General features: G+C 43.6%; 5 protein-coding genes across 8 annotated transcripts in view; 3 read left to right on the plus strand and 2 right to left on the minus strand.

Moving 5' to 3' along the window:
* The window catches only part of tesk1b (testis associated actin remodelling kinase 1b), a 23,577-nt gene extending 21,877 nt beyond the window's left edge, over positions 1–1,700 (minus strand). Inside the window, exon 1 of the mRNA XM_071333538.1 lies at positions 1,498–1,700. The gene's annotated coding sequence lies outside the window, so the exon portion shown is untranslated. The remainder of the gene's footprint in view (positions 1–1,497) is intronic.
* Positions 1,701–14,937: 13,237 nt separating this feature from the next.
* Positions 14,938–23,981, plus strand: faah2b (fatty acid amide hydrolase 2b). Of its 3 annotated transcripts, none has more exons than XM_071333542.1 (11): positions 14,938–15,524; positions 16,431–16,513; positions 16,737–16,873; positions 17,731–17,940; positions 18,198–18,317; positions 18,412–18,547; positions 20,090–20,207; positions 20,288–20,407; positions 21,593–21,704; positions 22,591–22,779; positions 23,028–23,981. In XM_071333542.1, the coding sequence occupies exons 1-11, from the start codon at positions 15,339–15,341 to the stop codon at positions 23,201–23,203; spliced, it is 1,587 nt and encodes a 528-aa protein (XP_071189643.1). In that variant the 5' UTR covers positions 14,938–15,338; the 3' UTR covers positions 23,204–23,981. The 3 variants fall into 3 exon arrangements, with proteins under 3 accessions (XP_071189643.1, XP_071189644.1, XP_071189645.1); XM_071333543.1 differs by having other exon boundaries at positions 15,198–15,368; XM_071333544.1 differs by having other exon boundaries at positions 15,389–15,524; positions 16,394–16,513.
* A 221-nt stretch (positions 23,982–24,202) lies between these two features.
* nelfa (negative elongation factor complex member A) lies at positions 24,203–36,724 on the minus strand. The gene is made up of 11 exons (XM_071333541.1): positions 36,442–36,724; positions 34,825–34,996; positions 34,291–34,452; positions 31,245–31,334; positions 30,985–31,112; positions 28,542–28,611; positions 26,779–26,867; positions 26,593–26,704; positions 25,902–26,188; positions 25,453–25,552; positions 24,203–24,958 (listed from the first exon to the last, which is right to left on the minus strand). The coding sequence occupies exons 1-11, from the start codon at positions 36,649–36,651 to the stop codon at positions 24,774–24,776; spliced, it is 1,605 nt and encodes a 534-aa protein (XP_071189642.1). The 5' UTR covers positions 36,652–36,724; the 3' UTR covers positions 24,203–24,773.
* On the plus strand, positions 36,436–41,539 carry nicol1 (NELL2 interacting cell ontogeny regulator 1). Of its 2 annotated transcripts, none has more exons than XM_071333547.1 (4): positions 36,436–36,550; positions 37,790–37,935; positions 38,261–38,349; positions 40,387–41,539. In XM_071333547.1, exons 2-4 carry the CDS (start codon positions 37,824–37,826, stop codon positions 40,456–40,458), a joined length of 273 nt encoding a protein of 90 aa, XP_071189648.1. In that variant the 5' UTR covers positions 36,436–36,550; positions 37,790–37,823; the 3' UTR covers positions 40,459–41,539. The 2 variants fall into 2 exon arrangements, with proteins under 2 accessions (XP_071189648.1, XP_071189647.1); XM_071333546.1 differs by lacking the exon at positions 36,436–36,550 and adding an exon at positions 37,428–37,535.
* A 14,764-nt stretch (positions 41,540–56,303) lies between these two features.
* nat8l (N-acetyltransferase 8-like) overlaps positions 56,304–71,381 on the plus strand; it is an 18,351-nt gene continuing 3,273 nt past the window's right edge. Inside the window, exons 1-3 of the mRNA XM_071333548.1 lie at positions 56,304–56,756; positions 58,461–58,625; positions 66,948–71,381. The exon at positions 66,948–71,381 is cut by the window's right edge and continues 3,273 nt beyond it. Coding sequence (XP_071189649.1) covers positions 56,441–56,756; positions 58,461–58,625; positions 66,948–67,315 — 849 coding nt within the window. The 5' untranslated portion in view covers positions 56,304–56,440 and the 3' untranslated portion in view covers positions 67,316–71,381. The remainder of the gene's footprint in view (positions 56,757–58,460; positions 58,626–66,947) is intronic.

Consider the following 71,381-nt stretch of genomic DNA (forward strand, 5'->3'; position numbering starts at 1 on the left):
TATTTTTCCTATAGGGGATTTTAGAAACACTTAAAATAAGGGCTGTGTTTTGTGTAGGCTTACCATGGCGTGACGTTTTGATAACTGTAAATCTCTCTAGGACAAGGTGACTTATCAATGTATTTACCCCCCAAAAATGACACGCTAATTAGCTGCTAATGTGGCTATTATAAAGAACTGTAAATGCCATGATCTGGATGAAACTGATGAATCGAGGCAAAGTGAAGAATCTCTGGATTAACTAGCTAATCTTAGCTAAATGTAGTAATTAATAAATTTCCACAATATCCATTAGCAAAAGTGTCAGCTAGAGATGACGTGCAGGAGCTTGCAGGGATTTGTAGTCTTGCATGATGTCTACTTTGACGCTAATTAGCGTTTTCAAAACAGAGTAAATAGAGGCAACTTTATTGATAAGTCACCTTGTTCTAGAGAGATTTAAATGGTTATCAAAACATCACTCCAGGTTAAGCCTACACGAAACAGTCCTTATTTTAAGTGTTTATAATATACCCTATTGGAAAAATGAATGGTGGGAAAATTATTGGAACCATTTCCCTGTTAGACCGCTAGGTTTTATGCGTATTAGGACACTTCCACTGTGGGGCTCTATATGGTCAGCTAGTACAGGACTAGTAAAGGCCCAGTGCACTACTTTTGTGAAAAATACCAACTACAAAAATAAATAATAATTGCCTGCACTACAGAGGGTTATATCATTCTGCTAATACAGGAAAAGGCCCAGTGCACTACTTTTGTGGATTTTTTTCTCTCTCTCTATATATATATATATATAATGATTTCTCAGGGGGTGGTACAGCACCCTTAGCACCCCTATTTCCCGCGGCTATGCCCGTGCGTATTGTTTAATGACCCTGGACTCTGCTTCTCCCTGACAGAAGGAAGCCACTAGGCTTTAAAATAGAAAAGAGGCCGTTTACCGTGGTTCGCCGCTGTTATTTGTGTAGCCTACTTATCTATGGCTGGTCTGTCCTGATACATGTCATGAAAGCAGCGCGATATCGCCGCTTCATTGTAGAACAGAATTTGCACACAGAGCTGCTATATAGCCTAACTTGACCAAATCACATAACAGTAGCCTTTTCAAATGGATCTTGATTGATCATTCAATAGAAACAAGACTAACAGGCTGCATAAACAAACAGGCAAATGTTCAGGTTGAAAACAACCGGTGGACGGACGAAGAGAGCTTCTTTGGGCACGTTTGATGTTTTCGGTAGACAGAAAGCGAGAGAGTAGCGCATTCGTAACAGACTTTATTCGACCACTGTCAGCTTGACTGCAGGTCATCAATTATAAATGCAGAGCTGGGCTTAGTTTTTGGATTCGTCTGTCACTACTCTCTCACACAACTAAATATACACAAAAATATAGCCTATGCCTACACTATTTCAAAGTGGAAAATAATGGCAAAAAAAAATGCTCTAGGACGGAATCATGCATGCATGACCGCACTGAAACATTGATGCGACTTACATGCCCTTGATCAAATCTACAGGTAGCCTAGCCAACGGTGTCCTCTGCCTCTCGCGCCCTGACCCGGCCGTGGTATTGGATTACGGTGCCTTTTATTTCTCTAATTAATCAGCCTTGTCTACCGTCCCGCTCCTACACGGTCCCCCGTTTCAAGTCCCGTTGCCTCTGTTTGTCGTGGTCTGCTCTGCAGTGCACTGAGAAAACAGTGCGACTTTTAGTGTCGCTTCTTATTGGCGAAAAAGCAGTTGGGCGGGTCCACGCGTCATCACGGTCATCACCTTCAAAAACTTCACCTGCGGCTGCTTTCAAACTAACAACAATGTTCACCTATCTCAGAAACTCAAGGTAAACACACATAGCACGCATAGTCTACCTGCAGTACCCTAAGTGCAACTCGACATCTATTTATACATTTTCCTCAGTTGACTGTGAACATCACAGACTGGTCTCATAGACTAAACGTAACATAGGAAATGTAGATATGGGATACTGAAATTACTATGATACAGTGCATTCGGAATGTATTCATACCCCTGGACCTTTTCCACATTTTGTTACGTTACAGCCTTATTCTAAAATAGATACAATATTTTTTTCCTCTTATCAATCTACACAAAATACCCCATAATGACAAAGCAAAAACAGGTTTTTAGACAAAACAGAAATAAGTATTTAGTATTTACCCTTTGCTATGAGATTCAAAATAAATTGAGCTCAGGTGCATCCTGTTTCCATTGATCATCATTGAGATGTTTCGACAACTTGATTGAAGTCATCCTGTGGTAAATTCAATTGATTGGACATGATTTGAAAAGGCACATATCTGTCTATATAAGGTCCCACAGTTGACAGTGCATGTCAGAGCAAAAACTAAGCCATGAGGTCGAAGAAATTGTCCGTAGAGCCCTGAGCCAGGATTGTGTCAAGGCACAGATCTGGGGAAGGATACCAAAACATTTTTGCAGCATTGAAGGTCCCCAAGAACACAGTGGCCTCCTTCCAAAGAAGTTTGGAACCACCAAGACCCTTCCTAGAGCTGGCTGCCCAGCCAAACTAAGCAATCAGGGGAGAAGGGCCTTGGTCAGGGAGATGACCAAGAACCCGATGGTCACTCTGACAGAGCTACAGAGTTCCTCTATGGAGATGGGAGAACCTTCCAGAAGGACAACCATCTTTGCAGCACTCCACCAGTCAGGCCTTTATGGTGGAGTGGCCAGACGGAAGCCACTCCTCAATAAAAGGCGAATGACAGCCTGCTTGTAGTTTGCCAAAAGGCACCTAAAGGACTCAGACCATGAGAAACAAGATGCTCTGGTCTGATGAAACCAAGATTGAACTCTTTGGCCTGAAGGCCGAGCGTCACGTCTGGAGGAAACCTGGCACCATCCCTTCGGTGAACCATGGTGGTGGCAGCATCATGCTGTCGGGATGTTTTTCAGTGGCAGAGACTGGGAGACTTTGTCATTATGGGGTACTGTGTGTAGATTGATAAGGGGGGAAAACGATTGAATCTATTTTAGAATAAGGCTGTAACAAAATGTGGAAAGGGTAAAGGGGTCTGAATATATTCCGAATGCACTGTATGTTAGGTTTGGTATGGTTACATAAGACAGAATGTTACTTAAGACAAAACCAAAAGCGAACATCTAGCAACCCAATGGCTGCGTGTTCGAATCTCATCACGGATAACTTTAGGATATTAGTAACTTTTAAACTACTTTTTAGCTACTTTGCAACTACTTAGCACGTTAACTAACTCTTCCCCTCACCCTAACCTTAACCCTTAATCTAGCTAACATTAGTGTTCGCCACCTAGACTCCTAGCTAATGTTAGCAACAACAAATTGGAATTTGAAACATATAATAAATTTTGAAAATTCATATATGTTTTTTTACCCCTTTTTTGCCCCAATTTTGTGATATCCAATTGGTAGTTAGTCTTGTCCCATCCCATCACAACTCCTGTATGGACTCAGGAGAGGTGAAGGTGGAGAGCCATGCGTCTTCCGAAACACGACCCTGCCAAGCCGCACTGCTTCTTGACACATTGCTCGCTTAACCCGGAAGCCAGCCGCACCAATGTGTCAGAGGAAACACCGTACAACTGACGGCCGTGCATGCACCCAACCCGCCACAGAAGTCACTAGAGCGCGATGGGACAAGGACATCCCGCCCGGCCAAACCCTCCCCTAACCCAGACGATGCTGGGCTAATTGTGCTTCGCCACATGGGTCTCCCGGTCACGGCTGGCTTGGACCGCTGCGATACTAGGGAGGCCATTTTGCAAATTCTTGATATATTGACGAATTGCAATTCATAACATATTGTAATAATTGCAATTCATAACATATCATAGAAATTGTAATTCGGAACATATTGTATCGTATGACGGACGTCCATAAATTAATACATACCATACGAAACATAACATATCATACTAATTGGAGTGTCTCGGATTTACCTTTTACTATGTTACGTCTACCCCTGAGTCCAGGTAGAACATGGAGGAATACAGCTCAGTACAACCTCAGGGCCACCCGGTGATAAATTGCTTCTTACTGTAGCGCCATCTCACACCACATACCGATATAGTTCACATAACAGGCTGTGGTCACATTCGGCCCCTGGTAAATGCTTTGTGCCATTCAGTAGGCTACCAACTGGCAACATTTGAATAGTCTCTAGGCTCTACTATAATGCATAATTTATCAATTTTTTTCTTGGGGTTTTTATCCACACATACACCCCAGGTAGTGACTCCCTGAAACATAACCCTCAAGTCACACCATTGTTTAGATAATGACATATCCCATGTATTATTTAGCTAAAGTCTCAGAATAGACTGATCTTGCATCCTAAATGGCACCCTATTCCCTACATAGTGCACTACTTTTGACCAGAGCCCTATGGGGAATAGAGTGTCATTTGGGACGTAGCCTGTGTGATACGGATGGGAGATGATTGTGTTGACCTCACATGACCCCATATGTTAGTGCGTCATAGTTCTTTAACCAAACAAATATGCATAGGTGAGCATTAGGCTATTACATCTTGGTCATTGATTATAGTTTATATGCTCCTGACACATAGGCTATTGTTGTTGACCTTTTAGACTACATATTCATATAAAGAAATGTGAATATAGGTGGATAGGCCTATAGGTGTAGCTGTATACTAGGCCTATGTATAGGCATATACTGCCTACATATAGGTGGATAGGTCTACATGAACTAAACATTGGAATATAGCCTGCATCTTACGTTTCTACCAGTGCAGCAACAAACTGTGTACACACGCACACAGGTCATGGCAGGTAGCCTATTGGTTAGAGCATTGGCCCAGTAACTGAAAGGTAGCTGGTTTGAATCCCTGGGCCAACAAGGTGAAACATGTTGGGCAGAGTTGGAATATGCAAAGGACAAATATATGCACCCACAAATGATTATTATCACAGAGACCTCAACATGGGAGTCCTGCAGGTACTAAGGATCCCACTCACTTCCCCCTAGTTTCTCATTGGCTGTCTAGATCCGCAAGGTAAGGGGGCTCTAATTGGTTTTTGGAACTCACCAGCTGTTTCACTCACCCCCACATGCCCCACAGGAGTAGAGGGGTGGGGTAGACTGAGGAGGGGGATGCCACATGCTCCATGATGAACCCCCTGCTCACCTCCAGGAACCAGCTGCTGCTGATATCCCAATGGAGGGGACATGGTGGTTAGTGGTACCCCTTGGGGGACCGACAGGGTCAGTCACTAGGGTACACTGAAGTAGCAGGATAGTGGATCATAAGGAAGTGGGTATGCTCTCATCCTCTCACCCATTGGAAATAGAACATAATTACTAAAATTACTAAATTACTAAATTAGTGTGTTTGTGTTGTAGTGTGTGTGTCTGTTTGTGCGTGTGTGTGTGTGTGAAGTACATTACACTCCATTTACTAAATGACTGACCGACTGACACCTGGAATGCTTTTATCTTACCTTGATTATTGTCCAGTCATATGGTGAAAGTGCTGCAAAGAAGGACTTAGTTAAGCTGCAGCTGGCCCAGAACAGAGTGGCACGTTTTGCTCTTCATCATAATCAGAGGGCTGATATCAATACTATGCATGCCAGTCTCTCTTGGTTAAGAGTTGAGGAAAGACTGTCTGCATCACTTCTTGTTTTTATAAGAAACATTAATGTGTTGGAAATTCCAAATTGTTTGTATAGTCAACTTACACACACCACTGACACACATTTACCCCACCAGACATGCCACCAGGGGTCTTTCACAGTCCCCAGGCCCAGAACAAATTCAAGGAAACACACAGTAATATACAGAGCCATGATTGCACGGAACTCCCTTCCATCTAATTCAGTGCAAGTAAACAGCAAACCTGGTTTAAAAAAAACAAATAAAGCGACAACTCAAGGCACAACGCCTCTCCCCCATGTGACCTACTTGTTGTGTGTATGTACTGACATGTATGTGTAACTGATAGATGCACACACACACATGCACACTACATGCTAATGTTTTAAATGTATGTAAATTGTAAAGTGTTTTGTCTGTAATGTCTTTTTCGCTATTATACAAAAGGATCCTAATAAAATCTAAATCTAAATGCTGGTGGTGGATATGATCGATTGCAGAATTAGAATCCTTTTGTGTATAAATTCTTGTCAACATTATGCAGAAAGTATAGGGTCTTATTACTGTGAAGACCTTATGAAGCAGTCAGTGGGGTATAGATATATTGAGGATCTACAAGACTGAAAATAACAAGATGAGATGGATGTCCTGGCTTCCATCCATTAGTGTCTAAATGGCTTAAAGATCAAAATATAAATCAATGGAAAGAGCCCCTTGAGGCTTCTTCTGTGTGTGTGTGTGTGTGTGTGTTTGTGTACGTCCGTGTCATAGAGATAAATCCATATAATTTTACCCATTAACACACATAAAACATGACAATGTGGTATAGCTATCTATGCCTATACAAACAACTCAGGATCTCAAACTCAAGGTTTGTCAGGGACAAGGACATTCAAATACAATATTCTATCCATAGTAATGGAATCTCATTCTAGTTCTGGTTCTATTCTCCATGTAGATTGTTGATAAAAAGAAGAAGTGGGTTGTAGAGACTAGAGACACAAACAAAGTCAATTGGCAATTTTAAAACCCACCCACTGCTTTCATTTTCAGTCTGTCCCGTCTCTACACGTCCCAAAATGTTAATTCTCTTTACCCTACAAGAGAGAGTGTGTGGGGGTGTATCTCAATTTACCGATGAGGTGCAGAAACGTATTATCTCCTCAGGTTTCTATGACTGTGTGTGCTTGGATGAAAGCCTATTGATATTTCAAATATTGGTTCGTTCATTTGATCCACATAAGACTTTGTTCGGGGGCTTTTTGTGATGCTAAATTGTTGAATTTCTAATGAGAATAAAAGGTCTAGAAATTGCTTTGATTTCTAGTTGTTGAATTTCACACGTCTTTTGTAGGATATAAATCACGTTGTAAGCTATGATGTTGCAGGTTTTACAGGGGTGACTGATTCAGGTCATAAACAATATAGCCTTTAGGCATAGGCCAACAATAAAACAATCGTCTTAATTGCAAATGCAGAAACGCTTCATTTCAATGTCATTAAAAGCAGGAAAGAGAATAGAGGCTAAACATTCAATAAATGTACAGTATGTCACTTGCATTGCAGATGAGATATTGATTTGGCCTAGTTGTCATGGGAATTTTAAAAATCGTTTTTCCATCACATCCGTAAAAGATTTGTGGCCTATGCAATTTGGCAAAATGTAGCCTAAGAAAATGCACTGCAATTCATGCAACAAAATGAACTGATTGTAGACAGAGGCATACAAATGTAGCCTGACTGCTACATATAGAAATAGAAGGATTTCTTTGTTTATTTTATGGTTGTATTTTACCCCCTTTTTCTCCCCAATTTCGATCTTGTCTCATCGCTGCAACTCCCCGACTGGCTTGAGAGGCGAAGGTTGAGTCATGCGTCCTCCAAAACATGACCCGCCAAACCGCGCTTCTTAACAACCGAACGTACCAATGTGTTCGGCGGAAACAGCGTTCAACTGATGACCGAGATCAGCCTGCAGGCGCCTGGCCCGCCACAAGGAGTCGCTAGATCGCAATGAGCCAAGTAGAGCCCCCCCAAGCCAAACCCTCCCCTCCCCTGCGCCGCCCAATCATGGCTGGTTGTGATACAGCCCAGGATCAAACCCAGGTCTGTAGTGATGCCTCTAGCATTGTGATGCAGTGCCTTAGACCGCTGCGCCAGCCCACTGAGTGTAGAAAACATTAAGAACATCTTCCTAATATTGATTTACAATATTAACCCCCCCATTTTGCCCTCAGACCTGCCTCAATTTTTCGGACATGGACTCTACAAGGTGTCGGAAGCATTCCACAGGGATGATGGCCCATGTTGACTCCTATGCTTCCCACAGTTGTGTCAAGTTGGCTGGATGTCCCTTGGGTGGTGGACCATTCTTGATACACACGGGAAACTGTTGAGTGTGAAAAACCCAGCAGCGCTGCAGTTCTTGACACAAACCTGTGCACCTGGAATCTATTGGACATTACTGGACATTCCCCCTCTGAATGGCACAAATACACATTCCATGTCTCAACTGTCTCAAGGGTTAAAAATCTTTCTTTAACCTGTCTCCTCCCCTTCATCATCACTGATTGAAGTGGATTTAACAAGTGACATCAATAAGAGATCATAACATAGACTGACCAGGTGAAAGCTATGGAAAGAGCAGGTGTTCATAGTGTTTTTGTACACTCAGTGTACATTCTCAACTATTGGTTTAAATTTCGATTCCCAAATTGATGTCAATTTCTTTACATCAAGGAGTCCCAACAGTTAGTAATTTAGTATAAACAGCTGATAGACTCCCTTTTGCAATTGAGTTGGTTTTGAATATATAATTTTAAATGTTGAGAGATGGCACCTGTGGGAAATCATTTAGTTGTTTCTTTTTTGGCCCAATCGCAGGCTTGTAAGTATCTACAGAAGTGGCACTTTGGAATATTTAATGTTTTTGAGAGATATTCAAATGATGCAAAGGCGCCAACTTTATAAAGGTCATGAAGTGATTTCACACCATTTTGTCTCCATATATCAAAAGCTTTGTCTGAAAAGGATGGTGGAAATAGATGGTTATTAACCAGGGGGGATTAGGGAAGTATCTCTCTAATATCTATGTTCAGCCTTAAATTATTCCATATCTTTAGCTTGTCTAACTGAAAGTAGCAATTGGAGCTGGTAGGGGATAGCATACAATGCCTCTTAACAATGTGGACATACAGAATTTGGATGATATAATTCACTGATTCAGTTGGAGGCTGTAGAACTTTCCAATAGTGAGTTCCTGTTGTAGAAATACCACTTTTTGTTCTACATTTTACAATATCATGTGTGACTGCCCCCAAAAGGTTCTTCCAAGAACCTCATAGGAGGTGGGGTTCATCGAGGAACCTCCTTAGTTGATGGGAGTTCTTGCAGGAACCTAACTACCCAACTGAAACAGTTGGATTTGAAAGGATAGCATGTGCAGGCACTTAACTGAAAAATGTAAAGATCTCAATTTAAGGTAAGGTTTGTCGCTTGTATGATCTAAATTGATATTGTTCTATAATGATATCGTCTATCTTTTCATACTTGTGTAACTCTTTCTAAAACAGAAAATGGACACAATTCAATGGATATCAATCAACAAAGAGGTAAGAATACTGTATGTAGGCTATACGAATATGATGAAGGCTAGCTGTATTGGGTGCAGATGACTGAACTGCTTACTTTTGTGTCTGCAGGTATACAGACGAGGAGGCATACAAAGGTATGTAAAATTGGTATTGGTATGTTATGCAGATCACGTTTACCATCCTCCTCCCTTACCTCTTCAATGAATATCCCATAGGCCTCTACATTATGGACAAGGTATCTGTATGAAACCATTATCAAAACAGTTTTTTTCATTCACATTTACCACAAAATACTGTAATGTGCATGTTTTGATAATCATCTGTAAAATTACTATTTAAAAAAAAATGAACCCCAAAAGGTTCTTCAAACTTTTTTTGAGAATGCATTAAAAGGAGTTCTTTGAAGAGCCCTTTTAATTAAAGGGTTCTCCGAAGAACTTATAGGGGTTCCCCCACAGTTTCAATTTGAAGAACCCCTAAAGGATACTCCAGGAACCTTTTCTTTTTAGAGGGTAGTATGTTCCTGTCTTACAATTACCACTTTTTGTTTAACATTTTACAATATTGTGTGTGATTTAATAAGAATGTTATAGATTGTTTAAAGTGGCAATCAGCAGTAAAAACAATAACAAAGCATTCTCCCTGCCCGTTTCAGTAAACCATTGGTGATATCAAAATGATAGTTTTAATAATGTTTTCAGGCTAGTGGTTTGTTTTCATTTACAAAGTTTGGAGTATAACAAGCTTATATTTTGGGTTGGGATGGGGTACGAACTAGCTCATGCTAGGCAATAGGTAGATAACAGGAAATCCAATAGACTAAAGTACAGGCAGGGAATAGGTAAAAGGCGTTGTTCGTGAGGCAGGCAAAAACTGTCATACACATGAGGAGTAAATCACAGGAAACCCAGAGCTCTGAAAGACATGTGTCACAAAACAAACAATACCTCACAGTGATGGGGTGCAAATAACTGAACTAAATAGTGTGTGATAATGACATACAGGTGTGTGAACAGGTGATTGGGATCTGGAGAGTGAGCTACGTTCAGGGGATCTAGGTGTTTGAGAGTGTGAGCTGGAAAGTGGGCTGGAAAGTGAGTTGCGTTCAGGGGATCTACATGTTTGAGAGTGTGAGTTGGAAGCAGACGTTACATCATGAGGTATTTAAGTTACAGTCCCTTCAGAAAGTATTCACACCCCTTTACCTTTTCCACATTTTGTTGTGTTAAAGGTGATTTTATTGTCATGTTTTGTCAAAGATCTACACAAAATACTCTGTAATGTTAAAGTGGAAGAATTTTTTTAACATTTGTAAAAAGATTATGAAAAATAAAACACTAATAAATCTTGATTACATAGGTAATCAACCCTCTGAGTCAATACGTTCGGATCACCTTTGGCAGCGATTGGGTAAGTCTCTGGGTAAGTCTCAAAGAGCTTTCCACACCTGGATTGTCTTTTTTTAATTCTTCAAGCTCCGTCAATTGGTTGTTGATCATAGACAGCCATTTTCAAGTCTTGCCATAGATTTTCAAGCCGATTTAAGTCAAAACTGTAACTAGGCCACTCAGGATAATTCAATGCTGTCTTGATAAGCAACTCCAGTGTATATTTGGCCTTGTGTTTTATGTTATTATCCTGCTGAAAGCTGAATTTGTGTCTTGCAGTGTATGTTGGAAAGCAGACTGAACCATGTTTTCCTATAGGATCTTGCCTGTGCTTAGCTATATTTCGGCAATCGGCAATTTCCCTAGTCCTTGCCGATGACAAGCATAACATGAGCAGACACCACCATACTTGAAAATATGAAGAGTGGTACTCGGTGATGTGTTGTGTTAGATTTGCCGCAAACATAACGCTTTGTATTCAGGACATATCTGTACAGGCTTCCTTCTTTTCAAATCAAATCGTATTTGTCACTTATTTAAGAAAAATAAGAGTTAAGAAAATCAAGTTTAAAAAAAGTAATAATAAAATAACAATAGCAAGGCTATATACAGGGGGTACCGGTACCAAGTCAATGTGCGGGGGTACAGGTTAGTCGAGGTAATTGAGGTTATATAAACAGTCAAAAGTTTGGACACACCTACTCATTCAAGGATTTTTCTTTATTTTTACTATTTTCTATGTTGTGGAATAATAGTTAAGACATCAAAACTATGAAATAACACATATGGAATTATGTAGTAACCAAAAAGGTGTTAAACAAATTTTAGAGTGTGCAAAGCTCTCATCAAGGCAAAGGGTGGCTTCTTTGATGAATCTCAAATATAAAATATATTTTGATCTGTTTACCACTTTTTTGATTACTACATGTTTCCATATGTGTTATTTCATAGTTTAGATGTTGTCACTATTATTCTACAATGTCGAAAATAGTAAAAAATTAAGAAAAACACTGGAATGAGTAGGTCCAAACTTTTGACTGGTACTGTACATGTAGGTAGGGCTAAAGTGATTATGCATAGATAATAAACACTGAGTAGCAGCATCGTAAAAAAAGGGGGGAGTCAATGCAAATAGTCTGGGTAGCCATTTGATTAACTGTTCAGCAGTCTTATGGCTTGGGGGTAGAAGCTGTTATGGAGCCTTTTGGACCCAGACTTGGCGCTCCGCTTGACAATTTTTAGGGCCTTCCTCTGACACCACCTGGTATAGAGGTCCTGGATGGCAGGAAGCTTGGCCCCAGTGACGTACTGGGCCGTATGCACTACCCTCTGTAGTGCCTTGCGGTCAGATGCTGAGCAGTTGCCATACCAGGCGGTGATGCAACTAGTCAGGATGCTCTCAATGGTGCAGAATACCTCATAATAAACTGTATACAATACTATTTACCAAAATATTTTTTATCTATATTTTTCGTAGCTGTCTATTTACCACCACAAACCGATACTGGCACTAAGACCACACTCAATGAGCTGTATAGGGCCATAAGCAAACAAGAAAATGCTCACACAGAGGCGGCGCTCCCGGTGATTTAAATACCTAATTTCTACCAGCATGTCCCCTGTACAACTAGAGGCAAAAAAAACCTCTAGATCACCTTTACTCCACACACAGAGACTCATACAACGCTTTCCCTCGCCCTCCATTTGACAAATCTGAACATAACTCTAATCTCCTCATTCCTGCTTACAAGCAAAAACTCAAACAGAAAGTACCAGTGACGCGCTCAATATGGAAGTGGCCCATTGAAGTTGATGCTAAAATACAGGTCTGTTTTGCTAGCACAGACTGGAAAATGTTCTGGGATTCATCCGATGGCATTAAGGAGTTTAACACATCAGTCACCGGCTTCATTAATAAGTGCATCGCCGACGTCGTCCACACAGTGACCGTACGTACTGTACGTATCCCAACCAGAAGCCATGGATTACAGGCAACATCCGCAATGAGCTAAAAGACACTAATCCGGACTCTTATAATAAATGCCACTACGCCTTCTGATGAACCATCAAACAGGCAAAGCGTCAATACAGGACTACGATCGAATCCTACTACACTGGCTCTGACGCTCGTCGGATGTGGCAGGGCTTGCAAACTATCACGGATTACAAAGGAATTCCAGCCACAAGCTGCCCAGTGATGTGGCCAGATGAGCTAAATGCCTTCTAGGCTCACTTCGAATGGGTGCCGAGCACGCCCCCATTCAAATTGACGGGAATGTAGTGGAGTGGGTCGAGAGCTTCAAGTTCCTTTGTATCCACATCACTAATGAACCTATCATAGTCCCAACACACCAAGACAGTCATGAAGAGGTCACAACAACACCTATTCTCCCTCAGGAGGCTAAAAAAGATTTGGCATGGGACCTCAGATCCTCAAAAAGTTCTACAGCTGCACCATCGAGAGCATCTTGACTGGTTGCATCACCGCTTGGTATGGCAACTGCTCGGCATCTGACCTCAAGACGCTACAAAGGGTAATGCGTATGGCCCAGTACATCACTCGGGCAGAGCTTCCTGCCATCCAGGATCTCTATACCAAGCAGTGTCAGAGGAAGGCCCTAAAAATTGTCAAAGACTCCAACCACCCAAGTCATAGACTGTTCTCTCTGCTACTGCACGGCAAGCGGTACCGGAGTGCCATGTCTGGGACCAAAAGGCTCCTTAATAGCTTCTACCCCCAACCCATAAGACTGCTGAACAGTTAATCAAATGGCTACCCGGACTATTTACATTGACCCCCTTATTTTTTTGTACTGACTCTCCTGCACAGGCTCAATGCACACTCACTGTACTCTAACCACACACTCACACATACTACACACACACACAGACACAAAACACACATTCACATTCCTTCACACTCTTCACATACACTGCTGCTACTCTCTGCTCATGATCTACGCATAGTCACTTTTCCCCTACCTACATCTACATATTACCTCAATTATTGTATATAGCCTCATTATTGTTATTTTATTGTTACTATTTTTCCTTTTGTTTATTTAGCACATTTTTCTTACTTAGGCCTACTTTTTAAAAACACTGCATTGTTGGTTAAGCACTAGTAAGTAAGCATTTCACGGTAAGGTCTACCTACACCTGTTGTGTTCGGCGAATGTGACAAATACATTTTGATAGATTTTTATCAATCATGGATACAGCAGATGTGGCCAAAAGATGTTTTGTCAAGTTGTTATGTATAAAAAAAGGTGTGATTTCTTACAAATTTATATAACAAGTATCAATATGACTGTTGAATATTTTCAGTTAAGGCACAAGGTAGATTAAGTTTAAACACCTTTATATTGGTTGTTAGCAGACATTTAAAGATTACGTTTATATTGTATACACTTTGTTTTACCTGAATCATTGCAATAAAATCCTTCAATGTCACGCCCTGACATTAGAGATACTTTTTATGTCTCTATTTTGGTTTGGTCAGGGCGTGAGTTGGGGTGGGCATTCTATGTTTTGTGTTTCTATGATTTTCTATTTCTATGTTTTGGCCGGGTATGGTTCTCAATCAGGGACAGCTGTCTATCGTTGTCTTTGATTGGGAACCATACTTAGGTAGCTCTTTTTTCCACCTGTGTTTGTGGGAAGTTTAGGGCACATAGCCTGTAGCTTCACGGTTTGTTTTTGTAGTGTTTGTTGTTTTTGTTCAGTGTCATTTTTATTCAATAAAGAAAATGTACGCTCACCACGCTGCACCTTGGTCCTCCTCTTTCAACAGCTGTGACATTCAAAATGTACAGTCATTGTTTCATTCATATAAAGTTCTGATTTTGCAATAAGCTAGTGAGACAAATGACCCAGCGCGATGTGCCATATCAGGTGCAAATATAAAAAATTACATTTTACATATTTTTGTATTTTATGTTAAATTACATTAGAATACTAGGCTGCATCTAGACATTTCAGCTAAATTAGCCTATACAAGCATAACATATTCAAAAGAAAAGCAAGTACAGTTTGAGTCCTGTAGATATTGGGAAGCATTTTTGATGGTTAAAATGCAGACTTCATGGGTTTGGTTTCCTAATCCACTGACATGCATTGCGCAGTTATTTACCCCGATGATTACCTGCTCAGTTTGTCTGAGTGCGCATCGTGTTTTTACTCATAGCAATACTGCTACCATGTGGTGCAATGTAGATATGACAGTTCATTGCGCTCGCTTAAAAGAGCGGATTTAGCTAAGCAAATAGTGATTTGTGACCAACATGTCACTATAATAATTTGTTGTCTACTATGTTGTACACTTATTTTCTTTATTTGGTTTGCTTGATACCTTACATTTAATATATTCAATACAGTGCATTTTATTCTCATAGACTACGTATCGAAGTACACGATGCCAAATGGTTAACCATTAACCTTTTGATTGTTCACACACTTGGCCACTTCATATCGGTTTGAAATTTAGCCACGGTTGACCTAATATCGGTTACCGAGAAGTACAACTCTCGCGAAAGTTGTCACTTTCCGTTTAAACGTGAATCTGTCCAATAGATAACAGCTGACCTGATAGCGAGGTCGGCTGCAACCCATTTATAGATAAGAACCATAATAACACGCTGCATGCCGGGAGTTGTTATGTTAGACGGCGACAGTGTCCTGCTGTCAAAACAGTTCGTGCGGGGGTGGTGACCAAAGCTGTGATCATGGCGTTGACCCGGCTAGAACGGGCCCAGGTATGGATTCTGAGTGCGTGCACGGGCGTGCTCTTTGCGCTCTTTCGGCTCCTCTCTCCCCGGCGGTCCCGTGGATTCACCAAACTTCTTCCGGTCACCAACCCTCTGCTGATGATGTCTGCGATGCAGCTCGCGCAAAGGATTCGTCGGAGAGAGGTCCGTAGGCTACCCGGTACCGGGTTATATGTTCTAATCTATTTTTACGCGAGAGACTACTTTTCCGGAGTGCTTCCACTTGTACGGTTCCGGTGCCGTAGGCCTGAATGGTGCAGCCAATGGTAAAAGGCCTGCGTGAGTTATCTTCATTTATCCACCATGTGTGGACCCCAGGAAGAGTTGCTGCTGCTTTTGCCACAGATAATGGTGATTCTAATAAAATACCAAAAGCTTAGGACAGGGTTCTACAACGGCTTGATAAAGAGCCTATCTGCTGCATGATAGGCTACTGCGTTGCTCTCTGGGAGCAGTTGGGCTGTGACTGCACTCTGCACATGTCTGCACATGTCCATTACATAAAGGCGCTACATGGTCAATCCGACGTCTGCATTGGCCGTGCAGCATTTACGGTGATATGGCCTCTGCAGAAGTCAGGGCATTCATACTTTTTCTGCTTCGCGGAGTAGCGCAGAGCTTTTGTCAAGGAAGTCAGTTTGTGTTTAGACAACCAATCATGTCAATGCGGAGCTATACCTAGCCCTCCACACTGTTACACAATTTGAGATGCGCACATATATACGGTACGGAGCTCAATATGGCGTCTGCGTGCCTCTGGAGGCTCCGCAAATAGCGTCACACCATCCATATGGCGTCTCTGACCACATTTTCAGATCAAGCAGAAATAGGCTCTTAGGCAACAGCCTTGTGCTGTTATCTCCTTATGAAACTGGGTTGGGGTCAATTCCAATTGTCAATTCAGGAAGTTTATGACTACAGCAATTCCAATAATCTTTAGTGCTTTTCAATGAGGAAAATGTTGAATTGGAAATTGTTTTACTCTGAATTGACTGGAATTGATGCACACACAGGCGCACTACTGTCTGTACTGTATGTTGGTTGGTGTAGGTGTCGAGCGTGGAGGTGGTGCAGGCCTACATTGACAGGATTCAGGAGGTGAACCCGCTGCTCAATGCTATGGTGCAGGACAGGCAAGTACAAGTACTCCGGGACTAGACTGGTTAAATGTCATATGGTTACAAATCTAATGTTGCAGTTTCACCTTACCTCCACTATGTCCTGACACACAACTAAACCTGTATATGCCTATTTCTTTCTTCTTTCTCTCTATTCCCCTCTCTATTCCTCTCCCTCTCTGCTCCCTATTTTCCTCTCCTCCTTCTCTGCTCTCTCGCTTCCTCTCCTTCTCTCCAGGTTTGCAGCAGCGTTGCTAGAGGCAGCCCAGGTGGACAAGCTGATCGAGGAGGAGACCGGGGGAGAGGATGTTCTGGAGGATAGACTTCCCCTGCTGGGGGTCCCCCTCACTGTCAAAGAGGCCTTCGCTCTACGGGGTAGGTCTACACACTCACCTAGACCATCCTTTCTCAAACCTCTCCTCGGGGACCGCCCAGCTGTTTCAATATTTGAACTATTCCAGAACTAGCACACCTGATTCAACTTGTTATCTAATCATCCAGCCCTTGAGCTAGCTCAGGACTACAACTAAAATTGTGAAACGTCTGGGGGTGTTCCTCAAGCAGAGGTTTGAAAATGGCTGACCTATATCCTCTCCTGTACTCTCCCACACTGTGTACTACTCATGTAGTTGTGTACCCTGTAGTGAGACTATGAGAGCGGGTCTGGGTGAGTGTGTAGGCCTACCCTATAGGTCAGTGTTTTCCAATCCTGGTCCTGGGGACCCAAAGCCCAAGCATTAACACACTTGATTTCACTTATCAATTCATCACCAAGCCTTAATTAGTGATTTAGGCCTGTTAGTACTAGGGCAAAAATTAGAAAGGGTACCCATTTGGGTCTCCAGGACCAGGATTGAGAAACACTGCTATAGGTAGACCTAACCCCCCCCCCCACCCCCCACACACACACACACACACACACAGATCCCCTCCTACAGTCCTAAGGTCTCACCATAACAGCACTCGACCATCAACAACTTTCCCTCTGCCTCGTCACCATCAGATACATTACATTCTCTGATATTCCCACTAGATAAGCATCAGTAAAGTGCATCTGTCCCTATTCAAATGAAAACGGTTTTGAATATCTCTATCTGCCAGCTTAGTCCACAACCGTAACAGACCCAAGCCATTGCACTCCAAATATTTGTGAAATTGTCATGGATTATATCCTAGTTTACAGTTCCACCTGTATGTTCAACTTCTCCCCACCCGTTCCCTTTGTCCGCCAGGCATGCCTAACACCGCAGGTGTGGTTTCCCGGCGCGGGATCCTTTCAGTGGGGGACGCCCCTCCCGTGGCCCTGTTAAAGAGGGCCGGGGCCATCCCCCTGGGGGTCACCAACTCCAGCGAGCTCTGCATGTGGTCCGAGTCCCACAACCACCTATACGGCATTTGCAATAATCCCTATGACCAGGAGAGGACACCAGGCGGCAGCTCAGGTGTGGTATTGTGAGGTGTTGTAAAATGGTAATAACATGGGAAGGTATGTGTTATAACGGTATTACAGCTGTAATAACACAGGTAGATGTCCAAAACAAAGGACTGATAGTGCGTATTAATTACTTGTTATATCAAGTTACCTCACCTACAGAAACAGACAATAGGTTCCTGCCCCTATGGGCCTTTCTGGCTCGGACAAGCTTTACTGACTATCTCAATCTCTCTTCCTCTTTCCCTCCTTTCCTGTGGACTGCAGGTGGAGAGGGTAGTATACTTGGCGGTGGAGCATCAGTGATCGGGATAGGTTCTGACATCGGTGGAAGTATCCGTATGCCGTGCTTCTTCAATGGCGTTTTTGGCCATAAAACCACACCAGGTAAATATAGAGTACCCCTTGTGTGTGTGTTGGTGTATATGTAGATGCTAGTGCGTGTGTGTAATTGGCCATGTTTCTCCTGTGTTATTTGTAGGTGTAATATCTAATGATTGTCAGTACCCCCCTGCCTCTGGTCGTCATGAGGACTACCTCAGTACTGGCCCCATGTGTCGTTATGCTGAGGACCTTCTGCCCATGCTCAGGATCATGGCTGGACCCAATGCTCACAAGTACACAACCGATCGCAACCCTAGCACATGACAAGTAGACAATCAAAACACAAGTACACAACTACATCCGTAACACACCAACAACTACCACCCTAACACACATGAACAGTCAACACAGTGTTCGCGGTACCACAAGTACACAACCCATCACACCTTTAACAGACTAAAACACCCAACACTGTATTCTCAGTAAAGGCTTCAACACATCTAACTAGAAACAACTAACTACCAATGGTGCATGGGTAGTTTTTACAGGCATACAAAAATGCAAATAAGTTTAATGTCCACACAACTAAGTTTTGTGAAGTTACACTATATATACACTAAAGTATGTGGACACCCCTTCAAATTAGTGGGTTTGGCTATTTCAGCCACACCCGTTGCTGAAAGGTGTATAAAATCGAGCACACCGCCATGCAATCTCCATAGACAAACATTGGCAGTAGAATGGCCTTACTGAAGAGCTCAGTGACTTTCAACATGGAACCGTCATAGGATGCCACCTTTCCAACAAGACAGTTCGTCAAATTTCTGCTAAAGCTTCCCCGGTCAACTGTAAGTGCTGTTATTGGGAAGTGGAAACGTCTAGGAGCAACAATGGCTCAGCCGCAAAGTGGTAGGCCACACAATCTCACAGAACGAGACCGCTGAGTGCTGAAGCGTGTAACACATAAAAATCGCCTGTCCTCGTTTGCAACACTCACACCCGAGTTCCAAACTGCCTCTGGAAGCAACATCAGCATAATAACTGTTTGTCGGGAGCTAAATGAAATGGGTTTCCATGGCCGAACAGCCACACACAAGCCTAAAGATCACCATGCGCAATGCCAAGTGTCAGCTGGAGTGGTGTAAATTTGCCACCATGTGACTTTGGAGCAGTGGAAAAGCATTCTCTGGAGTGATGAATCACACTTCACCATCTGGCAGTTCGCCGGACAAATCTGGGTTTGGTGGATGCCAGGACAACGCTACCTGCCCCAATGTATAGTTCCAACTGTAAAGTTTGGTGGAGGAATAATGGTCTGGGGCAGTTTTTCATGGCTCGGGCTAGGACCTTTAGTTCCAGTGAAGGGAAATCTTTAAGCTACAGTATACAATGACATTCTAGACGATTCTGTGCTTACAACTTTGTGGCAACAGTTTGGGGCAGTGCAAAAAGCGAGGTCCATACAGAAATGGTTTGTCGAGATCGGTGTGGAAGAACTTGACTGGCCTGCACAGAGCCCTGACCTCAACTCCATCGAACACCTTTGGGATTTATTGGAAAGCCGACTGCGAGCCAGGCCTAATTGCCCAACAACAGTACCCGACCTCCCTAAAGCAAGTCCCAGCAGCAATGTTCCAACATCTAGTGGAAAGCCTTCCCAGAGGAGTGGAGGCTGTTAGAGCAGCAAAGGGGGGGACCAACTTAATATTAATGCCTCTGATTTTTGGATGTTCGACGAACAGGTGTCCACATACTTTTGGTCATGTAGTGTATATCAAAACCATGACATTTTGAGCACCTGTTTAACTGTCCTAGCTCTCCATGTCTCTGTACAGATTGTCTTTGTCCGTTGAGGTGGATCTGAGGAACCTGCGTTTCTTCTCTATCCCTCACGATGGAGGCTCTCCTCTGGTGAGTGCTGTAGATGAACAGCTCCTTCAAGCCCAGAGGAGGGTGAGTAGAATGCCTAGTAGACCCGCAACACGCACACACGCGCAAACGTAGATTCACAAAGACATCTGTATTTCTACCAGGTGGTGGAGCGGCTCGAGTCTGACCTAGGGGTCAAGGTTCAGGAGGTGCGGCTCTCTGGGCTCAAATATGGCTTCCAGATCTGGGATACGTACATGGGGCTCCCCGACAAGGAGGGCAAGGTGGGTCAACTGCTGCTGCTGTCTAATTCATTAGGTAGCGTTTATGGGGGTATTATGAGGCCTCACTAGTACTGCCATCCTAACTATGCTGAACAAAAATATTAACGCAACATGCAACAATTTCAAAGATTTTACTGAGGTACAATCAGTCAATTGGGATAAATTCATTAGACCCTAATCTATGAATTTCACATGACTGGGAATACAGATATGGATCTGTTCGTCACAGATACCAACAACAAAAGGTAGGGGCGTGGATCAGAAAACCATTCAGTATCTGGTGTTACCACTATTTGCCTCATGCAGCGTGATATCTCCTAAGCATAGAGTTGATCAGGATGTTGTGGCCTGTGTAAAGTGTCCCACTCTTCAATGGCTGTGCGAAGTTGATGGATATTGGTGGAAACTGGAACACGCTGTTGTACACGTCGATCCAGAGCATCCCAAACATGCTCAATTGGTGACATGTCTGGTGAGTGTGCAGGCCATGGAAGAACTGGGACATTTTCAGCTTCCGGTTGTTGTGTACAGATCCTTGCGTCATGGGGTGTGCATTATCATGCTGAAACATGAGGTGATGGCTGCATGACAATAGGCCTCAGGAACTCGTCAATGCAATTGTGTTCGTTGTCTGTAGTTTATGCCTGCCCCCATAACCCCACTGCCACCATGGGGCACTCTTTAAACGACATTTACATCAGCAAACCACACAATGCCATACACGTGGTCTGCGGTTGAGAGGCTGGTTGGACGTACTGCCAAATTCTCTAAAACACTGGAGGTGGCTTATGGTAGAGAAATGAACATTCCAACAGCTCTGGTGGACATTCCTGCAGCCAGCATGCCAAATGCACGCGCCCTCAACTTGAGACATCTGTGACGTGTGACACAACTACCCTTTTATTGCCCCCAGCACAAGGTGCACCTGAGTAATGATCATGCTGTTCAAACAGCTTTTTGATATACAAAACCTGTCAGGTAGATGGATTATGTTGGCAAAGAAGAAATGCTCACTAACAGGGACGTAAAAAAAATTGTGCACAACATTTGAAAGATAAGCTTTTTGTGCATATGGAACATTTTGGGGGATCTTATTTCAGCTCATGAATCATGGGACCAACACTTTACATGTTTCGTTTACATTTTTGTTCAGTGTAGATACGTGTGTGTATGTGTTTCTCGCAGCGCCCCACACCCTTCCAAGTGTTGATGGGGGAACCAGGGAGGCCGGTGTGGCCAGTGTGGGAGCTGGCCAAGTGGATGATGGGAAGGTCCCCTCACACCATGGCTGCTATTGGTAACAACATAAACACACATTGACAATCCTGTCTAGTAATAGTAGTTTCGGGTCTAATGATTTGGTTAAGTGTTGCCAGTCAACTGAGTGACCTTGTAGACCTCTATAGTATCTATTGTTTGTGCCCGGGCGTATTCTAGTAACCAGAGCTATAATGGCACTTTGATCAACTGAGTCAACTGTCAAACATGGTATCTTTAGGTCCACTCTTGTCATGATGATATAGGTCAGGGATGGGCAACTAGCAGCTCCTCCTTTTGTAGGCCCACAACCAATTTGACCCCCCCAAAAAACTTTAGTCTCAACTTATTGTTGAGAGTTAGAATACACAAGGTGCCACTTCAAAACATGGTTGTGCATCAGCAGTCACTCAATTAGCCCATGTCAGCTATTTTTATTTTACATTGGTAAGTTGGTGTAGAGTCCAGCTATCTAAACAAGTAGTAAGCATGGTCAAATTCCTGACCGGGGAGGAGCCCATTGATCATCGGTTATCATATTAAAAACGGCAAACATTTGCCTCCACCCTATGGCAAAATGAGTACAATTGCATGAAATTAGTTATAAAATTGCAATATTTTTTTTGCCCCATGGCAAAATGTGTAGAATTGTAGCAAATGTACTTTAAAAATGGCAACATTTCCTCTACGCCCCATGACAAAATGCACAGTATAGCAGGAAATTAACTCTAAAACGTACATTCTTCCTCTTCACTGTCATGAGGGGTATGGATGTGGGTACGCAGCCCCACGTGCCTCCGCAGCCTCTTTTGTGGCCCCCACCCCCATCAAAGTTGCCCATCTCTGGTATAGGCTAATCAATACATTAAGTACATCAATCTGTTATCTCTGGAATCATGGTCATTCTGTTGCTCTGTGTGTTCCAGGCCTGGCCTTGGTAGAGATTACCAGCTCATCCAAGCCCTCTCCCTTCATCCTGAAGCAGAAAGAGAAGCTACAGAAGGAGATTGAGGAGCTGTTGGGTACAGATGGGGTTCTCCTGTACCCCACCTACCCTCACCTCGCCCCCAAACACCACCACCCCCTCTTCACACCCTTCAACTTCGCCTACACAGGTGAGAGGGTCTGGAAGACGATATCTAACAATCATATAAATGGAGATAAATCTATGAACCAAATCTTAATATAACTTGAGGTATTCAAACTTTCAGGCAAATCACACAATGATTCAAAGCTCAGGGCTGCGGTCACAAATGTGACTGAGAATAAATTGTCTGTACACCACAACTGAATGAATAAATACAACATACTCCAAAGATTTCTCTCATTTGCATCCCTCTATCCTTCCCCCCTCCATCCTCAGGGGTCATCAACATCCTGGGGCTGCCTGTGACCCAGTGCCCTCTGGGGTTGAGTGTAGAGGGTCTTCCCCTGGGGGTGCAGGTGGTGACTGGGAAGCACCAGGATCGCCTGTCCCTAGCCATGGCCCTCTACCTGGAGAAGACCTACGGAGGCTGGAGAGACCCTGGAGCCGCCTGACCTGTCCTGTATCTATAAAGCATTGCAGAGTAGGAGTGCTGATCTACTACAATCAGTTTGGCCTTTTTAAATCAAAATAAACGAGTTACATGAACAGGGAGGACCTGATCCTGGATCAGCACTTCTACTCTGATGCTTTATGGATAGTGGCCCTGACCTGAGGATCATTGGGCCATGTTCAGTATGAAAGGTGGTCAAATGTTGCAGATAGAAATGTCATGAATAGAACTGACATGATTCCTTATTCTACAAGTCACAGGCATGTTTGTATCTAAATGTTTTGCCCCGCTGAACGTGCCCCACACTGGCTGATGGAGGTAGAGGTTGTCCTTACCCATTTTTAATGGGGAATGGATAATCTGATATCTCTGGTTAAGGGAAGTAAGTATGTCCCTAACCGCTGATAAAGGGGTGTGTTTACTAGCCTTAGCCTTGTGCTCAGACTAGCTCTATTACACACACACAGTACACACTATTCAGCACTTACCCCAATGGAACTGTCTGGTTCAATGACCTCTCACTGAAGAAAGAATGTCTGTGTTTCTGCACTGAAAGTGAATGTTATTGGCACAAAGAATGTCTAGTCAGCCATGATTGACTTTTGTACTATCAAAGTCCCACTCACTCCGATCGATCTTACTGTCAACCTCTATCTTTTGCAAATTGACAGGAATGCAGATCCTAAAAGCCAGTACTTTTGAACAAGAATACTGTATTACTCGATACCAATCTTTGTGCATTTCTGTGGTTCGATTAGTAAAGACCTTTTTAAAAAGAATTCATCTGATTAATCATTTGCTTGAATTGGAATTCATATCCCGAATTGACAAATGGGACTTTACCCCAACCCCGGGGTGTATTCATTAGTGCACACCGTAGCAAAATGTTCTGAAACAAGTCTTTACCATAGAACACCTTTATCATTCTATTTTGGCGCTCATGATGACTAGGGTAGTCTGGGAGGAGAGCAAGAGGTTCTGAAGGACTGTAACACTGGAATCGGAACATTTTTCGCTTTATTTTTCTTCCCTTGGTAAGGATGGAAAAATGAAACATTTTCCGGAACTTTTCAAAACAATTTCACAGCAAAAAGGAAACCCATCATCCCTCTCTGTCATATGTTCACTGATGGTTTGGGCTCTTTAGTTTCTTACATGTTCTCAGACGAAGTAGGAAGAATACAGTAAACGTCATTCTCACAGTGAAAAACACAGACAGTTGTGGCATGCTTGCACCTTTTCATAGTAAAGCAGGTCTTGACAGGTATCTTATGAAAAGAAGGTATAAGGACTAACACAAATGTTCAGTAATCTGAGGGGACATAACTGAAAAGAAAAACAAACCAACGGAAATGAGTCTTGAGGGTCCCTGCCTTTTGGCAATGAAGAAACTTTGAGAAAGAGGGATCTGTTCACCCATATCCCCCACCTCTCTCACGGGCTGGATTTGGCCCATGTGTATTTGCACAAGTGTGTGAGTATGACAAGTCCCTGGCCACCCGAGTGTATGTAAATGTGTATACGTGTGTATACGTGTGTGTTTAGTCCCGGCAGGCATGCCAGCAGCCACCTCAGGAGGTGTTGGTGATTGGCTTGTACTTCTTGAGGCGGGTCCACTGTCCTGTGGAGTAGTTCATCTCAAACACCGTGTCCACCAGCATGGTAGTGCTGCCCGTGCCGTCCGCCTTGGGCAGGATCTCTGTGTGCTCGCTTAGCTTGATCTGGATGATGTCCCCCTGCTCCGGACACGGGTTCTCTGGAGGAGGGGATACACCAACAGGTAGAGGTGTAGTTTGTGTGTGTCGTAGCAGGAGAACTCGCAGTGGGGCAAGAGTGTTTTAAAAGGTGTGTGTGTGTGTAGCCAGCTCCGCCTCCAGAGCACTTGAACATACCCACACATTACTAAAAACATTATTACGTTAAACTCATACAGTATGCCACTAAGTGGACATACTCCAGCACAGGTCTGTTGCACCTTAATTGAGGAGGACGGGCTCATGGTAACAGCTGGAGCGTAATCAGTGGAATGGTATCAAATACGTCGGAATTTGCCATTCCATTTGCTCCGTTCCAGCCCTTATTATGAGCCGTCCTACTCTCAGCAGCCTCCCCTGTACTTGAGGGAATATTTATTCTCTGTTGCAAAAAGCTGTTATTACTAAAACATTGCAATTCCAACAGTACAAAACTCATACGCTAGGTGGACTTCATCTAGGGAAATGGGAGTATTTGCACAAAGCAGTACAGTACCTCTGGATCCGGCCATGAAGCCCAGGATGAGAGCTTTCTCTGGTCTGGTGACCTTGTTAGCGGTCTTGAACATTTCCTGAGCAGCATACATCTGTTCTCTCTGAGGGGGGGACCACAACACATGGCACAGAGATTACGCCACACCACACTGCATGCATTTACATTTTAGACATTTAGCAGATGCTCTTATACAGAGTCACTTACAGTCAGTGCATTCAACGAAGACAAAACTACATAACTCTTAAGTAAAAACCACCATCGCATGCCAAACCACCATTACAAATACTAAACTACAATCTCTACAGTCAATGTTTGTATGTAAGCGTGACATTCTCGCATAGTAATACAAGTTCATCTTAGAATGCATGCCCAATATATCGCTTCATTCTAAGTAGTATAGTGGTGCAAATGTTGGAACAGAGTCCCAATGATGCCTTTATCCAACTCACAGTGAGCGAGAGGTTCTTTTTGGGCTGGGGCGTGCTGGTCTGGGGGGTAGCGGGGGGCTGTGTGGCTGGGGTCTCGGGCTGCGTGGCAGCCTGGGGGCCGTTGCTACTGGCGGGGGTGCTGGGGGAGGCGGGGGCGGTGGGGCTGGCGGCCGTGTTGCCGGCGTTGTACATGGGCGTCCTTTGTTTGAACTGGCCAGGGAGGGTGGTGGCGGCAGCGCTGGGCGTGGCCGACTCCTCAGGCTGTCGACCCGACTGCAGGGCGTCACGCCCTGAACCGCCCGCATTCGCTAGAGAAAGAAGATGAATAAAGACTCAGTTTTTCGACATCTGAGACAATCCCTCTATCAATCGCTAATTGGTTGTGCAGAAGATTGGATAGGAGTAAGTACTGATGGAAATCTTGTCAGAACTTTGTCAATCCAGGTAGTTTGTCAAACCAATACATCAAATTCCATGTGGTGTATCAAAAGGCAAGCTGCTACGAGTATTGTAAATCAAGCTGCCTCGCTACAGAAACAGGAGACTGCCCTATAGACCGTTCTGGCTCAGACAAGGCTTTAATTGTCCAAGGCTTTGTTACTCAATGTGCTACAACCGTGCCATATTGCAAAAACCAACTTCGTATAGGACCAAATGGAGGGTAACAGATTTGAGTAACAGGTATCTAGGTGTGTGAAGATGTCTCTCTCACCTGGCTGTGTCTCTGAACTGGGAATGTAGGAGGAGGAGGGGACCATACTGGGAGTAGCAGGCATGTAACTCGTAGACGGCAGGGCGCTCTCGTTGTTCAACGCACCCAGTTTCTGAAAACACCCGTTGAATAGGTTACAATTCAATAATCACTTTGTTAATTGCGTGACAGTGTCTCTCTTCCTACCTGTGTGGACACCAGTCCAGCAGCATAGTCTGGTGTAGCATTCTCCACCACAGCCTCCTCTTTGGCAGCTTTCTCCCCAGCCTCTGTTTCTGTACCATGAGAGAAAGAGATCAATAAGAATGAGTGAGTCAAAGACGGTGAATAATAGTGAAGACTGCTAGCTAGATAGAAATACAGTGCCTTCGGAAAGTATTCAGACGCCTTGACTTTTTCCACATTTTGATACGTTACAGCCTTATTCTAAAATGGATTAAACAAATAAAAATCCTTAGCAATCTATACACAATACCCCATAATGAAAAAGCGAAAACAGGTTTAGAAATGTTTGTACATTTATAAAATATTTAAAAAAACAAATACCTTATTTACATAAGTATTCAGACCCTTTGCAATGAGACTCGAAGTTGAGCTCAAGTGCATCCTGTTTCTATTGATCATCTGCGAGATGTTTCTACAACTTGGGAGTCCACCTTTGGTAAATTCAATTGATTGGACAGGATTTGGAAAGGCACACACCTGTCTATATAAAAAGGTCCCACAGTTGACAGTGCATGTCAGAGCAAAAACCAAACCATGAGGTTGAAGGAATTGTCCGTAGAGCCCCGAGACAGGATTGTGTCGAGGCACAGATCTGGTGAAGGGTACAAAAACAATTCTGCAACATTGAAGATCCCCAAGAACACAATGGCCTCCATCATTCTTAAATAGAAGAAGTTTGGAACCAATAAGACTTTTCCTAGAGCTGGCCGCCCGACCAAACTGAGCAATCGGACGAGAAGGGCCTTTGTCAGGGAGGTGACCAAGAATCTGATGGTTACTCTGACAGAGCTCTAGAGTTCCTCTGTGGAGATGAGAGAACCTTCCAGAAGGACAACCATCTCTGCAGCACTTCACCAATCAGGCCTTTATGGTAGAGTGGCCAGACGGAAGCCACTACTCAGTAAAAGGCACATGACAGCCCGTTCGGAGTTTGCCAAAAGACACCTAAAGGACTCAGACCACGAGAACCAAGATTCTCTGGTCTGATGAAACCAAGATTGAACTCTTTTGCCTGAATGCCAAGCGTCAAGTCTGGAGAAATCCTGGCACCATCCCTACGGGGAAGCATGGTGGAGGCAGCATCACGCTGTGGGGATGTTTTTCAGCGGGAGGGACAGTGAGACTAGTCAGGATTGAGGCAAAGATGAACGGAGCAAATTACAGAGAGATCCTTGATGAAAACCTGCTCCAGAGCGCTCAGGACCTCAGACTGGGGTGAAGGTTCACCTTCCAACAGGACAACGACCCTAAGCACACAGCCAAGACAACGCAGGAGTGGCTTCGGGACAAGTCTCTGAATGTCCTTGAGTGGCCCAGCCAGAGCCCGGACTTGAACCCAATCGAACATCTCTAAAGAACGTGAAAATAGCTGTGCAGCGACACTCCCCATCCAACCTGACAGAGCTTGAGAGGATTTGTAGAGAAGAACGGGAGAAACTCCCCAAATACAGGTGTGCCAAGCTTTTAGCGTCATACCCAAGAAGACGAGGCTGTAATTGCTGTCAAAGATGCTTCAACAAAGCACTGAAAATAGTACTTTTTATAAATTTGCTAAAATGTATAAACAGTTTTTGCTTTGTCATTATGGGGTAGTGTGAAGATTGATGGGTGAAAAAAAAGTAGCAATTTTAGAATAAGTCTAACGTAACAAAATGTGGAAAAAGTCAAGGGGTCTGAATACTTTCCAAATGCACTGTTGATAAAAAATGAATAAATGCATTTACCCAAAGTCTTTCTTCTCCTCTTTGCCTCTCTACCAGCTCCCACCATATCGAGCTCTGAGATGTCTAACAACTAAAGAACAGACAATAATGTGCATCAATAATGTGCATCGCTTAACACATTGAACCACCAATTTAAAATGACAATCCTTTCAATACAGCTTCCCATCAGGGTTTCCGTTAGCCGGTAATAGTCAGCTTCAGGCATTTTTTTTTAAAGACAGTAAATAAAATTAATTGAATTCTGCAAAAAAATGTATAATCCCATTGCTAAATAATGCTTTGCCTATTCATTGATGAAAATACATATAATCAAATTGTATTTGTCACATGCACTGAATACAACAGCGTAGAACTTCGAGTGAAATGCTTACTTACAAGCCCTTAACCAACAATGCAGTTTTTTTGGGAAAAATACCTAAGAAATAAAAGTAACAAAGGCTATATACAAGGGGGACCGGTACAGAGTCAATGTGCGGGGGCACCGGTTAGTCGAGGTAATATGTACATGTAGGTAGATTTATTAAAGTGACTATGCATAGATAAGAGAGTAGCAGCAGCGTAAAAGAGGGCCATGCAAATAGTCTGGGTAGCCATTTGATTAGATGTTCAGGAGTCTTATGGCTTGGGGGTAGAAGCTGTTTAAAAGCCTTTTGGACCTAGACTTGGCACTCCGGTACCGCTTCCCGTGCGGTAGCATAGAGAAGAGTATGACTAGGGTGGCTGGAGTCCGACTATTTTTAGGGCCTTCCTCTAACACTACATCACTTCCTCTCAGAGTCAGTGATGCAACTAGTCAGGATGCTCTCAGATGGTGCAGCTGTAAAACCTTTTGAGGATCTGAGGACCCATATCAAATCTTTTCAGTCCCCTGAGGGGGAATAGGCTTTGTCGTGCTCTTCACGACTGTCTTGGTGTGTTTGGACCATGATAGTGTGTTGGTGATGTGGACACCAAGGAACTTGAAGCTCTCAACCTGCTCCACTGCAGCCCTGTCGATGAGAATGGGGGCGTACTCGGTCCTCCTTTTCCTGTAGTCCACAATCATTTCCTTTGTCTTGATCACGTTGAGCGAGAGGTTGTTGTCCTGGTACCACACGGCCAGGTCTCTTACCTCCTCCCTCATTGTTGTCGGTGATCTGGTCTACCACTGTTGTGTCATCGGCTAACTTGGTGTTGGAGTCGTGGCTGGCCGTGCAGTCGTGAGTGAACAGGGAGTACAGGAGGGGACTGAGCACACACCCCAGAGGGGCCCCCCGTGTTGAGGATCAGCGTGGAGGCTGTGTTGTTACCTACCCTTACCACCTGGGGGCAGCCTGTCAGGAAGTCCAGGATCCAGTTGCAGAGGGAGGTGTTTAGTCCCAGGGTCCTTCGGTTTCTTGATGAGCTTTGAGGGCACAATGGTGTTGAACGCTGAGCTGTAGTCAATGAATAGCATTCTCACATAGGTGTTCCATTTGTCCAGTTGTGAAATGGCAGTATGGAGTGCAATAAAGATTGCAGCATCTGTGGATCTGTTGGGGTGGTATGCAAATTGGAGTGGGTCTGTGTTGTGAGCCATGACCAGCCTTTCAAAGCACTTCATGGATACAGACGTGAGTGCTAAGGGTCGATAGTCATTTTGGCAGGTTACCTTAATGTTCTTGGGCATAGGGACTACGGTGGTCTGCTTGAAACATGTTGGTATTACAGACTCAGACAGGGAGAGGTTGAAAATGTCAGTGAAGACACTTGCCAGTTGGTCAGCGCATGCTCGGAGTACACGTCCTGGTAATTCGTCTGGCCCTGCGGCCTTGTGAATGTTGACCTGTTTTAAAGGTCTTACTCACGTCGGCTGCGGAGAGCGTGATCACACAGCCGTGATTTTGCTGTTCGTTACTCGTCTTGTTGGCTGAGGAAAAGTAAATGTGGACAGTTATTTTAAAATCTTCCAAGTGTACATCGGAATTCAGGAACAAAGATGCACGCCGTTGCATCCTGGAGTTGCATGTTCTGTTAAGATGAATGACCATAATCTAAATGTGATTTTGGTTATTCTGAGCACCGTGGGTGGACGCCCTTAATCAGTTTACGCACCCAATACATTTGGGTCCAGTACATTTCTCAAATGTCCGGTAAATTAAAATGCTACTGGTCAAATGTCCAGCACATTTTCATAACGGAAACCCTGCTTCCTGTCTATTGTGAAAAACGTTTTATTTATTTATTACAAAATGACATATTGGTTTCCTTACTGTATAAGCAGTCTATGAACGAGGTTAAGACAGCAATCCATGCTTTGGTTTTGCTTGTGTGGCCACTGTCCGAAAACAAAACCAAAGCATGGATTGCGATCTTACCTTGTCCATAGACTGCTTGCAGGATGAGGAAACCAATGTAATTTTGTACTTTGGGTGAACTATCCCTCAAAAGAAAACAAGGTCACTTGTTAAGGCCCCTTCGTTACCTTGACTCCCCTCTCCTTGCGCAGGGGCGTCCGTGCTGGGGCAATGGGTGTGCGGTTGCTCGGCGGGCTGAACATACTGGGGGTGGTGGGGCTGCGGAACGGGGCTTTGGGGATCCCCTTGAGGGGTGCTGGAAGGGAGAGTATAAAACATGATATCTCAGCAACCAATTAGACACCCGTGGGTATGAATGTGTAAGTGTTCATATGCATAGTCTTAGCAACAACGAGTATTGTAATTGCTGTGTGTGTGTCAAACTCACTGGTGGTGTCAATCTTCTTGACCAGGCCTCTTCCTTTTGCATGGAAAGGCACTCCCGCGGTCTTCTTCAGCTGTTGAGCCGTCTCTGTGGCTGAAACCACAACAGAACGATGAGTCAAAAAAAATTTGCAGTGGAAAACGTTTAAAACAACTAATTTAGGTAAAGTTCCACCCAGTTTTGTCCTTTTTGCTTCCGTTAGGTTCCTAGTGAATACACCAGAGGGTGCTGTTCATTTGGCACCAAACAGAAGATAACAAATAGGGAGGGACTACATGAACTTGTCCAATAAGAAATATTCATTTTCCAGTGCATGCTGTAATGAACATGAGTCCATTCACAAATGTGAAAAAGACCATTCACTAAACTAGCACAAAGGTAGGGCCCTATAAAATATTGTATTTTTTGCCTGATTTCATTTCCCCCCCAAATTCCAGTTTCTCTGTTTTGTTTTTACAGGTTTCTGTTTTTCCCCAGTTTCAGGTTCTCTAAATCACACTTTTTTTTATATAGAAAAACAAACATTTGATGTTCTAAGTCCACAACAATGCTTAAACCACATCAAGAGCCCACTTGAGGTCTGGGAAATCTAAGAAATCTTGATTTTTGGGTGTAGTTACCCTTTAATATAAGTGCAACATGAGACAATTGTTTGGTTAGCGATGTTTCTGTAGCGCGCATGTGATTGCAGAGTTTGCAAAACAAAAGGCCACTAATAATGATATCATTCTGCCAGGTAGACATTGGCTACTTTGAAATTAAAGTTGATCTATTCAAAAATCGCTCCTCCATTTCCTTGTTGCTAGAACTAATAGTTAACCTAATTTCAGTTTATGTGACAAAATAAACTAGTATAGTGAAGAGAATCATTTTACCATCTACACCACTGTGAAATATATTTTCCATAATTAAAAATATTGTTGTTTCAGCTGTTTGAAGCTATTGTACAAAACCAAAACAGAATAGGAAGCATAGGAATATCGCATAAAGAACAGATCTACTGCTTCTTAGACTTGCTTTCAAGTCGAATTATAGATCTATAACTCACATTTCTTTGTGAATTTAGTTGGGTCGCCCCAAAAAGTTACATATTGCCACTAACATTTAATTGTGGTTTTTTGAGAAAGCCTTTCCATCTACCAGAAGACGGCTGTCATTACATTAGCATCATCGCTAACGGCTACGCAAAGTGTTCGACAAACGCGTGCACACACACCCATGTGAATTCCTGTGCCTTTGCCTCTTCAGAAAGTTGAAGGAAAATATGAATCACTGATGTATTTTCTTCAGGTCTTATGATAATCTTGAACAAATGCTCAATACATTTAGTTAATTTCCTAGTAAGCTCAAGCGATTTTTTTTATGTTGTTGAATTCCATTTTAAGGTCTAGATTCCGTCTGCGTTCTCCGCAACGGAGATTTTATAGGGACCCTACAAAGGACAGGAGACCCGAAACATGGCGAGTCGGGGTCTTTTCTGCATAGAAAAGTCTCGGGCGGGCCGCCGAAGTCCAAATTATTTATTTTCAAGATGGAAAAACACTGTCAGCGTAAACTTAAATGACAAACTAGTATGTAGAAAACATAGACCCATGCATCTTTAAATACATATTTGAGAACCAACAATCACTAAAATAAAAGCCAGACTAAAACGATGATTTCAGAAGTATTGACTTGTTAAAATATTTGAGCATAAGGACACAGCATTAGCCATGGCAAAATGCATAGAATTGCAGGAAATTTACTTAAGCTGGAGCTGAGAGAAAATATTGCAGTTTGAGGGAGCAGTCTTTGGAAAGGACTTGTCTATCCATATACACCAGTGTACAAATGAGTGTAGAAAACCGTAGGAACGCCTTCCTGATATTGAGTTGCACCCCCTTCTGCCCTCAGAACAGCCTCAAGCCGTCAGGGCATGGACTCTACAAGGTGTCGAAAGCATTCCACAGGGTTGCTTGCTGGCCCATGTTGACTCCAATGCGTCCCACAGTTGTGTTAAGTTGGCTGGATGTTCTTTGGGTAGTCGACCACTTTTAATACACATGGGAAACTGTTGAGCGTGAAAAACGCAGCAGCGCTGCAGTAATTGACACAAACCAGTGCGCCTGGCACCTACTACCATACCTCATTCAAAGGCACTTAAATCTTTGGTCTTGCCCATTAACCCTCTGAATGGCACACAGACATTCCATGTCTCAAATCCTTTTTTTAACCTGTCTTCTCCCCTGCATCTACACTTATTGAGGTGGATTTACCAAGTGACATCAATAAGGGATCATAGCTTTCACCTGGTCAGTCTACGTCATGGACAGAGCAAGTGTTCCTAATGTTTCGTCCGGACTTTTTAGATTGCGTGTATTGTTAGGTATTCTGCACTTTGAGCTAGAAACACAAGCATTTCACTGGACCTGCGATAATGTCTACAAATCTGTGTACGTGACCAATAAACTTTGATGTAATTTTGATTTGCAGGAAATTTGCTAAACTGATCAAATTCTCTCCACCCCATAGCAAAATGTGTGAAAAAAAAATTGCATATAATTTTCTGCAAGAAATTGGCTTTAAAACACTGAAATTCTCTCAACCGCCAAGATGGGGGCCTCAAAAACATTATTTCCCAGGGCCTTGACTGAATTCAGCCGCACTAATGAGCTGACCGTGCCACGTCCACCACCTTAGCCCCTTTTTGATACAGAAAAAGCACTGGGACCATCTGAAGAGTCTAAAGTGGCTTCACTTTCTCATCTGCTTTCCTTCATCTGCACTGATGTGTGAAAAACAACTGGACAAGTGAAAGCAAATCCCAAGTAAGCATCCACCATAGCGCTTTAACTTTTGCTTTTCAGATCAGGGGCCACATTCATTAAGCATCTCAGTAAGAGTTGTGATATAGGATCAGTTCTGCCTTTTAGATCATAATGAGTAACATTACATGGACAGGGGGAACATGATCCTTGATCAGTATTAATAGGCCCCAGATGAAGATGATGCCACTAGACTATTGACATGCACCCAGGGTGGGTGGATCGAGTGAAGTGTCTTCTCTTACATTTCTGCAGCAGCTCTGCCCTGAGGGTGGCGCTCTTGGGCTTCCTCTTGAGCTGGAAGTGTTTGACAGGGGGTGTGAGTGGGCCCACCAGGGTGGTCAGGGCGCTTTTGTTCAGGTACTGGCACTCCAGAGGGAGCATGGCCGACGCCTCACACTCACTCACTGCAGGGGGAGATCAATCAAATGTATTTATAAAGCCCTGTTTTTACAGCATCTCAAACCTAGACCCCAAAGAGGAAGCAAAAGCAGAAGTGTGATGGAAACAGGCAGGTGCAACCAACAAGTACCTGCACAAGCACTAACATGTTCACAGGTGATAAAGAAAAAGTAGGACTCTGATAGATGGCCAACCAACAGGTGATGTCAGAACAGCACCAACATGCTGGAACATGCATCCTATTCCGTACTACAAATTACCCAAGCACAGTTTACATAATCATAGTCATTCCAGTTGTAAAGCTAGAACCATGATCCTCAACGTCCCCTTCTGCTCTCATTTTACTCTTGACCCCTAGAATATGGTAGTGTACCAACCTTTCTCCCGGAGCTCGCCCAAGATGTCCTGTACGTTAGGGTTCTGCTCCTCCAGGTCCAGGTTGAGAGAGCCCGTCTCTGGGAAGGACTTAAGGATATCTGCCACCATCAGTACCCAGGGCTCAGAGTCCACCGTGGCCAGCTGGATGATCTCTGATAGGGCCTCCTTCATCTGCATGTCAAAGGAGGTGATTGTGGAGGTTAGTAGAGCAAGATTAATTAAAAAATAAATAAACTTTTATCATTCAATCTTGTGGAATGGTCATGTGTCTTTAGGCTTTACATGCATACATGGCTCACAGTATGCATTGCTGTCTGTTGATAGAAAGACATTTATTATAGAATCTCCACGGGGCAGGGTGTATATGGGCATAAGAGGGAGGTGGATGTGGAGGTTAGAGCAGGGCACAGAAATGGAATACATCCAACTACTACACCTTCCATATAGAGTGTGTGCTGACTTTGTTTCCTGGCCTGGTGGGCTGTCAGTAGCTAACATGGGCATCCTCAGGAGGACCGTAAACCTGGGGTCCAGTGCAGGAGACTTCAGGGCCTCTATGATAGACGGGCAAGGGACAAGGCCAAGCACATCATAGAGGACCCCACACAGTCTTGCCCAATGTTTTGAGCTTCTGTCCTCCAGAAGGAGATATAAGGTCCCACAGTTCAGCAATAATAGGAGCTGGGCAAGTTTAATTCTGGCAGCTATCAGGCTTCTGAACAGTGGAATATGGGAAATATGTATGCCCAATACATGGTGGAACAGTAGGCCGCAGGGACTGTGAATTGTGTAATTTAGGAGAATAAAGCGCTGTGGACTAATGACGGTGATAATCCATTACAGGATATGTAGATTTTGTGATGGTCATGAAATTGAAATGACACGTATACAGGTAGTTAATTCAATCAATTAATCATCACAGAAATATAAATTGGTAAACAAAGCAATGTCGAGAAATTGTAGTGCACCTGGTTTACAACAAGTTGTAGCTAAGAAGCTAGACTGTATCAAAGTTAATAGAACGTTTAGCTACTAGACGATTTAAAAAATATATTTTAAAGGCCGTTTCCCAATTTTGACTTGTAACTTAGCTCGCTGGTTACGCCCTCCAAAATGGCACAAGCAGCCTGGCAGACTTGCGAATCCACCTGGACTGACAAAGCGCCGAGAAGTTGAGCATTTGAACGCTTCTCAGACAAAAAAAAATTCGCGACTACACTACAAACAGGTTCAATGTTACACGTCAGGCTAGATAGCTAACTAAGTTAACTTGGTGTTTGTGAAAGCAATGCATGTGCGTTAGGTAAACAAATTATGAGACTGGACAGAATGAGCCTAAACAAACGACAGTTAGCTAGCTAACTACCTCCTGGCTGTAGACACTTCGCTCTTCGGAACAGGTCTCCCTAAGCGAAGAGTCTACGCCATATGCACCTAGATAAGTGTACCCTGGAAACGGTTAGCTTGTAAGCATGGTGTACTATACTTCCCACTCAGGAAATATTAACGTTAGTTAGCAACTCGACCAAGGCTGCTTGCTGCAGAACCCATTTAAACTAACTAGTAGCAGTGGCTAACTAGTGTTCAGTCAGTCATATAGCAACTCGCGTACCCACCTCATCAACAGTCCGCCTCGGAAGATGCAGCATCCCGAGCAAGATTTTTAGCTTTACTGGAGGCGACAAACTCGAAAAACACAACCGTATATTGTCGATAACTGAAACGGTGAGGAGTGAAGCAATACTAGAAGGCGCCCAAAGTTCGTCTGTTGATCCTAGTTTATTATGGAGCCACAGGCCGGTGTCGCTATCCTTCATCGACGCCATCTTGGAAAAAGAAGCGTTTTGAGTTCGGGCATTTTAAAAGGCTACCTAGCTAAGAAAACTTAGAACGGTTGGTTAGGACACACCCACCATGTTCATGCATAGTGCTAACATGGATCCTTGGGACGTCCTTACACTAAACCCTAACCTTAAATAATTTTAAATGTCGTCTCAAGGATTCTACATATCATGGACCCCATGTTCATGTCGAGGGAGATCAAAGGAACACACATCTCTCTTACCTATCCAAAAAACAAATGTCATTTTACATGGCCTTTTGAAAATATTGAGTTTACAGAACACTTGAGATGTATGTCTTTAACAGCATTGCTGTTTGACTCTAAGGGAATGCTGACTTCCCTTTTGCAAATAAGTCTAATAATACAAACCCTTTTCCTAAAATTGACTTAGAGAGTGAACTAATGTGTAGGAATTAATGGTCCGTCTACGTGCGGATAATATTTATTGTACAACCATTTCTGTATAAGGTTATGCAAATAAGCGACTGCGAAGAAATGTGAACAATATTAGCGAACCAGGGAGGCCAACATTCAATTTGGGATGAATAAATTAAATCAAGAAAATAATTTAGCATAGGCCTAATTTTACGGGATTTGTGGAAGATAATCCGTTTGCCTAATTTACAGTTGTCACAAAACCTAACCCTAACCTTAACCACACTGCTAAATGTATGCTTAACCTTAAATTAATTTTATTTTTATGAGCCAATTTTGGTTTTGTGGCTGTGGTAACTAGTGACGACCCCTCAAAGGGTTTTATACGCATGCGCTTTCTGCCCTTTGAATTAATATTCAACAGAATCGTCTTGAGGTGGGCGTCTTTCGGCAGGCTACATTGTTTTTATTTTCTTTAAAATATCACCCACAGTGAGTAGGCCTACATTAAATGTTATATTGTTCTTAGTTATATTTCCGATCTTTTTCTTTATGAAAAAAAGCTTGGCCCATTTAAAACGAGATCTCCGCATCTGTGATGTTATTATGGATGCTGGTGTTGCTTTCTTTAGTCGTGGGAACGTAGCCTACAATCGTTTTCATATATCCTATCAGTGCTTCGTTTATAAACTTAATTATATATCATAAGGAATCATATGCTAAAATTCGCTATCTCCATTTTCCAGGTCTTTCTCTTGACATCCTGCACCGAACATCAGTATGGTATCGAGCGGCTATTTGCAAGCGGTGATGCTGCTATTAGCCGTGCAGCTCCTGTGTTTTAGGCCAAGTGATGCGGAGCAGGAGGCAGGGACAGTAATCCCTGCTGAAAGTAAGTGGTTTAATTTAATATATTGTCTTTGTTGCATTTGCGATTATACACAATGAGCGGCTGTTACTGTAGTGCGGATGACTATTGTCTAGGTGTATAAAGATTTTTTTTTTTAAATCTAGGCCCAAACACAATCAATTATGATTGATTGCCTAATCGATAGGTTATACCAATTGACAACAGCAATTGAGGAAGTGTATCAGCAGATAGGTATTGATTGTAAATACAAAACGTCTTAAAATATTGTTTTTGTTTTCACAAATGCAGTAGCCTATAATGAATCATAATGAACACAGTTTTTATATTTTGTCACATTGTCTTGCAGGTCGGCCCTGTGTGGACTGTCATGCATTTGAATTCATGCAGAGGGCACTACAAGACCTTAAGAAGACTGCTTTTAACCTTGATGCCCGGGTAACAGTTGCCCTTTCTTTTCAGTTACACTTTATGTTACAGCGTGTCATTTTATTAGGATCCCCATTAGCTGTTGCGTAAGCAGCAGTTACTCTTCCTGGGGGTCCACACAAAACATGAAATATGACACAATACAGAACATTACTAGAGAAGAACAGCTCAAGGACAGAACTACATCAATGTAATAACTATTGTATTTACACATTGTTACACTTAATGCTTGCAGTGAGTCGTAGTTGTCCACCTTTTGAGTTTCTATTGATTGAGAACTGGCACCTGTTACAGAATATAGTATTGCCTTTAATATATGATGAGTACCAGCAGTGGTGTAGTGGTGCCTGGTGAAGTGGGTATACTCTAATTTGACCAGAAAAAACAGCCCGTCTGGCGAAGGAAAGAAGTGAAAAAGTATATGTTTTCCTATAGTTTTTTTTCAGGTTTTCACTCTCTCAATCACACTTTTTTTTTAAATAGAAAAACAACAATGCTTTAAGGCAACAATGGGTAAGCAAAGCAGGTATTGAAAAAGTTTGGTCCGAAGTCTTATTTGAATCTTTGCGATGCGCAATTCAGTCATCATGTGGTGTTTGAACATTTCTAAAGGCTTTCACAAAAAACCTTCCCAATTAAATGTAGACTGCAAAGTAGGTCTACCTGGTAGAATGATATGATGATGAATCGGGAGTGCATTTGTTTTGCAAACTCTGCCACCACGTACACTGTAGGCCTACATTGTACAGTACAGCAACACTGTTAGCCAAAAGGTCTCATGCTAGGTGCACAATTTAATTAATGGGCATCTAAACCCTCCCAGAATATTTACATTTTATTTTTCCCAGACCTCAAAATGGTCTCCTTATGTGGTTAATTACCATTTACTGGTATAAGTTGAAATGCCTTTCCTACCAGCTACGGGATACCGATGTCGTTCTTCTGTGAGATGCTCTTGGTTGAGAGTTGTGTGCTCTTGCTGACAGATTCATATTAATATTATTAAGATGTGAGTATACGCAATGCCCCCACTACCCCACTGTGTACCAGCACCAAAAATGAGTACCAGCATCTATTTCATTCCACTTCAAGCACTGGTTATGGCTGGGATAGTACTGAGTTGCTCCCTATAGATGCAGTAAAGGGGTCAATGGAACGCAGACCGTTCCAATGACCAGATTAGCACACATTTGACAAATTTGATCTAACTAAGTGGATATTTGTCAAATCCGTCATGATTTATGTATTGTAACAGACCCACAATGTGGTAACTTAAGTCCGATTTGTATATATTTGGAAGATTTCGCTGCATAACATTTAGAAGTTGTCCCTTTTCGGGTTTAGAAGAAGTGACTGACTGCTAAATGCTAACTCCTGTTCGTATAAACTGGTTAGCATAGCTAGCGAACAGAAATCCGTGGTGGTAGTCAGTCATTTTTAATTGTAATGCAGTTGATTGGTTAAGATGACATGAACATGTGCTGGGGTTGACATCCATACAAGCATTATACTCCGGTTTCTACCTCAACATAGTGTGAAATACAGGGGGCGCAACTTAGGTTTTAGAAGTGGGGGGGACATATTCATTTTTTTATCCAGTCAACTTAACACTCCAAACAGCCTACCTGACCGCTCGGAGACGTCCGCATGGTCCTAAAGCACACCGTTACCTCGTTTTGTATCACATTCCAATGATAAAACCAGTACAAAAATGCAATTTCAGAATGTTGGGGGGACATCTCCCCTTCGTCCCCAGTGAAAGTTGCGCCTCTGGTGAAATACACACATAAACAATAGCCTAAATGTAAGCTAATTTTTCTGCGTTGAAATAAGGAGATTTGGGATCTTTCCCCCACGGCCCTTTCCCCCACATGTTGCCATGGCAATTGCATTGTTTTGGTCGAGTTCGATTGACCTTTTTACCACATCTATACCCTGGCCTGCTGTATACCTACCTGTAAAGTTCCTCTATAAGTCTTAGCCTAGTTTAAAAAGTTTACTCCGCCTAGTACTCCCTAACATGGTGTTGCTTTTGTTTCCTCCTAGACTGAGACCCTGGTGTTGAGGGCAGAGAGGCGAGCCCTGTGTGACTGCATGCCCACTAATACCCTGCGCTGAGTGGAGTAGTGATGTGCCCCCCCCATGGCAACCAACCAACCCCACACCCCCAATGGCCGGACACTTACTTTTACTCACTACAAACAACGCCTGGACTAGACAGTTGTCTCTCTGAGCTTCCTTCATATGGAATATTGTACCATTTAGTTTGCTAATTTGTACAACAGACACTTTATTTTCTTTGCTTGCATATCACTATTGATATTGCAGTGGTTTAATTATTTAAAGATAAGATTTAATTTCATGAGTTTAGATAAGCCAGTCATGCGTTACTATGGCATGTAGGGCAAAGCCAACAACAGCTAGCCTATTGTCCCAGAACTCATGTCCATGTCTTATCTGAGGGATTGTCTTATCTGAGGGATTTTGTGAAATAAAATACAATTTACACTTTACACATTTAAGTTAAAGAAAAAACACTTTCAATTTGGATGTAACCTATCACAAAACCTATAATTTGTGCTATAGCATAGTAGATCTGTATATAGGTTCAATGGACAGACACCTTTTATTAAATGTGTGCCAATATGATCAGGATAATTCACATATACATAGATACACGCAAAGCAGCAGCATTACATTCAATATAGTTGTTAATTCATAATAACATAACAAGTGTCTTGGAAAGTTATTTTTTATTGGCATGGCAACACCAGGCCTTTAGAATAAGTGTACTTTTTAGGTGTATGTGGTACCATGCATGTTTATAGGGTGTAGGCCTACACTCATCTCAACCAGTTGTTTATGGCAATCAGTTGTCTGAGGCACTTCATCCTTTGTTATATTCATCATATCTTTTGTCTTTATTCTGTCTATCTGGACTGTATGAAGATAAGAGAGTTGGATGATGTAGCGGTCAGGAGAATATAGACAAACAAACGCATATTTACCACTAAGACATAGGGACTGTAGAATATTGACAATGTATTGCTAAAATGGTAACTACAGAGGAGAATTATTAATGATAATAATGCTTTGTGTTTGTGTTGTTGCTTTCTTTGTTTCAATATGTCAATACGCTGCTTTTAGTAATGTCTTGTATGTTTTATTTGGTATTAAAGTCATAACTTTCGTCACTGCCTGTATGCCTTTCTGATATCTTTTTAGTGGTTGTGGAAATGACTGAAGCCCAATCCCAAAATGAACCCTAAGCCCTACACCCTATGCACTTGTAGAGATCTGAGAGGATTTGATTGGTATAAGTAATATGGTGAAACGTCCACCACAAGTGCATAGGGCGTTGTGCTTAGGGATCGATTTGGGACTGTGCCTCAGTTCCCAGTGATACATTACAGGTTCCGTATTTCAGTGTCTGGCAAGCAACCTCAGGAGCAAGAGAACATTTGTTAATCAAGGTTGTGTGTGTGTGTGTAATGTATAGTTTTGCTTCTTATAGATAATGCACAGCGCTATCCATCAGCGCTAGTGGCCGAGGCACATTGATTATGTCTGCGTCTCAAATGGCACCCTATTCCTTATGTACACTCTAAGAAAAAAGGGTGCTATCTAGAACCTAAAATGGTTCTTTGGCTGTCCCCATAGGAGAACCCTTTGAAGAACCCTTTAAGGTTCCATGTAGGACCCTTTCCACAGAGGGTTCTACATGGAACCCAAAAGGGTTCTTCAAAGGGTTCTCCTATGGGGACAGCCGAAGAACCATTTTTTCTAAGAGTGTAGTGCTGTGCACTACTTTTGACCATAGGCTCTAGTCAAAAGTAGTGCACTATATAGGGAATAGCGTCCCATTTGGGAGGTATCCTATGTGTAAAACTGTGTAGGGCCACATTTCTCCCCTGCAGGGAATAGGTGCTGTTCGCTCAGGAAACAGTTTTATGTGTTTAGTCACACTATAAACTACTGTGTGTGTGCCTGTGCCTATCTTGCTATAAACCAGTGACTGAGATGATTTTCTCTGAATACATCAGTGGACACACAGTCTGATGTTATGTGCTTGATTTTGTGATATTTTTGTACATACAGTTGAAGTCGGAAGTTTACATACACCGTAGCCAAATACATTTCAACTCAGTTTTTCACAATTCCTGACATTTAATCCAAGTAAAAATTCCCTGTTTTAGGTCAGTTTGGATCACCACTTTATTTTAAGAATGTGAAATGTCAGAATAATAGAGAGAATTATTTATTTCAGATTTTATTTCTTTCATCACATTCCCAGTGGGTCAGAAGTTTACATACACTAAATTAGTATTTGGTAGCATTGCCTTTAAATTGTTTAACATGGGTCAAACGTTTCGGGTAGCCTTCCACAAGCTTCCCACAATAAGTTGGGTGAATGTTGGCCCATTCCTCCTGACAGAGCTGGTGTAACTGAGTCAGGTTTGTAGGCCTCCTTGCTCACGCACACTTTTTCAGTTCTGCCCACAAATTTTCTGTAGGATTGAGGTCAGGGCTTTGTGATGGCCACTCCAATACCTTGACTTTGTTGTCCTTAAGCCATTTTGACACAACTTTGGAAATATGCTTGGGGTCATTGTCCATTTGGAAGACCCATTTACGACCAAGCTTTAACTTCCTGACTGATGTCTTGCGATGTTGCTTCAATATATCCACATAATTTTCCTGCCTCATGATGCCATCTATTTTGTGAAGTGCACCAGTCCCTCCTGCAGCAAAGCACCCCCAAAACATGATGCTGCCACCCCCGTGCTTCACGGTTGGGATGGTGTTCTTCGGCTTGCAAGACTCCCCCTTTTTCCTCCAAACATAACAATGGTCATTATGGCCAAACAGTTCTATTTTTGTTTCATCAGACCAGAGGACATTTCTCCAAGAAGTATGATCTTTGTCCCGATGTGCAGTTGCAAACCGTAGTCTGGCTTTTTTATGGCGGTTTTGGAGCAGTGGCTTCTTCCTTGCTGAGCGGCCTTTCAGGTTATGTCAATATAGGACTCGTTTTACTGTGGATATAGATACTTTTGTACCTGTTTCCTCCAGCATCTTGACAAGATCCTTTGCTGTTGTTCTGGTATTGATTTGCACCAAAGTACGTTTATCTCTAGGAGACAGAAGGCGCCTCTTTCCTGAGTGGTATGACGGCTGTGTGGTCCCATGGTGTTTATACTTGCGTACTATTGTTTGTACAGATGAACGTGGTACCTTCGGGCGTTTGGAAATTGCTCCCAAGGATGAACCAGACTTGTGGAGGTCTACAATTTTTTTCTGAGGTCTTGGCTGATTTCTTTTGATTTTCCCATGATGTCAAGCAAAGAGGCACTGAGTTTGAAGGTAGGCCTTGAAATACATCCACAAGTACACCTCCAATTGACTCAAATGATGTCAATTAGCCTATCAGAAGCTTCTAAAGCCATGACAATTTTCTGGAATTTTCCAAGCTGTTTAAAGGCACAGTCAACTTAGTGTATGTAAACTTCTGACCCACTGGAATTGTGATACAGTGAATTATAAGTGAAATAATCTGTCTGTAAACAATTGTTGGAAAAATGACTTGTGTCATGCACAAAGTAGATGTCCTAACCCACTTGCAAAAACTATAGTTTGTTAACAAGACATTTGTGGAGTGGTTGAAAAATGAGTTTTAATGACTCCAACCTAAGTGTATGTAAACTTCCAACTTCAACTGTACATCATTTTATTCTACAAATTGTGGTTATTAAGTGATCATGATTAATGTTATTATTGCATAGAATTTTTTTTAAACAGCATTTTCTTCAAAATCCTGTAGCAATGCCTTTCCTCATATAGGGTGTCTGAACTGACTGCTCAGCTTGGAATGAGACCACAGGCATTATCTATCAAACGATGATCAAAAGAAATGGCTGTCTGACATCACACAGCAACAGTTCTCTCCCTTTGTAGACATATTGTTCTGGTCTGGAGCTGTTTTATTTCCAGAATGCAGCAATAGCAAGCCTGGACCAAGATATGTTTGTGCTGTCTTGCCAACACAGCAAGATTTGGCAAAACTGCACAAAGAGATCGGGGACCAGGATAGAAGTAGCCTGAGTCTCACCCCAATTAGAGAGAAGTGCTGTAGTCAGTACTTGGCTGTATGCGGAGCCTTCATACTCTCACACCCTTTAATTTATTTACAGTGCATTCAGAAAGTATTAAGACCCCTTGACTTTTTCCACATTTTGTTACGTTACAGCCTTATTCTAAAATTGATCAAATAAATGTTTTCCCTTATCAATCTACACACAATAACCCATAATGACAAAGCGAAAACAGGTTTTTAGAAATTTTAGCAAATTTATTGCAAATTTATTCCACAAGTATTCAGACACTTTGCTATGAGACTCGAAATTGAGCTCAGGTGCATCCTGTTTGCATTGATCATCCTTGAGATGTTTCTACAACTTGATTGGAGTCCAGCTGTTGTAAATTCAATTCATTGGACATGATTTGGAAAGGCACACACCTTTCTATATAAGGTCCCAAAGTTGACAGTGCATGTCAGAGCAAAAAACAAGCCAAGAGGTTGAAGGAATTACCCATACAGGATTGTGTCGAAGCACAGCCTTTATGGTAGAGTGACCAGACGGAAACCACTCCTCAGTAAAAGGCCCATGACAGCCCGCTTGGAGTTTGCCAAAAGGCGCTTAAAGAACTCAGACCATGAGAAACAAGATTCTCTGGTCTGATGAAACCAAGATTGAACTCTTTGGCCTGAATGCCAAACTTCACGTCTGGAGGAAACCTGGCACCATCCCTACAGTGAAGCATGGTGGTGGCAGCGTCATGCTGTGGGGATGTTTTTCAGCGGCAGGAAAGGGGAGACTAGTCAGGATCGAGGGAAAGGTGAACGGAGCAAAGTACAGAGATATCCTTGATGAAAACCTGCTCCATAGGATACCCTTCCAACAAGACAATGAACCTAAACACACAACCAAGACAATGCAGGAGTGGCTTCGGGACAAGTCTCTGAATGTCCTTGAGTGGCCCAGCCAGAGCCCAGACTTGAACCCGATCAAACATCTCTGGAGAGACCTGAAAATAACTGTGCAGCAACGCTCCCCATCCAACCTGACAGAGCTTGAGAGGATCTGCAGAGAAAAATGGGAGAAACTCCCCAAATACAGGTGTGCCAAGGTTGTAGCGTCATACCCAAGAAGTCTCGAGGCTGTAATTGCTGCCAAAGGTGCTTCAAGAAAGTACTGAGTAAAGGGTCTGAATACTTATGTAAATGTAATATTTCAGTTCTTTATTTTTTATACATTTGCAAAAAAAAATAGAAGAACTGTTTTTGCTTTGTCATTATGGGGTATGTTGTGTAGATTGATGAGTGAAAAAAAAACAATTTAATCCATTTTAGAATAAGGCTGTAACAAAATGTGGAAAAAGTCAGGGAGTCCGAATACTTTCCGAATGCACTGTATAACGTGAATAACAGCATGTAGACAGAGACTGCCTGCAATATCCCCTCAATCCACATGGAGGAGCCCTAACTCAGTGCAGTGTAGGGCACTTGCTACTGCTATGTCGCATTGATGCAGCATCTTTCCTACAGGCTTAAAAGCAGGGCTACTCTCTGCAGAGCAAGCAGGTTTGGGAAATAAATAGATCTAGCAACAGTTTGCACAAAATCAGGCATCTAGTGTGCACTACTGCATCCATACGTCCCCTCCTCTTTTACATACTCACCTGCAGTAACCTGGCATTGCAACCCTCGCTTGCGTCCCAAATGGCACCCTATCAAAAGTAGTGCACTATGTAGGGAATAGGGTTCCCTGCATACGCAACCCTGGTTGAACCATCATTCACCATCCAGCCAGGCTAAAGAAGCCATCCTCATGTCACAACTCTGACTGAACTGAACACACCCAGTCCGGACTCATTCCCCCTTCTGTTCTCTCTCTCGCTCTCTGTCTCCTCTCTCTCTCTCGCTCTCTCTCTCTCTCTCTCTCCAAGCACTTTGAAATCTTTCTTCACCTTAATAAGTGTTTGGTTTCTTGAACGAGTTTTATAAATGAGAATCTGGGATTTTAGTAGGTTTTAGGGAATGACAAGCTGACACCTTGGACAGGCTTGGAGTGCCGTAGAGAGGTATTACTGGCTCGCGGTGCACATGGTGCAGTAATAGGAGATTCAATACTTTTTAGTAGGTCTTAGGAAATCTCTAGAGAGCCATAGACTAGAGGTTGCCAATCATTGGTTTTACAGGCCCGGTGCATGGCTTGTTTGTGTCAGAGAAGATGAAAAAAGCAGACAATCAGGAATCTTATGATGAGTTAATGGGGGAATCTGTGATTGGTACATTCATTATAATTTTATTTTTTTGCAAAACCCTGGCAGGGTGGCGCTTTGTTATTGAGTGAACAGCAGATTGCACCTTTAATGGGGGAATCACATCCTCACAGATGCACTGCCTGAGAATTACATTTACATTTACATTTAAGTCATTTAGCAGACGCTCTTATCCAGAGCGACTTACAAGTTGGTGCATTCACCTTATGATGTCCAGTGGAACAACCACTTTACAATAGTGCATCTAACTCTAAGGGGGGGGTTAGAAGGATTACTTTATCCTATCCTAGGTATTCCTAGAATCAGGCAGATTTTCTGCTGAATCACTCAAATGGATCCTGGCAGTGGGCCAGAGCAGCCTCCTCTTGTCTCCGAGGGTGCATCCCAAATGGCACCCTATTCCCTTTAACGTGCACTACTTTTGACCAAGGATGTACCCTGAAGATGCTCTTTCATCAACAGCCCCCTTTCATCTGTTCCTGAGAACCCCCACTAAATCGTTATTACCGTTTTAAGTGTTCCCTGCATACAGTTCAGTAAGAGCTCTCTCTCACACGCACACACGCATATGCATAGACACACACACTAAGTGTTTAACCTCGCAGAGGTTTTCCAACCTTACTTGACCCCCCAGTACAAATGTAGTACCACCACCACCCACAGCCCATGGATGAGCATTATGCAAACTAAAACCAGGACATGGTAACTAAGCAAATAAATATTTGCTGCGGATGGTGATTTGTTTCCATGTGGGAACAGGGCAGAGCAGAGGTCACAGGAAGTGACTCTTCTTCCCTGTATCTCTGCCACGAGGCTTATGTCATCAGTAACGCCGATGCCACACGAAACAATCTGGACGCAATTCCTGTTGCTTACAGCAAAGTGGCATCTGGGTTGCTCTGTGTGGTATGTCATCCCCCCCGAGAAAATGTACCTGCATCTCAGTTGCATCACATAAACTAGAAATCACTCCTACTTCACGCAACTGACCGTGTGCAATTAGTGAGCAGAAAAAAAGTTGACATGACTCGTTTCATCAGTGTAGTAGCAGTATGTGATTGCATTATGGACCTCTCTCTGCCAAGAGGTCCAGGCCTTTATGGCACACCTGTTCCCCTCCAATGGCTACAATGTTAGCAAACAATCGAGTAAAACAAGCTTATATTTTGGTTTATAATGGGGTAGTCTACCGCACGACAGTCGAAGTTAGGCTGCCTCAGAGGCTTTTAGAAATGATATTCTTCAAGAATCAATGGTTATATATTAGGATGGAAGAATTGGATACCGAGATTTCTCGATCAAGCTCCTTCCCGTTACCCGATAAAAAGAATGAGTGGAATCTGGACCAATAATATAGGCTTACAATTTCTATGGCGCACTAATGCAAAAATACAAAATATCTGCTAAAGGCTACAGGAAATTGACATATCAACTATCTGGCTTCATTCATACATTAGACCAGTCATCACAACAGCCTACAAAATGTATGCTAGGCCTACTCAACATGAAGTGGCCAGTAGAAAACAGAAAACAATTCTTTGCTTGCATGACTTCTATAAATTGCATTGACGACTATCATGTGTAGGTTACACGCGACCTCTCGACGCAGTTAGGCAATCTCCAACTCAAATTCACAAATACCCTAACTTTAGCTGTGTGGCTTTGGCAGTCCGAAATATGAACTGCGGCCCTAACGCTGCACCGCGGCGCTATCCATGGTGCTGAATCTAGCGCAGCATCGGATATGCCACAATAAACGGGTTATCATAAAGTAAAAACAGCCACAACCTTTCCAAATTCCCCTGATAGCCAGGTGAAACATGGGAGAGAAAACTGTCAAAGGTAGGCTAAAACTATTGTAATTTTCACTAGGCTGTAATAATTAATATTTTAACAGTCGGCCAACAGTAATTCATAGGCCATTAAAACTAGGCTACATCAACGGAATAGTGTGGTGACTTTGAGATAACTTTTAGTTGATTAAATTGCAGCAAATTCAACAAGAAACCGTTCGATTCCCTTGAAGCCTATATTGATCAATTTACAGTGGCAAATTTTTTTCGCTGGTAGACCTATATGCTTTTAAATATGCCTACCATTTCCGGTTTGAACGGGAATACCCGGGATAACCGGGAGGGGCTTGCAATTTGGTAGATTCAACCCTTGTATATATAATTAATTTAACAGTAAAAAAAAATGTATGCACCAATTGCTGATTGACGCTTTAATCGCTACATTACCACCCCACTACATGCTCTCTACTCTCCAACATTAGAATGCACCATTTTAGCAGGAGGATACCCCTCCCCACTATTCTCATCTGGAGTGGAAACCCCCCAGTGTGTGTAAACTCTTCATGATGTGTCATCGCTCTCAACAATACACCAACGTTTTACTATCCAAAAATGGATTCCCCTTCAAAATCCTATTTTTCCTAAAACGAACCCTTAACCTAACCCTAACCTTAACCCTTACCTTAACCCCAAACCCCTAATTCTGAAACTAAACCGAACCCTAACTCCTAACCCTAATTGTAACCCTAAGCCTAACCCCTAAGCCTAAAATAGCCTTTTTCCTTGTGTGGACTGGCGAAAAGTCCCTCACTTGTCTGAATTATCCTTGTTTTACTATCCTTGTGAGGACCTGGTAAAACCAAACCACACACACACATTCTATGTCAGAAACGTTGCCACAGCTGGTGTTTAACAAAAATCCAACACTGCTTAGTTAGTGGTGACAATGACGATCTCTGCCACTGTCCTGTTTCTGTAACAGATCTTCCAAGGCTTAATATTCCTGAAAATGCCAGTCTGCCGTCCGGATACTTTAGACCCACAGAGATGCCACTGGCATGGGTGGCCGGCTCCAGCAAGTAAGTAGGCGGCTGCAGTGCTGCCACCGTGAATAAATTATATTTTTTACATTTGAGTCATTTAGCAGACATTCTACATTTTCTGACTTTTTCGTACTGGTCCCCCTGCAGGAATCGAACCAACAACCCTGGTGTTGCAAGTGCCATGCTCTACCAACTGAGTCACACACGGGATATGCATCATAATGCATTAAAAATGCATATATATTTTTTGCAGCGATTTATGAATAACTCATTAGAGGCCGATCTATGAATAAAGCCCTGGCCAACCACGATGAAATATTCACTGGATGAAGATACACAAGGGTGAAGGGAGAGAGAGAGAGAGGGGGGTGGAGAGAGAGAGAGGGACGAATAGAGAGAGAGCGAAGGCAAAGAGAGGTGTAGAGAGAAAGATAAGGGGGAGAAAACCACATGCTTTGGATTTTGAGGGAAGAGGAGAAGAAGTTCTTCAGGGAGGTTAGGGACTGTGGAGAGAAAATCAGCAGGGAGGGTCCCACTTAAATGTACAATCTGCAATATTTACCTCTGTTCTCCGGCCACATCCCTCAGCATTATAGTGAAACAAGTGGCGGGCGGAGCTGCCGTTTGGCTGGAAGTAAAGATTGATGATTGTGGCTTTAAAGACTGCTTCAGAGGTGTGAGGAGAGCAGCAGAAGAACACTGCTCAAACATTTATAAGCTCTCTCTTTCCCTCCCTCTCTCTATATCTCTCTCTCTCTCCCGCCCTCCCTCACTCTCTATATATCGCACCCTACAGTGCATTTGGAAAGTATTCAGACCCTTTGACTTTGTCCACATTTTGTTAGCCTTTAAATTAAATTTTTTCCTCATCAATGCCTCCCAAGTGGCGCGGTGGTCTAAGGCACTGCATCACAGTGCTAGACGCGTCACTACAGATCCGGGTTCAATCCCGGGCTGTGTCGCCGGTGGCTGCGCCCGGGAGACCCATGAGGCAGCGCACAATTGGCCCAACGTCGTCCGGGTTAGGGGGGGTTTGGCTGGCTGGGATGTCCATGTCCCATCACGCTCTAGCGACTCCTTGTGGCAGGCCAGGCGCATGCACACTGAATTCGGTCGCCAGCTGTACGGTGTTTCCTCTGACACATTGGTGCGGCTGGCTTCCGAGTTAAGCGAGCAGTGTGTCAGGAAGCAGTGGGGCTTGGTGGCGTCGTGTTTCGGAGGACACATGGCTCTTGACCTTGGCCTCTCCTGAGTCCGTACGGGAGTAACAGCGATGGGACTACCAATTGGATATCATGAAAAAGGGGTAAAAAGTACCAAAAATCAAGACTCTTCCTAGAGCTGGCCGCCCGGCCAAATTGAGCAATCGGGGGAGAAAGGCCTTGGTCAGGGAGGTGACCAAGAACCAGATGGTCACTCTGATAGAGCTCCAGAGTTCCTCTGTGGAGATCGGAGAACCTTCAAGAAGGAAAACCATCTCTGCAGCACTCCACCAATCAGGCCTTTATGGTAGAGTGGCCAGACAGAAGCCACTCCTCAATAAAAGGCCCGCTTGGAGATTACCAAAAGGCACCTAAAGATTCTCAGACCATGAGAAAACTAAATTGAACTCTTTGGCCTGAATGCCAAGTGTCATGGCTGGAGGAAACCTGGCACCATCCCTACAGTGAAGCATGGTGGTGGCAGCACCATGCTGTGGGGATGTTTTTCAGTGGCAGGGACTGGGAGACTGGTCAGGGTCGAGGGAAAGATGAACGGAGCAAAGAACAGAGAGATCCTTGATGAAAACCTGCTCAAGAGTGCTCAGGACCTCAGACTGGGGGGCGAAGGTTCACCTTCCAACAGGACAGCGACCCTAAGAACAAAGCCAAGAAAACGCAGGAGTGGCTTTGGGACAAGTCTCTGAATGTCCTTGAGTGGCCCAGCCAGAGCCCAGACTTTAACCCGATTGAACATCTCTGGAGAGACCTGAAAATAGCTTGTAACGTCATACCCAAGAAGTCTCGAAGCTGTAATTGCTGCCAATGGTGCTTCAACAAAGTACTGAGTAAAGGGTCTGAATATTTATATAAATGTTATATTTCATTTTAAAAAATTATAATTTTACAAAAATAGTTTTTGCTTTGTCATTATGGGGTATTAATAGTATGTAGATTGATGAGGGGGGGAAACAATTTAATCAGTTTTAGAATAAGGCTGTTACGTAACTAAATGTGGAATAAATCAAGGGGTCTGAATAATATCTGAATACACTGTTTACCTCTCTCCCTTGCTCTCTCTTCACTGGGTTCTGGGTGTTTGCATGCAGCCGGTAGAGCTTGTGGCATGTTCCCTTATGTATCTGCTGACACCTGGTATACACAGGATGTGTCCCGAATAGCACGCTTTCCCAATATAGTGCACCACTTTTAACCAGGGCCCATAGGACTTTAGTGAAAAGTAGCCCACTTTGTAGTGAATAGGATGCCATTTGGGACACAGGCCCAGCCAGTCAAGACAACCCTGTATCTAATTTTTAAAGAGCTGGGTCTTCGCTTTTCAAGGATACCGCCGCCCTCTCTCTCCCTTCCACCTCTGGCATCTCTGTGTCTCTCTTTCATTCTGTTAGTTTTATCTTTACCTCACCTTTCCCCTAACTAGCTCTGTCCCTGTCTCTCCCTTTCACCTTCTATCACCCCCCGTTCAGTCAGTCCCAGTCTCCCCTTTTCTCTATCAATCTATATCTCTCGCTCCCTCTCATCCCGGTCAGAGCCTGTAGCATGCACACACACACACACACACACACACACACACACACACACACACACACACACACACACACACACACACACACACACACACACACACACACACACACACACACACACACACACACACACACACACACACACACACACACACACTCTGCCCTCAGAGTAGTGGGTGTCTCCGGCAGGCAGGCTGGGGCATGGTGCCCAGGGGGACAGGGGAAGTGGGCACTAATGGCTGGCAGAGAGGATGAGGACTCTGTGTGGTAACAGTGTGTGTATTTGTGTGTGTGTGTGTGGGGGGGTGGTAACAGAACAGTGGAAACCCTGGGACAAGGACTAGAACTATCCTGCAGCCAGACAGGTTATAAATAGACAGTGTTAGAGCCTAAAACTAGGAAACATTGGCACCGCACATGCACGTACATACACACACACATGCACGTGTACAGGCGCGTGCACACACAGGAACACACACAAACAAACACAGATCACAGAGAGAGAAAGATGTCAAAGGTCAGGTTGAATATAATCAGGCACACAGACACACACCCTTCAAACACTTACCCAGGGAGTTTGAATACAAATGCAGAGCAACAAGCCTCTTCAAATGCTCTTACTCCCGAGTGGGAAATGTGTTCAACTTTTACCTTATCTCACACACAGACACACTCAGAAAGATGTCAAAGGTCAGGTTGAAAATAATCAGAACTATATGTGGGCGGGGCTATAGCCAGTTGTTCTGTGTCCCAATAAAGAGTGGACTTACACACCAGTCTCTTTTACCAGTTCTTTAGGAGTGATGGGTTGACTCCCAAATGGCATCATATTCACTATGTAGGGCCCAAAGTGCTCTGGACAAAAGTAGTGCACTATGAATAGGGTGCCATTTCCGACGCAACAACAGTGCTCAGGAACAAACAGTCCTAATTCGTTCCCTACCCCTTCGGCCCTAACCCTCTTGGATGTTTGCAGTACAGAACTACAACCCTTCATTCTGTTTCTATGGTTTGCAGATCTGTAGTTGTCTCCACTGCAGCATCGAGAAAAGCACTGACTGAATTCACCTTTATCACTCTGTTATTTTATCTAACTTGAAATATAACAAAACATGTAGCCTATATTTATATGTATAGCACCGGTGCTAGGACACTAATAGGCCTAAGCAACAGTTGAGGAAAGAATGTAGGCTAAGGCATGTAGTCTAGCTTAATTTGTACATTTGGAGGTGCCGGGAACAAAAAGTTAGCCAGAGACGGGGGTGACCCCGGGTGCTCTGAGGTACCAGAAGGCGTGAAAACAAAATCCCCTTTATAATAAAGCATTGCATGCATTATCATGCTTTTGCGTACTGCCATAGATCAGTGAAGTAAAGGCCTTGCAGAAGTTGTACACATGGGGGGGGGGGGATTGTAGCCTTGAGTTCGGGAAAATGTGGCCTTTATAAACGGATTTCATGCCATTCTACATAATTTAGATGACTGGAGACTTTAGAAGAATATGTATGAATATCTCACAAATGATCAAAATGACAGGCTATTTTGAAACGAACAAAATAAGAATCTGAGATCAATGAAAACGACCTTGTCTTCAATACATCAATAGTCTAGACCTAGGTGTATGGAGACAAACATATTGTACAATATGAGGAGGAAATTATAGTCCTAAAAAAGCTTTCCAGTTTCACTGACTCACTCAATGACGCTCAGCTCACTCACCGACGATGGCCGATGCGCTCGTGCCAAAAACCCTCTCTTGTTTACTTGGTAAAAAACAAAAATGCTGTTCGTTTGGTAGCCTACAGACAGAATAGTCTTCTCTTTTTAGCAGGATCCATTTGCTTTCCAACCTGTATTTTCGTCGCGATCGTATTTGAAATATTACCAAAGGCCTGTTTTAGCTGCATGACTGACACATTTGCCGCGTGTTCCCGACTGTAGGCATGCTTCTTGATTGGGCTACACACAATCCACAGCTAGGACATTTTGTTAAATAAACTATTAATCATCTGTGGCTAATTTTAGACCTACTACTGGTGTAATATTCGGAATAATTTCATTTATTTCTTAACAGACAGCAGTAATTCTATAACTTTGGCAAATAAAGTTTAAATTTATCATGGGTGCTGCGGCACCTCCAGAACCCTTCGCGCCGCTATGATTCTGTAAGGAAATAAATGACGAAGTGCAACGCTGTAGAGATGAGAGTTGCAGGCTCATGTCTATCAGAGTAGTGAGAGAGAGATCATAGAAAGTGAATCACATTGTAGTTTTGTGCGAGATACTGGCGCGCTTCTCTCTCTCCCCACAGCAATGGCCAAGCGTTGGTCTATAAAGGCTACAAAATTGCGCAAAGCATTTACCCGGGCCAGCCCAACACTAAGCGCGCCAGGCACGTTTTCACATTACGTTTTTTAGGGGGCAGCCAGGAGAATTAGAGTCAACTTGCTTTCATTATAATTGTTACATTGCAAACCGTGGAAATAATTGTTCATTCCACGAGAGGTACCGGATCCTGGCAAATGGGTTCCGGAACGAAACAGTCCCAAATTGAGAGGTGCCGGATCCTGTTCCGACAGGAACGTCTCAAATGAACACTGGTCTAGCCTATCAAAGGTGGTGGTATATCCTATGAAGTTGATGCTGGTGTCAGATCAATCCGCACATGCTCAGAACTCCTTTCGTTCCATCTGCAGGTGGAGCTTCAGAGTTGGTGGAAAAAGGACGTTCCAACTCTGACGTCACCCCATTGAAGTAGACATATAGAACAGTTAAGGTTAGGTAAGGGTTACGATAAGGTTAGGGTAAGGTATTGATTAAGGGTTTAGGGTAGGGGCGTCCCAAGAATCCCGGATAGCAGTAACATTCAGTTAGGGTTAGGGTTACAGTATCATGTTGTGTAAAATGGCTGTTCTTGGGTGCGAGAAACCAGCGATATCTAGGCTATTACAACCTAGGCTACCGCAAAGGGATACTCTGCCGCGTGCGTATGTTTTGTGGTTTGCGCTACATGTCGACGACCTGTGTGTATGTGTGCGTGTGTGTGTGTGTGAGGGGGGGGGGATTCTAGTTTAAATCCATCCTATAAAAATGCATTTTCTTCAGCGTTAGGTTAAGTGAAACTTTATCCGTTGTGATAAGCCTATGTATTGCTTACGGGCGCAACATCGCATTCTGATCGATAAATCCAGTGAGGCATAGGCCTATGGCCAGAATTAAATAGAACACTGAATTAATGTTAACAGCGAATTAGGCGATAGCCTATGTGAATTAATTACCGTTTATTAACAGTGAACGTAGCCTATATTATAATATAGCCTAGGCTGTGACTGTGGCATAGCCTACAAAGTCAGAGAATTGTGTGAATTAATGAATGATGATACACCAAAACGCTATCGTACGGAAACTGTCTGGAGAAAGAACGGCTGAGGCGAGAGTATGAAGCCGGGGAGGAATCACTGCAGTGCAGCAGAACTGTCAGTCAAGATGCCGGGGATCGAAAGAGGCACACAGCCGGGAAGCGCCGCGCCATAACCACACTTTAACATAGGACACAATCAGTCAGTTCCCCAACCATTCCCCGTACAAAGTCCAACCATCACCAAGTGCCCTTTATATATTTTGACGCATCAAAGCTCATGTGTCCTCATATGAACGTGTCTTATCCGTTCTGTAAAGACGTGTCATTTCAGTCATCCAAGAAGAGGGTCTGGCGCAGCTCCCGCCGCAAGTGCACTGGTGCAGGCCGGGTTGTTTGGGGTGAGCTTCAAAGGGCCCCATTAGCCTACCGGTTCAGAAATACCCTTACGTAAGCCCACCCTCCCTGTCCCACTCATACACACGTGTAGAATTTCGCCGGAACAATGAGAGGAATGTTGAGGTTTTTAAAAGAATTTGACCGGGTGCCTCTCTTGTCTCTATCCGCCTATCACAATCGAATGGCGTAGCGCCTCAGCCAATGTGCACGCTGTGTGGACCACCCCGGCCCCTGAATCTGAATGCATCCACTACGGTCCATTATAAATAGGCTAAAGGTTTGCCTGCAACCCTTGGTCATGCAGAAACGCTCAGGGTTGCAGCAGAAACACTCCCCGTCTTTTTTCTTTCCATATTTATAAACGCATCATATCCCATTGATATTATTTCTGAGGTTAAAGTTCTTTGAGGCCAGTTGCATGCATTGTTCGTCTCCAAAAATGGTTTGCGAGACTAAAATTGTTGCGGATGAACACGATGCCATACAAGGGACCAAAAAAGATTCTATTATCGTTTCCTCCTCGCAAATGTGGACTTCTTCCACACCGGCACCGAATCCTATCGAGGAAAATGATGTGAGGAAAGATACGGTTTTTATCCGTGAGTTTGAGCGCACGGACCATGTGGAGGTGCGCCGCATCTTTTATGAGGGGATCATGGAGAGAATACCCAACACCGCGTTCAGAGGCATATTACAGCAAAGTCAAACCCAATTCTTATATGTTCTTCTGACACGTAAGTGACAAGATTTCCCATATACTTAACGATTTACTGGCCTGAAATTCGTTAAAAGTTGCCATTACGCATTGAAAAACTATTTTCCTTTTACCCATGTATTTGCAAATTATTCTTGTCAAAGACATTATGAATACCCCATCCATACTAACACATGAAAACCAATTATTGTCAAAAATATATATATATATATTTTTTAAAGTTAGAAGTGAGTTGAAATGCAGTTGAAGGAAAGACATAGTCTGTTGGAGCATCGATATGTCAATTGATAATTCGTTGACCTCTTTTCTTTCTTTTTAAAGTGCTTTATTCATTTAATGGCACAAATACATGCTATGTGAAACTTTCATCACGAGGAAGAGGATTTCATATTATACAAATTCAACAACAACAAATACATTGAATAATTGTCGATTTCTTCTCGAGTTCGTGTGTGGATGTGTTTTGGATCTCCGATACCGGCATGTAGCGTAGCTCATGTGCAGCACCGCATCAAACCGCAACACAAAGGCATGGCTAAAACGCATGGTGCATGTAGCCGGTGGGCCTGTTTGGTGTGCATGTAGGGGGCAATGATGTCAGTTGCCGGTTAGGTTGTATGCATTCATTAATTAATAGAATGTGAGGATTGGCCCACAGTGTGCGCTAGCGTGCACCCATTGCACCCTATCACCAGTGTCCATCATCATAGGCTACACACATATTTCACTGTGCCTGCAGGCAATGCACCACCACCACTAGCCATGTGTGCATGTTGGCATTGTTTATCATTAATTAGTGGAGATGTTCATTTCGTAAATGTCCTCATGTATGATATGCATGGGTGTTCTTATGGCACACTTGATCCATATGGTCAGACGCATTACAAATAGCCTAGTCTGTGATGTGAATGAATGGCATTGCGCACCAAATTACGAATAACAATTCACCACAACATGTGTTAGGCTATATATATTCCATAATCATTATTGTCATTTAAATGTACACCACCTAAAACAAGACTTTTGTACACCTCATGCCTTTGTCTGTGCCGTGGTAAGTGACCATAATGACCAACAAAACATCTCACATAAGCCTTTGTCACTGTTGACATTTTGTCTGAAAATGTGTGTATAATTGTTTTATTTATTTATTTAACCTTTATTTAAAATGCTTTAATTAATATGGATATGACACTATAATTCAGAACCACGTCGCTACAATGTAGCCTAATGTCAATGTTGACAGTAAGCACGTCATGTCGTGGTGCAATGGAGTAAAAGATGTTTGCATGTCAGACCAGACGACAACATAATAACATGCAATGCTGCTGCACAGCCTGTCTGTGTGGTGGGTTTCCACTCTGGCGCTTCCGCGCGGCCAAACCAGAGAAATAGGCTACTCCAAAAATCACTGACTGTAAATGGACCAGAGATGATATTGATAGACTGTGTGGAATATCTGTTTGCATCCAGTCAAATAAATACATAGACTCAACATAGGATGTCATGTGATGTTTTTCTCGTCGGTTGTCAATCGCTGTCTCTACAGTAAACAAAATGTGTGATATTAGGGACTGTTCTTCTTTATTTTTAAGCAACTTATTTTTTGGAATGTCACTGTTTGGTTATATAATATATATTATGTGTGTGACTTCCGCCAAAATCCAACATTTGATTCTCTTTTCTGACAGGTATCGTTTATTTTTCTTCCTTATCTCCATAGTAATGTGCTTTGTTGTGAGCAAATCCCTCACGCTGACCTGCTGTGCGCCGTTCGTTCTCATGGCCGCGCGCTACTTCTACAGCAGCAAAGTTATCCACAACTATCTGGCCTGCGCGCTCCGAACAGACATGGCGGACATCGAGGAGTATTACATGAAACCCACAGGTAAGAGGGGTAGTGGGAGATTGGACACAAAACAGAAACTATATATAATCTGTGGAAATGTATGATCTGTTGTCTTTGTCAACATATAAAGTTCATCCACAGACATTATTATTTTAGTGAATTATGGGATGTAAAAAAATTATGGGACACAAAACAAAGCCCTATGAAAATATGGAATCACAGACTGCTTTGAAAGTATTCAACTGACCCCCCCCCTCCACACACACACACACCCTCCCCTCCCACACACACAAAGTATAGAGTCTCTCTCAGTGTCATAGGCTCTCCCTGCCTGTATTAAGCACAGCAGGAGTTGGATAGTGACAGCATGGCTGCATTCCAAATGGCACTCTATGCCCGACACAGCACACTAACTGATCAAAAGTAGTGCACTATGTAGGGAATAGGGTGCCATTTGGGATGCAACCTGTGTGTTCAGAAACAGAGGCAGTCTGCCTGCCTATTAAGTATGCGGGGCGACTCGCTCCGCTCTACTTAGTTACAGAGGGAGCCAGGGCACACCATGCTACTGGGCCTATTGATTCTGAGATGGAAACTGCTGATACACTTTCTGCAGCAGTCTGTCCGCTCTGTGTCGGCCAAGCCTCATTGGAGTCATTTCCTCAACTATATTCCCTAACTAGGAAAATCAATCACTCTCATATGAACCGAAACACTTCCTTCCATTCTGATAAGAGGAATTGAGCTGTGACCACACTTCCTCCTGGTTCCGTTCCAAAACGTTGGGCTATAATCAAATCAAACCTTTTTCTCTCTCTAACACACACACACACACACACACTTCCATCCACCCTACATTTTGGGGTCAGTCGGACCCTATTTGCGAAGCTACTTAAGGGCAGGTGTTCGTTAAGCCCATCATTGATTTTTCTCTTTGTCTCTCACTTTGTGTCCGGCAGCTACAGGTATCCACTGTGTGTGTGGGTGTGTGTGTGTGTAGGAGTCACACAGGAAATTAATGGGATTAACCGCTGCAGGTCTTTTTGTGTGTGTTTGTATGTGTGAGCGTGTGGGTCTGTCAGCGATAGACTGTGTGTGGGTTTGTCAGAGAGAGACTGTGTGTGTGTGTGGGGGGGGGGGGGTCTGTCAGAGAGAGACTGTGTGTGGGTCTGTCAGAGAGAGACTGTGTGTGTGTGTGTGGGGGGGGGTCTGTCAGAGAGAGACTGTGTGTGTGTGTGTGTGTGTGTGTGTGTGTGTGTGTGTGTGTGTGTGTGTGTGTGTGTGTGTGTGTGTGTGTGTGTGTGTGTGTGTGTGTGTGAGAGAGAGAGAGAGAGAGAGAGAGTGTGAGAGAGAGAGAAAGAAAGAGAGGGAAAGAGCAAGCGTCTATATGATAGTGAGAGTGGGTAGTGTATGTGTCAGTAGTCAGTGAGTCATACAGTGCAGGGTGAGAGGGTCAGTCACTGACACGATGAGCAGCAACACGGTCATGTCTACCGGCCTCAACTAGCCAGGAAAAGATAAATACTGTTATCTCTTCTTCAGTGTGTGTGTGCGTTTATTCATCCCACTGTCACTAAAGGCCAGCTGTTACTTCAGTCCTCTGCTCAGCTCATAGGTGTGTGTGTGTGCATAGGACTTACCAGGAACAATAGGGGCATGGGGGGGGGGGGGTTAACTAGGGATTCTTAACAACAAAAGAACCAGGACATTCATTCTACCAGCATGAGTTCTCCCTGAAATCCCTTTGGTACTATCAACCAATCAATAAATTCTGTTTCATTAACCAACCAATCAATCCACTTTACTGAATCATCTGGCCTGTACATATACACCACTGTGCTGTAGTCTATACCAAGCATACACAATTAACAGTAACAAGGCCTTATAGGATGTTATACAAGACATAGCGATGGGTGTGACTCAAGGGGCCAGGGTTCCGGTCTGGAAGCACGGTTTCTACCTCTGCGCATGTGAAGTTGGGCCGTGTAAACAGGCTACAAACCGGATATAGACGGTCCATGAATCGGCGTATGCGAACTTGAACACATTATGTTGAAAACAACGGTCAGACATCTTGGATGTGGTCTCCAGTTCTTTTATACCTCAATGGCGTGAATAAGGCACAAGGCAAAACCAAGCTCCTTGACCTCCTGTACAACAGGGCAGTATAAAGCTTGGGTCCAATCCCAAATGTTACCCTATTGCCGTTGGGCTCTGGTCAAAAGTAGTGCACTATGTAGGGGATAGGGAGCCATTTGGGACGCAACCGAGGGGATAAGTAGGTGGGCCAAGGTGTCTCCACACTCCAGTCACCTGGTTCCATCCTGAGCCCCAGAGCAGTGATAACACTGGCCAGATGGGTTGTTATCAGCATATCTGAGTCTGGCCACGGCCTGTCTCATGCAGGGTCCTGTCTAGACAGCAATCCACGGCTGAATCGCAAATGGCAACGATACCTTATATAGTGCACTACTTGGGCATTATCGATATAGTAGTGCACTAATTAGGGAATAGGGTGCCATTTGGGATGCCGGCAGCAAACAGTCTGGCCCTATTCACTTCCCTGCTAATGACGGTGAGCTCACTCTGTTCTGAGGGGGTTAGCGAGACCAGGTACACCACTACTGTCACGCCCTGGTACCTGCTACTGATCTTAGCTCTGAGAGAGAGAGAGAGCGAGAGCGAGAGCGAGAGAGATCCACTCGCTTTCTTCCTCCCGTCCCTGTTGAAGATGTAACAGTAGCTGTGGAGAACTGGGTTAGACGTCAGCCGGAGAGAGAGATAGAGGAGAAGATAGGATCTTTCATCCCAGCTCCAGTATATTCTTTATTCTCCATCCAAGAGGACTATCTAGCTACTAGATGTCACTGAGTTTATGATGTTCTATAAATGTCATAGCAAATTTCAGTAAGCGTCTTATTCATTCATAATACAATGACGCAACCAAAAACACGTCAATAGCACAGAACCGCTCCTCAGAAAAACATATTTTTAATCAATGCTAGTAAAGAAAAATTCTTCCACTGCTCTGTTTGCTACAGTCTGAGACTGCTATCGTTGAAGTCGTTTGTGGCGACAAGGGGCACGAGGGGCGTTGTACAAAACAAAGTCATCAGCGATTGGATCGTCTCTAACCAATCAGAGTATCAAAGCCAATGCAGAATTTTCAAACCGCCACTTTACCCAGGTGTGATCTGGCTCTGACCCAACCCATCGGTTTGTGGACCAATCAGACGGCCCCGAATGTGTTCACATTCGGTGAAGGGTCAGGGAGGTTCTCAGATCCAGACTCCTCGTGGAGTGTCCATGGGCGTGGCGTGTCCATGGGCGTGGCGTGTCCGTGGCGTAGCATTTGACCGGTGCAAGGAGTCTGTAGCTAGGCAACAATGGACCCACACCAGAAGCAAAATAAGATGTTAACAACATTATCGTTTCTGAACACTATAGTTAGTCACTCCCAGGTGACCAATCCAATCTTTAATGGATGTCCAATAATGTGGTCCGATTTTTAATGGATGACCAATAATGTGGTCCGATCTTTATGAATATGCGGGTGAGACTCGCAGATAATAGCCACATTATCTTAGAGGTTCATAAAAATGGTTTTGTGTAGAGCTTTAAAGGAAGAGGAGGGGGAAGGGATCCTCCTAGCCTCTGACCCTAGGATTAAGAGGACCTAAATTGGACACGTGTACACACACACACACACACACACACACACACACACACACACACACACACACACACACACACACACACACACACACACACACACACACACACACACACACACACACACACACACACACAGTGATTAGCCCGGGCAGGGTATTAAAACTAATGTGAAAAGGCCAGTGCTGCAGCCCCTTTAAGTGATTAATGCTCCTACACTGTCTCAGAGCTAATGGAGCTGTAATGGAGAACGAGTGCAGGCTGGGTGTGTGTGTGTGGTTGGTTGTAACGTACAAGGGGCAGGAAGTATTATGTATGACTGGACACAGGTAGATATGCTGGAGCTTGTAGGTCTTGAGATCTGTGTGTTTGAGCATGTGCTGTGTGTGCCCGTACACCTTCATGTGTGTAAACGTGTGTGTGTGTGTGTGTGTGTGTGTGGATGTGTGTATGTAAGCATGTGTATGCCCCTGGTCTCCTTGTCCGAGTCTCATCTGTCAGGGTGTGGTATAGATGTCAGGCAGATCCATACTCCCAGCATGCACTCTGTTCCCAGGGGAGGGAGCATGTCATGTGGGGGGAGGGGTCTGTGACTTGGGGAGTGAGGAGGCCATGCACTGCAGATATCACACTTCACATCGCTCTCCCGCACACACACACACACACACGCACAGGCACGCTTAACTCTAAAATAGGGACGATCTGTAACGAGCATCAACACACACACACACACACTTTAAGCGGACACAAGCTGTTAATGAGCTTTTGTTTCATCTTAGACACACGCACAGTCAGGGTGTGCGCCGTCTAGACTCAACGCTTATCAACTGAATTACCCTCATATGTTTCAACGGAAAGGATAGACACTAATCTTGTTTAGCACAATAAAAAGGGAGGGGGTTCATAGTCATGTCATAACGCCATATTTAACTGTCTCCAACCCATGCACATGCATGGCAGGTAGCATATTCTTTTCCTTTAGCAGTTAGAAGAGAAAAGGCTGTCACAATAAATCCTGAGTAAAAAATCTGTACTTTTAGAGCACATCCAAGCTCTCTCTCCTTCCATTCCCCCTTGCCGCCATGAGATTTTGTCTGCATCTTTCAAGTCGACCCATCCCTCCCCCTTTTGGTCGGTGGTAGAGTCCTCTTAGCCTGGTTAAATCCAAGAACCCCCCCCCCCCTCCCCGGCGCTCATCTTGGTCTGCCCCGGGGCTATGATAGATCAGCTCCCTTGTCTAACCCCCAACCCCTCCCTATTGCCCCCTCCCCATCTACCAATACAGGAGGACTGAAGACAAATGGATGTCCTACATGCTCTATGACCCCGCTCTCTATTCTAGCTATCTCCTCTCTTCTCGTTCTCCATATCTGACTCTTAACCAGCAGATCCCTTCTTCTCACAGCCCCTTTCTTCCCAAAGGAGGGGGAGAGGGAGAAGGAGGAGGAGGAGGAGAGGAAGAAGGAGGAGGAGAAGGCTCGCTTCGGAGTTTCTCCGACCGACCTTTCTTTCGTCATGGCGTCAGACACAGGACATGAGTGTATGTCACTGTCTCAGGCCACTACACACACACACACACACACACACGCAAAGCTAGGCCTGGGCTGGCGTGCCTGGTTGTCCCGTCCCGTGCTGTCTGTTGGCACAGGCCCTGCTCAGACAGATGGTGATGGCTTCAGCTTCAGAGGCGTGTCCGTCCCTTCGCCCCCTCCCCCTACCTTCCCCATTCCTCTTTGTAGCCCCCCAGAGACAGGGCCCTCTGGGTAACTAACTGCACGCCTCACATCATGCTCTCTTCTGAGATCAAGCACAGGAAACTAAAGTCTGATTTTGAATTCGCTATCACATCGTGAGTATAAGGTCAAATACCACCACACTGTTAGATTTCTGAAAAAAAATTAAGTGAAACCTACCCTTTAACAAAAATGAAGAGAAACCTACCCTTTAACAAAAATGAAAGACGCTGACACGGTACACCGTACCTTGAGCGAATCTACCCCTTCCAAAAGGGAGCCATTCCAAAGCCACCTCATACATTCTCCTGCGTTGGGACTACAGACAAGGAAGAGTCAACACCAGGAGTCATTGTCTGACGCACTCTGAACCCTGCACACACAATATGACCAAGGTCAATTGGGGATACATGTCCAGGCCCACCATTCACTCTGCTTGCAGATCTAGCTGCCTGCTACTGCCTCCCCAGCTGTGATTCCCACATGTCATGAAGTGTGTGTCTGGATCAGCAGGCTTGTTACCGCGGCGACCCTGCCGCAGTACAGCTGACAGTTGTTTTATTCAATCAAACACTAATCCAGTGAATCCCACAGGGTCCTTTAAATCCCTCATAACAGTTGGCCTCCAGCACATTCACATCGTCTCACCACTCGCTCCATGACGCGATGTGTTTGAGAGAGTGTGCTTGTGCGTCTGGTATGTGTGTGTGTGTGTGTGTGCGAGTATCAGACTGCGTGTGTCGGTGACCATTGGAAGACGGACACACAGGTTTTACATTCACCAGTCAGCCAGTCAGTCAGTCCCAGAAAAGGAAGAATATTCTCTGTGCTGTACTTGACTACAAGGACATGTCACCAATACCGCTGACATTGACAAAAATGCTATTTTCAGCACCGTTTACTGTTGCATCCATATGACACATTTTGCCGGCTGAAGGAAAGAAAATGTTATCTGTTTTCACCTTGTAGTTCTTGGAGGGGTTTGCAAATCAAAATCAACTTGGGGAGACGGTTTATCAGAATGAGGATATAGTAAACCAGTCTTCTTTACAACGACTTGTCCAACATCCTCCCAACATGGTACTGTATCGATCCCTTTACACTGTAGACACTGTAGCTACGACACACGGAGGACAGTACTGTACTCTCACATTACAACAGAGACCGACAGGGAATCTTTGTACTCTCGTTGACACAACTAATATATGGCATGCTGACAAACGTGATTCTCTGCACAGGTAAAAACACGGCAGGCATGGACTTAAGAATACGTTACGAAGTTGAGCAGAAAACATTTAAATACTGTATAAAACTGCTTTTACTATGACTGAGACCAGGAGTTTAGTTTCCTGATCCGGTTACATTGTGGATGAACATTTCACTGTTGATGTGTGTGTTTGTGTAATTCCTTCTCTGTCTGTGTGTCTGTATTTGTCTCTCTGTCTCTCCCTGAGTGTCTAATCGCCCTAACGTTGAGGAACAGCTCGGTCTACGATTGTACTTTTCATTATGAGCATCTCTCAGAGCGAATCATGCTATTAAGTAGTTAGCACCGGCCTCTGTCTGCTTTTCATTTCACTCCGTCTACCTCCCTCGTTCTCTCCCTCTCTCCATTTGACTCTCTCGCTCATGCTCTCCATCTCTCTGATACACTTCATTCAGTCGCTAATGGAAACACCAGCCGCCACTATGTGACCGGAGTGTTTCGTGTGTAGAATCCCTCCTTCCTTACTTCCTTTTAGTAGATCCGTCCAGTTAGTGGATTTGACAAGGCCATAACTGGCACATATTACCAACAGGACAGACTCTCTCATATAGTTCTATAATGTGTGTGCCAGGGCCATGTGATATTCCACCTCACTTTCTAGCACCCACATTGGTACTTGCTTTTTTCTTCCTTGCACTGATTCTGCTGATAGGGGCTATTTCGGGGAAAGGTCTACTTGCAATATGTGGCTGTTTTCCCCTCCTAAACTTAGTCTGTAAGTAGCTCTGCGTAGGAGCTATGCTGAATGACTAAAATGTAAATGATACAGTGCTATGATGTTCTCAAAGCAGCTAGTCTATCCTTACCACAGGTTTTACACCGGTCTTACCAACACTCTTAGACAAAAAGGGACATCTAGAACCGAAAAGGGTTCTTTGGCTGTCGCCATAGGATAACTCTTCTGGGTTCCGTGTGGAACCCTTTCCACAGAGGGTTCTACATGGAACCAAAAAAAGGGTTCTACAAAGGGTTCTCCTATGGGGACAGCCAAGAGTGAACCATCCTCATGTTTGCCATCTTAACTGCATCACATGGTCGTGTTAATTGACAGAAGCCATTGTAAAGCAACCTCTAATTGCTCTGTAATCTGAAATCATTAACACCAGTCCGTAATTAATGAGATATCCCGATACACATGAGCAGTGGTGCCGGGTTAAAGTCACAATCTGCCGTTTCACAAGCCCAGGCTGCCAGCTTGTAGGCATATTTCATTAAAATGGCCTTTGAACAGCAGGAAATATTCCAGATTGTGGCTTTAATGATTGTTGTACTGGCCGTAGTTAGGGGATGGGAGTCCACTCTACATTTGATCCACCCAGCCAGAGGCTCCGAGGTCTGTGATGTATGATGAATGACATGTTATTGTTAGCTGGCCTGCAATGAGGTCCCAGGTTTATGGCAAATAGTGTAGGGGGCTAATGGGGTAGCTTTGCTCACTTCTTATTGCTTCAGTCCTTCACTGAGTTAACCAGTAGTCCAATAAGCACAGCCGTGGTCCGTGGGCAGTCATAGGTCCGGCTGCCACTCTCTTATTGCTTCAGCCCCTTCACATCAGGTCGTTTGGGGGTTAAATGTAAAGTATATATTCTGTCAGATTTGTATTGGTGCTGTTGGCAGTGGTATGCGATATGTGTTGTGTAGGTATAGTGTGTGTGTGTGTGTGTCTAACTGGGCTCTCTGGTCCTCCAGGCTCGTGTTTCTGGGTGGCAGTGCTGGAGGGTCAGGTGGTCGGCATCGTGGCGGCGCAGGGCCGGGAGGACGATAACACGGTGGAGCTGCGCCGCATGTCGGTGGACTCGCGCTTCCGCGGCAAGGGCATCGCCAAGGTGCTGGGGCGCCGCGTGCTGGAGTTCGCCGTGCACAACAACTACGCTGCAGTTGTCCTGGGAACCACCGCCGTCAAAATGGCCGCCCACAAGCTGTACGAGTCACTGGGCTTCCGGCGGACGGGCGGGAGCGAGGACTACATGCTGCCTGGCATGAGCGGCTCGCCGCTAGAGAGGCTCTTCTTTCAGATCCGTTACCAGCGTTACCGCCTGCAGCTCCGCGAGGAGTGAGGGGTGAGAGAGGGAGAGAGGGATGGAAAGAGAGAGCAACGACACCTCCTCCTCGAAGCAGAGCCCCTCGCCCAACGAGCCTCGACCAAGTCCCCGATCGATCTTATACTCCTCTGACAACTTTATTTTGTATCAGTTGCATCTTCTTACTACTTACCACTACTATGTCTATTCATTATTTCTAAGTCACTAACTTATGGGTTTTTGTTTTACATTTTAGATTTAGTGTTTTACCCCCCCCCCCACCTTTGAGTAAATTATTTTTGTTTTGCCTATTTTCCCGTCCTTTCCTGTTGTAAGAAAAAATTATCCCTAACATATATCACCGTCCCATGCCTATTCAAATGACATCATCAATTGAGTGTTCCCGTTGCTTTTGATAGAAATTTGATTGCAATCAGTTTTTCGATCATCATGACAAAATCCACCCCCCCCCCCTTCCTTCCACCCTCACCTTTCTCATTAACACCAGAATCCCCTCCCACCCCCTCCAGAACACCAATCAGAGGCTTAATCAGGAGAGTTGCGTGTTGTGTAACATTCCGATAGAAATATATCATGTAGAACAGACATTGTCCTTTGCCATGGAAAACAGGCGTTCGTGTCCGCCCTATACATGGCATTTCTATCTGAAGAATTTCTATCTCAAACGCACCCTGTCTCTCGTTAGCCCGCCTAAGCCCTCTCCATTGTCACAACAACGTTTGTGCCCAAAAAGACCTGGACAAAAAGACAAAGTAGGTTGGCATTTCTCCAGCACAGCCCATATTGAAGCACAGGAAGGGTCATCAAGTGTACTGTACCAGCCCTGTGGAGAGACAGGAGGAACAGGCAGGATGCGTACTGTGGAATCCACACTGTGGATCCTGTATAGGCAGGAAAACAAACACAAACAGGCTTGCGTCCCAAATGGTACCCCATTCCCTATATATTGCACTATTAACAAAGGCCCATAGGGCTCTGGTGAAAAGTAGTACACTGTGTAAGAAATGGGGTGTGATTTTGGATGCAGACACAGTGCATTTTCTGTTTCCTAAACCCTCCTGCTTTCTGCTTTCACTATTTCCTCCATCTTTGGTCATGTTCTCTTCCCCTCATTCAACACAGTGTCAGAATCTAATTCTATGATTCCATTCCACCTGCATGGGAACTATGAAGAGGGTCTCTGATTGGTTGGGAAGACGAGAGGGTAGTTCAGGCCAGGGGTACGGACCCATGCAGGGTGAATACTGTGTCAATGTTAATCATATTACTAATTTAATAATGGGTTTTTCTAATGAGTAAATTATCTAATCTAATGAAACATTGAGTGTTACTGAGTTTTATGTGTAATTATCAATTGTTTACTAATTTAATCAAGATAAATTTGAACATTTTGAATATGTTTGGTATTTGATTGAGAAATTAGATTTTTTTTTTTTTAATTATTCACAACATTTGATGGAAGCATTGCTTCTTTGTAGTATGCACATTTTATGGATACTCCTACATGTACATAGTAACCGCAATCTAGTATATATTTAAACCAGGTAATTGGGGGAAACTACTTGGGTAAACCTAATACATTATTCAAAATATTTGCGGACTTACAGTACATAGCTGGCTTAACAAAATGTATCTAAGCACAAATTTTTCAATTTGAATTTAGACACAATACTATATCCAATTTACAGGTATATTTATATCCTTCTGTGTATGTGTTAATGTGTATACAGTTGGAATACTCTATACAGTATGTAGCTGACAAACCCAAAAGACGTCCCTCTCCCTCCCCGTCATAAAGATAACCACTCTCTCCATTTCCATCCTCCTATCAGAGACAGAACCAGCAGAGGAAGAGATACAACCTCTATGAGCCCAAGAGTTTGTGTCACACTTGTACAAAAATTACGAAATGAAAAGTAAAAAAAAAAATATCATAAAAAAACATAGATTTAAAAAAAATCGACAAAAAGATGTCATGAATTGTGCTGATCCTCCTTGCCTTGACTTCTATTCCCCCTTCTCACCCCCCCATTCATGAATCTGACTGCAACCCTGGGCCAGACCCTCCCACCCCCTCCCCTCTCTTCTACCCACTCCCCACCCCATCTCTGCATGCGCCACAGTCTTGCTGCGCTGCTTTTATTCCATCCCCCCCCCCCAAAAAAACACCCGCCCCTATTGTGATGTCATCAAAACAGTCTGGCCGCCCCCTGCAGCGATGGTGGAGGATGCATAGGTGTGTGTGTTGAATTTGTGTTTGTGTGTGTTGAGTGTCTGGTTGAGTGTTTGTGTGTTGAGCGTGTATGTGTTTGTTGAGTGTGTATATATGTGTGTGTTGAGTTTGTGTGTGTGGAGGTAGGGTGGATGAAGAGGTGCATTAAACCCACTCACCGCAGCGCAGCACTGCCTTGATGACATCAAGCCTGCCAACTGTAAAATGCAAAAGCAATGCAAGTGTGGCATGCCTCTGTTCCTGGTGTGTGCGTATATACGTACGGTGCCTGCCCTGGAAAAATAATCGGAAAACGACATAAAAAAAATTAGATATTTTTTAGCTGAACATATAAACAAAAATGTGTGTTTCTTTGTCAGAGAAAAAAAAAACTTTTTTTTTTGCATGAGATGTGTCTTTGAATGAAAATGTCTTAGAGGATACATTGTACCACATGGCAAGCAGTGGGGGAAAAAAAACGTTTTCATTTTTGTATTAAGTTGATATTATCAATTGACTCTTTTTATCAAGGGAGTGGGGATATCATGCACAGTGAGAAGAATCCTATGGAGACGTGACAATGTCATAGTTTGTCCTTGTGTCGTTTTGACAAGCGTCAAATAAAGCAGTGAGATCATGTTGATGTATCAGATGTTGGGTCATTCGACTAACTGTCTGCTGTATTATCAGAGGACTTCTCACTGTTCTGACACCCCCCTCTTCCTCATTCAACCATGTGAATTGAGATGTGGAGGGCACAAAAAATGAACCAGTTAGCCCAGATGTTTTCTGCTTCTCCAATTTGACCTGGTCAAAAGTAGTGCACTATATAGGGAATAGTGCCATTCGGAATAGTGTGCCGTTTGGGACGCACCTTATGATCTAAATTATGATCGATGCCCCCATCTGAAAAATTCAGAACAGACCTGGGTATAGTATTTTGACCTGGATCCACTAGAATGTAGGAGGCAGAGGTTAAATGGTGAGGCTATAAGAGCGTACTTACTAGGAATGTATGCCAGAGGAGGCTGGTGGGGGGAGCTGAAGGAGGACAGGCTCATTTTAATGGCTGGAATGGAATAGATGGAACAGAGTCAAACGTGTGGTTCCCATATGTTTGATACGTTCCAATAATTCCATTCCAGCCATTACAAGAGCCCTTCCTCCTTAGCTCCTCCCACCAGCCTCCTCTGGTGTTCACTACAAGTGTACACTATATAGTAGTGTAGTAAGTGGACTCATGTCTGTTAAAAGATGAATGTGAAGTCTTATCAAACTGAGCCATGAATGCTGCTGTCGCCATTTCAATAATAATATACCCTCTCGTTAAGCATTGTGGGAGATCTCAGCCTAGGCTACTATTTGTGTTCTTGATCAATTACGTAATATTATAGCAAGACTCCGCAAAAGCCTGATATACTGTAATAATTACATGCTGACATTCAAATATCCCACCAACAATCTATATGGCTTAAGGTAGCGCACGATTCATTTCCTGTTTTAAGTTGTTAGAGAGGAACAGACAAACTGCACTGATATGTCACTAGCCTATAATGCATTTGACTGTATTCTGTTTTGTAAAAGGGTCAAGCCTGTGTTTATACGGTGAATGCTATGCTATGCCCTGTTTGGTCTGGTCTTAGTACTTCTTGATACTGGTAAAGCATACGCAGTATTAGAACGTAGAATAAATACTGTATGCAACCACCACCACTAGTGTGATTCTGTAACTTAATAATAATATTCCATACCATTCCACTGAACCTCTGCTGATGTACAATCCAAAATAAATAATGTTTTTTTTTCTTCTTTTCTTTTAGTTCCGAGAAAATAGGGAAATATTGTTAGTGTCGACTTGGGACAATAGGA

Source organism: Salvelinus alpinus, chromosome 11, assembly GCF_045679555.1.
Source record: "Salvelinus alpinus chromosome 11, SLU_Salpinus.1, whole genome shotgun sequence".
Classification (NCBI taxonomy): Eukaryota; Metazoa; Chordata; class Actinopteri; order Salmoniformes; family Salmonidae; genus Salvelinus; species Salvelinus alpinus.

Excerpts from the sequence above, each read along its gene's own strand:
- faah2b (XM_071333542.1), top strand. The coding sequence starts at position 15,339 with ATGGCGTTGACCCGGCTAGAACGGGCCCAGGTATGGATTCTGAGTGCG. Across the intron at positions 16,514-16,736 it reads AATGCTATGGTGCAGGACAG|GTTTGCAGCAGCGTTGCTAG; the intron begins GCAAGTACAAGT and ends CCTTCTCTCCAG. Across the intron at positions 18,318-18,411 it reads TGGCCATAAAACCACACCAG|GTGTAATATCTAATGATTGT; the intron begins GTAAATATAGAG and ends TGTTATTTGTAG.
- nelfa (XM_071333541.1), bottom strand. The coding sequence starts at position 36,651 with ATGGCGTCGATGAAGGATAGCGACACCGGCCTGTGGCTCCATAATAAA. Across the intron at positions 34,997-36,441 it reads CGAGGCGGACTGTTGATGAG|ATGAAGGAGGCCCTATCAGA; the intron begins GTGGGTACGCGA and ends TTTGACATGCAG. Across the intron at positions 34,453-34,824 it reads GGGCGAGCTCCGGGAGAAAG|TGAGTGAGTGTGAGGCGTCG; the intron begins GTTGGTACACTA and ends CTCCCCCTGCAG.
- nicol1 (XM_071333547.1), top strand. The coding sequence starts at position 37,824 with ATGGTATCGAGCGGCTATTTGCAAGCGGTGATGCTGCTATTAGCCGTG. Across the intron at positions 37,936-38,260 it reads GACAGTAATCCCTGCTGAAA|GTCGGCCCTGTGTGGACTGT; the intron begins GTAAGTGGTTTA and ends ATTGTCTTGCAG. Across the intron at positions 38,350-40,386 it reads CTTTTAACCTTGATGCCCGG|ACTGAGACCCTGGTGTTGAG; the intron begins GTAACAGTTGCC and ends GTTTCCTCCTAG.